We start from the raw sequence: 72,089 nt of genomic DNA on the forward strand, positions 1-72,089 counted from the left end.
GCAGACACCAATTGCAATGCAGGACAGGTCAAGAACATGAGCTTTTACACCACCATGGATAATTGACAGGGAGGAAGGGAGAATTCTTCTGAAGCGGAAGACTTTCGGTGAGTTTTTTATTTTCAGAGGCACTTTCAGGTACAGGCAGAGAAAAACTACTCTTCTCAAACATGAGTGCTGACACTGAGTCAACAGCAGGTTAATTCAGACATGTAATTTATATTTATAAATTTGTATTTATGTTTAGATTTTCCCAATCTGAGTGATATGAATGTTTAAATAATATAATCTTTAAATATAATCTATTCAGCAAAGTCTCTTCACTTTCTCCTAAATTAAGTGTGTCTTACATTTGATTTTTCAGTGTGAGTTCTACAGATTGCTAAATCGAGACATCAAAACATTATTGAATTTACATATAATTAATAAATACAGTTTTCCAGTCAGAAATCCCCTGAAGAAACCACTGGTTTATGATTTGTTGTTCTCCCTGAAGAAATTTGTGTTTAGGAAATGCCAGTGTCTGTTTTCCTAAAAAAAAATACAGTGAAGTAATTTTTAAAATGAAAAATAATAAAATAATTTTTTGTGTGTTTTGCTGACGATTCAAAAACTCCATCAATGTGCTTATTAAAAAAAAAAAACAGCTTTGAAGGTAATTTCTTGCTTTCATTTTCACTTGGAAGAATTACCATTATACTTACCTCTAATACAGCATGGAAACCATTCCTGTGATAACACTTGGAGCAATCATTTTTATCCTCCCATAAACTGGATTTCATTGGCAACCTGTAAATACAGTATGACACTGTTGGAGTCACAGATACTAAGGATGTGGATACAGGTTTAGGCCAGTAGCTGTGGAGTGCTTCAGTGTACCCTGCTCTTTTCACTAGATATATATTTCTCTCCAACCTTGGGCAGGGTAATTTTATTCTTCCTGGATATTAAGAGTCATATTTTAGGCTGTATTCTGTGTCTGTGAGGGAGGGATCAAGGATTTACATTATTACATTTATATGCAGATTAGTCCACCTTGACTCAGAGAGTGAAATTAAATTAAAAGCTGCTTACCTGCTAGTTCCTTCCTGACAGCAGGTAGCAAGGAAGAACAGAAATGGCATTTTCTTCAAGTTCTGCCTTGTTACTTGCCTGGCATATGCAGCAGGTAGGCTCAGGTTGTTTTATGATTTACTGTGGTAGAGAAGCAGCAAACCATCAACATAATGGAAATAAGGAGGGAGTTTTGATGCAGGCACTTAACTCTAAGTCAAATGTCTGCTGAAACAGTACATTTGCCTGGGGCTATGGGGCAGATTGCCAGACTCTGGCCTCTGTTATGTGCTAGGAAGAGCTATACATGTAATGACAGCACCCCTGAGGTTCTCTGGCACCCATCCGCTGAGGCACGAGATCGTCTGCCTGACTTCTTGTTTGCTCCCAGGTGTTGCTTATCCACAGAAGAGGGAGATAATAAACTCCTCTGACTACTGAGGCTGGGATTCCTAGGTATTCTCTAGGTGAGTGGAAGTAGTGGAAAACTAGAAGGCTTTAACTTCCATTTTCACATGAAGCAGTCCCCAAAATGCATGGCAGGATTTCAAGGACTGCCATGAAATCAAGGAGAGATTTAAGAAGTTAAATATTTTTCCCTCTGACTTCCCCAGGTGAATAGGGATTTGCACCCTTCATTACAAGATGTAGGGACAGAGATCAGTGATATATTCTGCTGTACAAACTTCAGGAGTAAAAATAACTTGGTAGTTACCAACACAGAAAAAGTCTGAAAACTTAACTGCTTATGAAAGGGAAAAAAACAGAAAATAATTTAAAATATATATATGAACATTCAGAAAGACACATACTGTACGTAGAATTATCTTTAGATGGCATGTTTTCAAATTTTATGTCTTCTGAGAGTTTTTTGTTACAAGGATCTTCATGAAAATTAAAAGACATTTGTTGCCCATTCACACCTTTTCTCTTCATTCCAGAAGAAATCCTCTATGATTTAGATGTGAAATATCTCAAGGGTTTGCACAGAAACCAGAGAAAGCAAAAATTAGTGTAGTCATAGTGATGCAACCCTAAACCTCTACAAAGTGTTAATATCATCCCAGGAACAAATTCAGATGAAGCATTTTAATTCAGTGACTTCCATTTCTATGATCACAAACCACCAGTTCTTCAAAAGCATCTTTTTTACTGTTATTATATTACTATAAACCACTTTACATGCATAAAGAATTCCCTAGTCATGTCCACTCAGTTTAGTATTTATGTGCTTGGACTGGAAAATGTGAAAACCCTGTCCACATGATAGATTTGATTCTTTTGTAGTCTTACTCATCTTCTCATAGAATACATGATTTTTGGTGAGTTTAGCAAAACTTACTGAGGAGAATTTTTATTCATTCTTAATAAGCACTTCTATTTCAACCCACTGTTTACCTAATCTCTTTGCTCTATACTGTGCCATGACAGAGCTGTTATTTTAGATAAGAAAGTGCTTGGCATAAGCAAGCAGAGTAGTATGAACAGTAATTACAGGTAGCCAGGCATCCCAGCAGCATTCTTCTAAGTGCCAAATATCTGTGGTTACCTTTCAGGTACCCACAGCCCCTGTCTTGCCTGACAACATCACTTCAGCCAGTCAGTCACTGCCTGACAACTTACCAGTAGTTCAGACTGTTGCAGATGGGGCTCAGTTTCTTCTTGCAGAAAAATCCCCTTTATTCACAAAGCTTTTATTTATTGGAAATATCAGAAAGCACTGTTAGACCTAACTGGCTTACAATACACTGACACTCAGTTCATTGGCTGGTAAATGGCCAGGGTGTACGTCTGTCAAATCTCTCTATATTTGGTTAATTTACATATTTTGTTCACTGATTCCCATGGAATAGATTTCTTGTTTATTACAAGTGCAAATGGTTTTCTTACCAGAACAGCTTGTTGTATTAACTGCTTTCATTTTTATGATTTTTCACATGGGATGTTAGCTAGCTGCACTTAGAAGAAGTAACAGGCCAACTGGTAATTTAGCAGAGCAAGGCCTGATTTTACAAGACCTTTCTTTTATAATGTCTCTATTTGTATGCAACATCAGACTATAGGAACCTGAGTAAATTTGGGTTGTCCTGTGGTCCAGGAGTTTAACTGGATCATTCTTGTAAGTCCCTTCCAATATATTGTGGATTCTTTAAAAGGAGATTGGCCTCAAATGTATGGACTTGAGGTGAGAGATGCTATGCTTAAGCAAGCATATATTATTAATTAAGCAATGATACTGCCTTGTGCAACACATACCATTAGGGAAACAAACAGGAAGGGTAATGCAAGGAGGGGTCAGGATCACTGTTCTTACACTTTATTCAGAGGCAAAGTTTTCATGACACACCTCCCCAAGAAATGTTTGCCATGTGGTTCAGATTATATTGCAGCATTTGGCTTGAAATGACCCATATTACTCTGTTGCTGTGTGAATATGTTTTATCTGATTCAGTGCAAGTTGTGGGAAGAAAACCATGCCAAACACTGAATCTTTTCCTGGCATTTCTTTGCAAGGCTTGGTGTCATAGACAACAACAAAGACCAAATATCAGTTTCAGAAGAGCAATGGCTTAAAAGGAGAAGTCTCTGTCAGTATTTGAATTGAGACTGAATGAAATATTTTCCCCTCCTGAAAGATTGCAAGCTTTGGGCTTGAAATATACCTTAGTAGAGTGTTAACCTTTACTTCAGCCACAGTGGCTTACCATTTGTTCTCTTTTTCTCTCATCCAGTGCAAAGTCACCTGGCTATGATTCATTGCAACATTTCCACATGAGATGATACTGTAATACAAAAAAAGTGTATTCTGTGTATCCTAGTTGTCAGCCTGAAGTAACCAGTACTGAAGAAGTGGCATTCATAACATTCACCAGGGACTTGATTCCCTGATAAAGCTATTCTCAATATCTTCTACAATTTTGTATGTGGAACTAGAGTACTGCAGCCAGTTCTGGAGTCCCCAGCACAGGAAGGACATTGAGCTGCTGGAGCGAGCCCAGGGGAGGCCACCCAGATGATCAGAGGGATGGAGCACCTCTCCCATAAAGAAAGGCTGAGAGGACTGGGATTGTTTAGCCTGGAGAAGAGAAGGCTTTGGGGTAGCCTAATTGCAGCTGTCCAGTACCTGATGGGAGCCTACAAGGAAAGTCGAGAGAGACTCCTTTACAAGGGCATGAGGGGAAATGGCTTCAAACTGAAGAGAACAGGCTTAGATTCAATATTAGGAAGAAATTTTTTAATGTGAGTGTAGTGAGACACTGAAATACATTAAGTATTTGTGGATGCCCAATCCTGGAAGTGTTCAAGGTCAGGTTGGACGGGTCCTGGGCATCTGGTCTAGGGGAAGCTGTCCCCGCCCACAGCAGGTTGGCTGGAACTAGATAATCTTTAAGGTCCCTTCCAATCCAAGTGATTCTATGATTATAAGATTCTTGCAAGGAGTTGCCACTTTGCAGCTTGCTACTGCAGTTTGGTACTACAGTGTCTTGTTTCTGTTTGACATTTCTAAAATCTGAATTTAACCAGTACAATAATTAATTGCTGTTCAAAATGCTTGTGTTTCCGTGGGGTCATCTGAACTGATAGCATGTGGATTGGTTTCTGTATTTACACATAGAATTTTACAGGCTGCTAGGGAAACCGAGAGCACTCTTTTAGGAAGCAGAGAATCCAAATTAATTGTGCCAATCATAAATTCTAATTCGTTTTGCAAGTGGTCAGTTACATAATTTTGCTAACATAATAGACCCTTTAATATTTATTATTACATTCCTAGCATTTACTTTAGGTAAAAAGAACAGAACACATATCCTCCAACGTGGCACACTTGGAGGACTATAGTAGTTTAAGTGTGGTAATCAGAAGAGCATCTGTTTTATGGAGTATTTATTGTAAGTCACAATAGTGAGTACAATGTTGCCATGGATGATCTTATTACTGATTCATAAAGCTGACCTTTAAAAATTAAAAGAACAAAAAAGCTCCATTTTAGGGCAGTTGTTGGGATTATATAAAAGTGGATAAAAGTGGTCATGCTTTTGCCTTGGACCCGGATGATATTTATATGCCAGAGTCAAAACTGTGATCCTGAACCCCTTGTGATCAGCTGAAAGGTCAAATGGCTCTTCTCTCCTTTCCTGAAATTCCTACCTGCTGCTGTGTCTGCAGCAGGCTACCCTTGGCTGGGAAAAGATAGAAAGCAAGTAAGGAAACTAGTGGGTTGAGATAGACACAGTTTAGTAAGTGAAGGAAAGAAAAAGAAAAAAACCTGAAACAAAACAAGTGGTGTGAAGGCAATCACTGAGAAGTTGCTGTTTTCCTAAAAGAAAAAAACCCTCAGTTGGGGTTTTTTGGGGGTTTTTGGGGGAGGGTGTTTTTTGTTTGTTTCTTTCTTTCTTTCTTTCTTTGTGGTTTTTTTGTTTGTTGTTTTTTTTTTTTTTTCCTGAGCACATGCTGTGCAGTGTGGGATATCCCAGGGGTTAGCTGGGGTCAGCTGTGCCAGCTTTGTCCACTTCCAGCCTCTGCCCAACTCCAGCCTTCTCACTAGGAGGGCAAAGCAGGAAAAAGAGAAAGCCTTGGTGCTGTGCAAGCACTCCTAACAGCCAAAATACAGTCTGTTGTCAACACAGACCCACAGTACAGCACCCAACAGACTGCTCTCAGCACAATTAACTCCATCCCAGCCAGAGCCTTTACAGCAAAAATATCTGACATACCTAGGGAGGTAACTGTGCCTCTCCAAAACTCTCATATTGTCCTTCTGCGTGTAGTTACAGAGTTCAGGAACAGGAATATTTGGGCTCACCTTTTGGGAGATCCAAGCCCTCTTTGTGGATGGCATCCACAGGGTACAGGGTATTCTTGTGAGAAGCCTTCATCACCTGCCCAGGCACCATGGAGAAAACCTCCCCTCCTTCTTCAGCACATAAGCAAACTGTAAGGGAAGATCCAAGGAGTGCAGGTGCCCAGCTGGGGCACAGGAGCCCACACTGGGTTCCTGCAGCTCTTTTCTTTTCAATGGAGAACAATTATCTAAGCAAGACAGTTATGGTCACAGTACAAAGTACAAAGCTACGTACCTTCTCTGAATATTAGATTATTTCATACAAAAGATGGTGGATAGCTATCCCTCACTTTTCACCAGAGGAAAGTGTCCTTCCAATGCTCCCAGCTGTGTACTGCAAGCACTGGCTGCACCTCCTCTGCAGCCTGAGCAGCCACCAAGACTCATTTCAAGCCACTGCTCTCTGCTAGCTCAAGGCAACTCCCTGTTCAGCAAGCTCAAAATTTCAGACCCTCCTTTGAGGTGTCTAAACTCACAGGCACCAGACAAAGAAATTCAGTCCAAGATCTGAAAAAGATCTAATGCTCTCTTGAGCAGCATCTCAGGCCAGGCAGGATATACCAGGCATCCAAAACAGAAAGGCACACGTGTGTTCAGCCAACTCTGAAATCCAGGCTTATCTTCAAGAGTGACCTAGCCCAATCAAGCCAGGCTCATCATCTCTCTTGCTTGCAGGTATCATTTTCAAAAGTGAACTCTCTTCTACGCACTTCCTTAGAAGTTTTGACTATGTTAACTCTTGTTAGATTTAAACTATTTCAAAGTTACTTCTTCCCTCCTGACTGCAGTTTTGCTTAATCTGGTCCACAGCAGAGGTGGCTAAACCTCCTCCCAACCCACACTCTGCTATTAAATAAAAGCCTCTAGAGGCATAGAAGCGACCAGAAGACAAAATGAACAGTACAATGCACTTTCAAACAACCATGTAATTGAAGGACCTTGTGATTGCCAAGTGCCCCAAAGTCCAATCACACTGAAATGTGTGGTGCACATACCACCTTTGGTAGCTGTTTCAGGAAACAGGATGGTTTCTGAATGAGAGCATCCCTTAATAGGGATGGCAACAATTTATTTAGAAAATAGCTTTGATTGATATAATCAGAGTGCTAAATAGTATGATCCTTTTGTTGTATTAAGTAGCCCATAAAATATAATATTAACCTGATTCAATAGTAGTAATTGAAATGCAAATATGAAATACAAATAAGGTTTTCTCTCCACCTGAGAGGTGCCTGTTTTTCAAACTGGGGACTGACCCTCTTTAGATGTCTACAGTCATGGAGCACAGAGATGCATGCTCCATGTTTTATCCTTTCCTTCTAGAAAAACTCCTTTTACCTTCAGCTTGTTGTTTTATCTCCATTTTTCAGTAGCATCCACCTATTTTCCTTTGTTTTATGCATCCTTTGGACAGGGACTAATTTTACAATTGTGACTCATCTGTCACAGGAGGATTGTTCTATGATAGGAGCTCTCAAATATATCTGCAAAACCAAATAAATATGCAAATAACTGTAAAAATAAGTAACAATAAAACCAAATAACCAAAATTATGTTTAAACAATTCTGGATATTTTGGGCCAGATTAGGCGATTTACAGTCTGTCATGAAGAAGGATTTGACATGAATACAGCAGAGCCTTTGCAATGTAGCAACTGATTGAACAAAACATCAGGAAATATTTCAGTGTTATATGCAAAGTATTGCAGTCAGAGGAGAGCTAGTAAATATGATCACTACTTTTCTTCTTGTTTCACTGTTGAAACAGAAGAAAAGAGAGACAAACAAAATAAGAGGAAATGGACTTTTGTCTCTTTTAATCATCTGTTCTTAGCTAACTTTTATCCCTACCAAGTAAAATTTACTCTGGTAACAATCCCCTTAAATGTTGCAAAATAAACTTTCAAATGGAGTGTCTTAAAATTTACCTAATAATTTCACAGTTCTTGGAAATTTTAAGATCTTTGAGACAGACACCTTCATACAACCAATTAATCATAAATTAATCATAACATTGCAACAGAACAATCAAGATTTCAGTTGACTTTAATGTAAATGTAATTTCTATTTCTGTAGGTGCTCCATTACAATTGGTCTGCATTTAAATATGAGTCAATCATCACCTAAAATGAAGTCTATCCTCTATTTTTCTCCCCAGTATATCTTCTGGCCTTATATAATGTAACTTGAATCTTGAGAGGAATGGGTATTGCTGCTCTGTCTGTGCCACTAGTCTACACTATCATAAACACACAATTTAGGATTTTGTATCTGGTCAGTCTGGTATGAGTATCATAAATGGAAAAACTTACAGAACACACCCAGCTAAATGAAATTCTACATTTTGTTTAAGTAAAAAGAGGTGAAAGTGTCCTAAATTGCATTAAAAGAAACCCCACATTTTTGCAGGAGGAAACAATGTTGCTGTAGTGTTGACCAGAGAATGAGGAAAATTCTGTGAAGAAAAGATGCTTTGGCCTTATAATTAGACATGGGGATTTTAAAAAAAAAGCATACCAATATTTTAAAGCAAAAATAGTTTTGTAATGTGTATGTAGTTCTGATGGACTCACAGAGATGCCAGTAAAACCTCGGTGCTGCATCTCACATGGAGACAAAAACTACCAAAGAGACTAAAGTAGTTCCCTGCTGCAGGCAAAGGACAACCTGCAGAAGGTCATGTTGGGAAATTTGCCATAGGAAGGGGCAGGGAGGAATGAAGTAAATTCAAACACACAAAAATTATGTTCACTGTATGTATAATACTCATGCAACAGCCCTTTGCATTTGTAATACAGACTGCCTTGGGGGAGCTGGAGGAAGAGTTTTGCAAGGCATGAAACTGTTCTTTTAAAAGACAAAAAATTATACATGAATGATAAAGAGCATTGAGATGACAGAAATCAGTTACCTGTTCATATTCCACATGCTCCAGAGACATATCACTGCAGTACAGATTTAACCACTTATCCAAAATCCTCTATAGCTATAGCAACTACTCAAGCATGCCTCTCCTGCTAAATCCACAGCTGAAAATAAACAAATCTTGTCTTTCTTCTAAAAGTTGCATCTTTGCATTTATGGCCTTTAGTATTTCCATAATAAACTGTCTAACATGACAGAAAAATTCATTAGCAATGTGTACATTTAAATATTGATTAAAATGTGTATGTGTGGGTAGTTTTTGTTTGGTTGTTTGTTTGATTGGTTGTTTCAAATAGATTTTAGAGCATGTTTGTAAAGAAAAATTGAAACCTGATTTGACAACACTGAGTATAGGATCTATGAATTTTAATGAGTTTGGGTAAGTCCAAAAGGACATGACCACCTTTTCATTGATGTTGGAGTCCAGGACATCCCTCTGGCTGCCCTGGCTGTCTCGAGACCCTGGCAGGGAGCTGGGAGACCCTGGCATGAAGTCAAAAACACCTGTGACTTCGATTTTAGCCTTTGGAAAACTGTCAATTTTATATGAGGAATTACAAGTCACAAGGGTTTTAGTAGTGTGATATTTGAATTGACACAGGGTGAAAAATAGAATTTTGGGATTTTTAAGATAAGGGGTTCAGGGGACAAGATGGAGGAATTTGGGCGTGTCCTAGCCTTCTTCTTCTTTGCCTTGTCCTCCATGTCTTGCTGCGATGGTGGCACTTTTCTATTGGTTTAAAGTAGAGATTCACTGTCTAACATAGGTGATGGGAATTGGTGAAGAAATTGTAAACATACACACATAGTTTTGAGTATATAATGTGGGAGCCGCCCAGGACTCAAGGCCAGACTGCTATGGCTTCTGTACTAGGCAGACCACGGCAGGTCAGAGAAAGAACATATATATAAGAAGAAATAAACAACCTTGAAAGCACAATTGGAAGCATTCCAGACCTCTTCACTGGCTGCTTCGGGCTAGGGAAGCAAAGACTCTTTACGATCTCTCTTGGGGTCACCCTGACCTATAGGAACCCCGAGAGAAATCTACAATTTGTAGGAATTATTTGTGAGATAATCCTGACTCTTTTTGCTGAAAACACTGAAATGTCCAGTAGTCAAAAGGTAAAATTAGAAATCATCTCAGTTTTCATTTCAAGGATTTATAAATCAGTGTTATTTCACCTGAGTAAAATAAGGAGTTCTGTTTCTAAGAGAGGCCCAAGGGTAATCAGAAGTAGAGAGGCCAAGAGAAGTGAGTTCTGTTGTTTTGGTATCTACGCCACTGGTGTTTAGCAACTATTTTACCAGCAATAGAGACCTTGGATATGTGCCCCTGGGTTTTAATTCCTATTCAGTTGAATGCAAAAAGTACCCTATTCTAATGTAACCAAAACAGTGGACGCAGGAATTCAGTTTCCAGCTTTTCATTCCCTCGGCAGGAAATCATTGTTCTTTTTTTCCAAATAGCTGAAAACAAAACAAAACAAAAAAAAAAAAAAATCAGGAAAATATTCAGAGAATAAAAATGTTTGAGGTAGAGAAGAAGGTAATAATTTACATATGTGCATTGAAAAGTTTTGAAACTTAGTTTTGGAGCTCTGCTGGCACTTGCATTTCTTCCCCACTTATTGTTGCTCTCTAACAGTAAACTTTGTTCAATTCTGTCAGAGCCAACAGAAAAACAGTAGAATATCATCCAGCAGATTCAAACAGCAGGAAAACAGCTTTGCCAAAAAATAAGTAAGTAAATAAATTACTTTTTAAATCACTGATAAGTAATATAAATAAAAGTTTTGTTATTGATGTGTCCATGCTATTATCACACACTCTACTTTAGTACACTCCTGTGTGGTTTACAGCTTGCTCACTGAACAGGAAAGCACTCAGCTTCACCCTGTGCTCAAAAGCTGCTGCTAATCTAAATTATTTTGTAATTGTAAGAGTGGTCTAGTTGAAACTCTGAGATTTGTGGTGGTATTTCCCAAACTTTAGGCAATTCCAAGGGTGGATACTTAGATATAGATAAAATGAGTATGCATTAACACAGTCTTAATGTGATCCCTGGCCAAATCTTCATCGCAAAATAGCTTTTGATGTTGCTTCTTAATACTAAGTACTGCTACTGCAATGATCCATGAATGTTGCTGGACAGACTGATACAGAGCTACAGTCCAGTGGGTAAAGAGGGTCATGGTGAGAGAACCAACACCAGAGTAAGGTTTATGTGGTTCTTCTACACTCAATATATCTCATATATTCTCCATGGCAGAGGAATAGCAGGATGGAAGAATACCACATCAGGTCTAGGGAAAGTGTTATACTTATTTGGCAGAATGGCAAGGGAGCCATGTGGAGTAGCACAGCTGCATGTGGAAAGAGAGTTTTAGATCCTATCTCTCTAAGGAAATTCATCCCTCCAATAATACACTGAATATGTAAAGCATCAATAAGGCTGTTACAATATTTATGTCTAAAATGAATGTTTGCAAAATGAGTAGAGCTCTCTGCAACAAACTTGGAGCTGTAAGTGAACAAAAATGTAAGGTTTGACCCAAGACTGTTGAATTTCCAAATCTGCAAAATCATTTCTCAAATGCACTTATTATCCTTGCAACTTTCACTCATTAATTTAAACTGGACTCTTTGAGAAGTTTCACAGAACAAGGGAAATTTCTAAAAATTAATTAAGTGGATTTTTTTCTTTTTTTCTGTATTTAGATCTTGCCCAAACATACATGAAGTAATGAATCCGAATATACATCTGAAAGGTAAAATTCTTTCACTGCTGAAAAAGGAAGTACTGTAGCATGTCTATGTAGCCTACTTCTTATTCAGAGCCAGTAAAAGTCTGTGACAGATCTGAATATTTTAATATCATAAAAATTAAAATGAATTAGTAAAAAAATTAAAAGTAATGGATACCCACTAAGGGGATACCCACTAAGGCAGACAACAAAAAGGTATTTACTTCCACTGTGCCCCAAAAAATGTTTGACTTCATGATGGTATACACTGCAAAAAGCCAGGAATAAGTTATTCTCTTGATGCAAACTGAAAACATTAGCTTGGCTGATGACTTTTAGAAAGCAACTGAGGGAACTTTCTTTTTCCCTCTGCTGCTACCTTTGCAGGTCTCTCCTCTTTTTGCTGTTTACTGTTCCAAAACAACAAGGCAATGACTTAGGATCTCTAAATCTGTTTCCATGACAGATTATGGTCAGTAGCAAGCATGTGTTTAAACTACATTAATTTCAAAAGAAAATCACTACATTTACTTAAATTCCTTGTAAACAACACTGCAGTTCAGAACTGTAGCTGAGCTGAGACATTTAATATAAAGCATATACAATTATCTAACTAAAAAGTGGCACAACTAGCCAGATAAATTTATTTGAGGTACCATATGTTTATAGCGTTATGTGAAGTTTGCTTAAATGCATTCAATATGCATATAATATAGAAGACTTAGATTTAGGGCTGGAAAAAGCAGTTCTGGGAAAAACAAAACCCAGCAAATCTATCATCTAACTGCAAATCTTTTATTGTTGTGGATAGTTGGCCTTAGCCCAAATTCCCACCATAACTGGTATTTATTCACATGCCTTTTTCATGTTTCTGAAGTGAAACCTGTCTAATCTTTTACTTGGTACTCTAATTAAAACTATATTATTCAGGAAGCTTGTTTGTCTAGCCCCTCTAGATGCTTTAGGAAGATGCCTCTATACCTGAACAGGACAAGGCTTTGCATCATAATTTTGGGCAAGACAGTAAAAAAAGTGACTCTGAAAATGTCTACAGAGCTCTTCCTTGCAGCATTTCCAGCTTCAGGCTTTTTTCTACTGAAGTGGTTAGGACACACCCTTACAGGATCACAGGGTTTATTAAATCACAACCCACGATTCTTTATCACTTTCTGCCACTGGCTGAAACACCACAGTGACTAAAAAAATCACTGTGCATTCATAGATTCAGTGAAGCCAATGGGAACAGATTTACCTTCTGTTTTCCCAATTATAGGGCTATGTTTTTGATGTTGGATTTTTGTGCACAAATTCCTAACCTTCACCCTTTTAAACAAAACTTTTTTAGGTCACCATGAAAAGTCAAAGTTGCCACAAAATGTACACACTGTTTTATTCCATTGCAAATTAAAGAGAAGATAATTTTTTCCATTTTGTCCTTTAACATCAGGCATTCTCTGTCAACTGGCAGAAACACACCCACATGTATGCCACAGAAATATAACACTATTAATATAAGTGATAGTCTCTATTTATCAATTTCACAGGCAATGCAGCAAAGCAATGAAAAATTTTCAGACTGAATAAAACATGATGAGTCCCTATAGCTTGAGGAGACTCTAGCCTGTGCCAGTTTTAAATCTTTAGCTTGCAGTGAAAAAAATTATGCCAGAGGGTCCAGCTGATTGCAGCTACCATCTTCATTATGAAAATTATATTCTTAAATAACAGGAAGAGTGGTTACTCACTGGTTTGCACTCTTCAGCTAGCACAGAGCAAATATTTGGGCTGTTATCTTACTTAGAGGGCAGACCCACGGAAAAGCAGCGCCAGTGCTGCTCCCTTCACTGGTCCAGTGCAAAGGAGACCTAAGAAGAAAGAAGGCAGATGGAGTTCATCCCAACTGCAGCAAGTCATGCATAACAGAAGAGATGATAAACTGACCTGCACATCAAATTGTAAACTGATATTGGATAGCAATACATCACCCCAAAGGCTTGTGTCAAACAGTCCCTTTTTAGCATTAAGCCATGAAATGCATGGGCAGTAGCATTGATGTTTACCACTGTTACTAATTTTTTATTGCTGAGGATAAATCAACCACACTCTTTTTATGAACAGAAGCACAAAACCTACTAATTAAGACACTGCCTTTTTTATTATTATCCTGGTTCCACCTTTAACTGGGCTTACTTCTGATTAGCACCAGTATAACTAAATAGAAAATCAGACAAGTAGCTTGCATGAATGTATCTCTTTCCCTGTCACTCAGGAATGATCCTCCAAGCAGAGATTAAAGTACTACATATATTGAATAAATGAACATTCAATGCCATCTGCTGGGGTATACGAAAATATGCAATACCAGGCTCACAGGACAAGAGCATCAAATGCACAGAGGGTGTTTAGGCAGAAACTTGCTTCTTCCAAACACAGCTGTAAGGGAGTGTTGTAGGATGCTTGCTGTCCTTAATACCATTCAGCCACGGGGTAGAACCCCTGGAAAAGAAGTAGTTCTGGTTTTAACTCTTCTCTTAGCATAAAAGAATTTCAGTGCTCAATTATCCTTTTTTTTCTAAGCATTACATCATGTGATAATTATTTGTTATTGGTTGGTCTTGATAGAAGGACTTTCATGCTCTACTTTTGAAATCAGGCCATTACGTAGCCAGAGATGCAAGATTTGTGAGGTTATAGGCAGCCTAAGAAAGGACTGAAACAGTCCAGAATGAGAGCACATACTGGGCAAGGTCATACCATGGCTGTTTTGTATTAAAGAGTCACTGGGTTAAACGTGTAAATCAGGTTAAGTGCAGAAGTTAGGAGTCTCTGTTCACCAGCTCTTTGGCCCTGCAGCTCATGCTCTCCTGGCTGTACCATGGGACAGCTCATGGGCAGACAAACACCACCAAGAACAGTTTATAGCCTGATAGCTGGAGTGTTCTCAGATTTGGGATTTTCTTCTGTTACGGAGAGAACAAAACACAGAGGGATTTCCAGACCAGGAGTCCCACAGATCTCAAAGTTCTGCACCAAGAAGCAAAACTCAGGAGAGCAAGAGGAGCTCAAGCACATCCTTCTTTGGGTGTTTTTGGTGGGCGGGCTTAGACACGCTCATGATTGTGAATCCCACTTCCACACAGCTACTTCCTCATGCATTGTGTAGATCCACAAACTCCTGGGTGGACCTGCTTCATGTCCTTTTTTCCATATCTCTAAAGTACTGTAAATAAATACTCTCAAATCTGCAGTTGGCAGACTTTTATTCCTTTATATAAGTTACTAGCTACTGTAAAATTTACAACAGAATGGGACCTGCTGACAGCTTTTCTCCATTTCATACAGAAAAGAGAACTATTCCTGCTAACACCTATCATTCTGTAAGTACCACATGTTGTTCCTAAAATTTTACCTTTTTTTCACTTCCTGATGTATGTTAATATCATCTCAGCTATAATACTAACAAAAAAAAATGCAATCATCACTGGTTTTTAATGCAAAATAAGGCATAAGAATTGTGAAATATAGATGAGAATGTTTACTTTTTTCTAGTGGGATCTAGATTGGAGAAGTGACTCACTCGCCAATTCTCCATTTATGGGCTGAATCTAAAATACACCTTTATCATAAGATCAGGTAAAAATAACAGGAGTCAAGCTAAACAAGGATATAAGTCATAAACCTCAAGATTAAATATGTAAGCAATACAAATGAAAGCTGAAAAGCAAACAACACATTTCAATGTCTTTCCATTTGTATTTGAAATATGGGTTTGAGTTTCAGTTCAGGCATGTAAGAAAAGAGTGTAAATACCTTTTAAATCACAAAAAGATGAAAATAAAGCACGGGTCTATGTTTTTATAAGCAAGTTGGACAAATGAAGGATGACTTAAGAAATTTGATGCAATCAATATTTTGACAGCTTCATATTTCACAGAATGATTAATAACAATCAGATCCTATATGGGATTAATACCAAATAGAAGGCAAAAACAGCACAGAGTAGAATGGGGAAGGAATGGCCAGGAAATAATTTACTTATGCTAAGACTCTTAAAGAATTATTTAAGAAGTTTCTGGGATATTAATTCATTCTCTTTGGGAATTCTCCAGAGTCCTGAGTTTCTAAAATTATGGAAAAGAACAGTGGTAACCACAATTTCTTCCAAGAAAGAAAGCAAATCCTGAGGACTTATTTGGTACCTGGAGAGATTATTAAACAAAGATTATTACAAACATATTTTGGAAATAATAAGTTTGATTATGTAAAGAATTGTTAATGTGACACGAAGAGCATCTCATCAATTCCTCATACTAAAAGTAATTTCCTTTTCAGCAGAAATATGACTACAATAATGAGAAAGAAAACAGTAAATATGTTATATATTGCTTTTTATTAGGCCTCTGATATTTCCCAGAAGACAGTCTCACAAATACATGCCTGGTCTAGATGAAAATTATTTCATCTAGGTGAAAGTGCTTGCACAACTGATTGACAAAACAGCCACTCTCAGCCTAGCTGACAATACTGCTATTAAACTGGAAAGAATGGTGCAGAGAAGAGCCTGAAAACCCAGGTACCCTGCAGGGTCTGTCTAGGGTGTGGTGATTTTATGTACTGTCATGAGGACAAACCTCACCCTGCAATGTACTGTAAAGAACATTTCTTGGAGGTCTGCCTCATGTTGTAACAAAGAGCTGTACAACCTGGAGTGTGCTCACAGGAAAGTAACACTGGGGATACGAGATTCAAAGTCTTTTAAGTTGCTTGACAATCCAGGAAAGATTTAATGAAGCATATTTATTTCTTAGAAAAAAAAATATATATATAATTATAGGCATTAGCATAATAAAGTTTGAAATAAAGTGGATAGTGTGGATAGTTATCAATTTATTTAGTGTCCTTGGACAGTAAAACAAATTGGATTAAATTTTAGCACTCAAGAGAAAAAGCATGAACTGAAAGGGCAGTTAACTGGTAGAAGAAGATATGTCAGGAAGCTATTGGTTCCCCATTAGTAATGAGAATAAAACAAATATCAGGGAATAAATTTGAGAATAAAATAAATTTAAGAATAGACAAAGCATCACAGAAGACCCAAGTGCATGGATGCACCTACACTGTTGGTAACAAAATATGACTTCTAGAGGCATGGGGTATCCTCAGTCGAGTTTGCTCAGCAGCAATATTGGCTCTGTGCTGAAGGAAGCCAGCAGTTATGTTTCAGTGAGTAAATAGTGAAGATGAAGGGTGGAGAAGCACTCTAGAACACAACCTTGAACAAACCTATACAAGTGTAAAGACACATCCAGAGACATCCTGAGTCACTCTCAGCACCGTATTTCCATGGATTCCACTGTTCAATGCATACTCACTATCACAGTCACTTGGACTGCACATTTGTTAGCACAAATTCCCTGAAACACCGTATGTTTTTATTTTGAAGCGTGACATTTGTGATGAGCTAGTTAATATATTCTTGCAAGTAACATATGTAAACAGTCAGTACAATACAAATACCACATGGATAATATTATAATAAAAGATACAGTTTCAAATGTAATGGTCATAAATTAAACACTCACATTATTTTTCCAGAGCAGAGAGGCAAAATTCAGAGAGACATTTAAGCTGTCTCCCAAATGGCTATTTCATGAACCTAAATTAAAAATTTAGGCACTCAAACCACTTCCTCAACTACTTTCCAACCCTTCAGTTTTCATCAGAAAATTTCCCATGCACCAAAATGTTTGGTTATGGCAATCATATATTTCCATGCTGAAATCAATCTTGAGCTTAAATTTATTTGTATTATCTGTATATGTCCTCTTCTATCCAGAGCGAATACTTGACCATGAAGGGCAAGAGTGATGTACAGTTTTCCTCCGAGCTATCTGAGGAGGAAGACAATATGTACGAGACTGTAAGTTCTTCAGTGCTGGAGGCCATGCATTCTTTGAGAATCCTGCCTGCCAAACCTCTACAAGAATCTGAATATGCAGGTAACGTTTTCTGTCTGTGGAAACTGAACAAAACCTAGAGTTATAGAGGAACAGTACAGACTTGGAGTTTTCTGTCCAGATATATATATTTTTTTAATTAAATGGTTCAACTGGAAAATAACATGGGTAGGCAGAAACACGACAAGAGCTTTTTCTGCTTCTTCATATTCAACAATTACCCTGATTTTCATTAGATTATGCTAAATTAATAATTACACACTGCTTTTTCATTTTAATATTACCTTCATGGGATAAATTCTGTTATCCCATTCCCCATGGAATGTATAAAAAACTGGCTGATCAAACCCATAGCCATTTCAGAAAATCTCACTGCTATTTAAGCCTAGAATTCTTTAAGATGGAAAACATATTAAAGAACACCCTAAACTTTCCTCCAGACGATAATGCAGTATTCTTTCAAAAGGAGTTCTCTGATGCTTTAAATAGCAGTAATAAGCAATTACTTTAAGTGTATTTCTCAAACATTCTTAACTTTGTAAGGTAGCTGCATAATCATCTTTTGGTTTACTAAAGCTATTCTAAGTCACATTTAATGCCTAAACATACAGAGCCAATTAATATCCCATTTATGGAAGTGAAATGTCATCCTAGCTGTGCATTGCTCCAATCCAATATAAACACTCCAGAGGTTTTAAATAGTTAAAAAAATGGAGGGGAGTCCTAGATAGCAAAGACTGGAAACCATAAACCAGATAGCTTGCTTCAGTTCACATCAAAGTCAGCAAAGACATTTTCTACTCATTTTTTGTGGGAGATTGTTTGATGTCTAAACAAATAGATGGCTTTTAAAGTGAGTTAATTCATCAGTGTGTGAAAGGATCACAATCAGTCTGAACAAGCAGATATTCTACATTATGTTCCAAGACTAATTTGTCCATTTTATTTGGAAACCTGAAGTGAATTCCAAGTACAGTTTTTATCTTGGTTAGTAGTAAAAACTTTCATTTAGCAGTCAGCATCTTTTGCTGTTTGTGTAAGATTGTCCTGAATTAGCCAAAAGACATAGTTTTAGTTTTGTGATTTAAGGTAAAACACATTAAACAAAAAGCTGGTTTTTGCCTGTGTATTATGCCCAGTAACTACAACGTGGCAAGATACAAGAGTGAAGAAAGGACTGAAAAAAGGGTAAAATTCAATGCTAACATTTTTTCCATCTTTTCTAGATAAATATCAGTGCCCTTGAGATGTAAAATTAATGACTGAAAAACACATGTTAGCATACAACCTGAGCATTTCTTTTTGATGGTCAGGGATGCAGTTTTTACTAAAAGCTAAAGTAAAAATTAAAATACTACCTAGAGAATAGAACCCCTACAACCCTCACAAAACCAGAACAACATGACGTCATTGCCAAGAGCAAAGGTTCAAATGAAAAACAAATTCAGTAATCTAACCACAGTTAAGGTCAAATGTCTGCCTTAACTGTTTACCAGCTTATGAATGCTTTTATTTATAACCACAGTGGGGACATTAACCATCAAGATCTTACCAGGGTCATGCTTATATTCTCAATACAGCTGCTAAAATGGTTGTTAAGTTCTGGGGAAAAAAAAAAAAAAAAAACAAAAAACAAAAAACAAAACAAACAAACAAACAAAAAAACCAAAAAAAACAAACAAACACAAAAAATTAAAATGCTATATAAATTATGAGACCTGACCTGAAAAACACATTTTGAACATTAAAACCCCCTCCTTCTTCACACATTATATTACTGAATTACTCAAGCTTGATTTTTCTTCCTCTTTTGCAGACACACGTTGCTTAAGGCCTTCAGGTACCACTTCCCCAACGAGCGAGAACCCATGTCAGCCCCTTCAATACTCAGCCGTAAGTGAAGATACTAATCCTTATTCATAAACAGATTTCCCCTTTTCTGTAATATGCCCCAAAGTGCAGTCTATTTAAAGTCTTAGCCACATCACATTCATCTGCACCAGGCAGCCCAAGTTCCTGTGAGCTGTTCCTGTTTCACTTTGCACAGATGCCCTCGCCTCTTGCTTTCACTCCTTGGCTGCTGGGCTTCTGCTAAGACTTAGAGGCATCCCAGCCAGGAGCAGCACCCTTTCTACTGGCCATAACTTCGAGAATGATGGCTAACATCACATCTTTCTTTTGGTTTATTAACAGATTCACACATTTGATCCGGAGTTGAGAACAGTGCCAAATATAAGAGGTATAATTTTTTAAAAAATCTACCCATTTCTGCCAACAGAAATAGTAATTTCTACTTCCATATTTATCTTTTGTACATAGGCGGAGATAACACATAATAGAATATACACAGTTTCCAGAACAGCAGCTGCTTTCCAAAACAATCATCCTGCAAATTTTGCAATACTCTTTCAACTATCTAACACTGAAGTAATTATTTACAGAAGGAGATATATTTTATCTCAGGAGTTCCCTGCTCCTACTGGGGGGGGAGGAAAAAAAGCCCTTCAGTTTAAAAATAAGATTTTCTTTTTTGCTGTATTGTAAGGACATAGGGGCAGGGAGAAGCCGGTGTCTCCTGAACTTTTTCACCAAAAGGCTGCAAGATCCCCATTGTGCTTTACTTCTAATAATATAATTATTTTTCACTCCCTATCCTTCTCAGGCTTTTCCCATGAATATATTGTAAAACATAATCTAATAACTATTTTAACTAGTAATACCAACTTTAGCAATTCCCACTAGGGATTTACATCCTAGGGTGACCATTTACAAAGGCTTTTAGACAATGTTCTGACCTACTCAGAATATGCTAATGGTGTGGTACATCACCTAGCATACCTTTTTCTCTGCTGCTTTAAGCCTAAATTTGCTTCAAAATCCTTTAATTTTGAGTCAAAAATGTACCTTTAATTTTTGTTCCATTTCTCGTGGTGAAATCAGAGACAGGCAATCTTATTCTTCAAGAACCTAATGAAACGTCCAAATATAAAATCCTCTGATTGACAGTTTCACTCAGTTGTAGGATTGTTTTAAAAGTAGTTTTCTATACACTTTTTTATATTTCATTTACTTTGGATGTAGCAGTACCTCATGAAGTCAGCTACTGAAGGATTAAATATCTAATTATCTTTGAAAAGAAATGGTATTTTTTATCTTACCGTTTTCAAATCTTTGAACCACAAGGTAATATGGTCAAAAAAACTGCAATTGCCAAGCCAAGAAAATGTGACCCTTTTGTGTTTGCTGTAACAGCTGATTTTTAGAAAGTATTATAATTTGATCAGCCAGAAAAATAACTCAAAGAATTCCATGTAAAACAGCATTTGCTTTTTTTTTCCCCCTTATTTCACACTGTAATGCAAAATGTAGAGAGAAGTAATTCCTACAGATGATGAGAAAGTAAGCACTATATAGGTTGAAAATGAAAGGTTAGATTGATTCTTGTGAGCAAATCCCCATGTAGCCCAGAAAAAAACCTGAATTGAGATAAATTCAAGTAAGCCAGCTTCAAAATCTGCAGAAATCAGTAGGCAAGGAGAGTTTGCCAGTTTATTTAAAGCTTTGAATTCCACCAGGATTTAGTAGGTTGGATTTACATATCTCCACGTCATGTGTGCTGATGTTAAGATGAACCAAGGCCAATACAGGAAGGTAAATCAAATTCTGGTGTTTGAAAATGCAACTGATACTCATTTTTAGTATTTCTTGAATGAATAGTGCTTGTAGAGAGCACTATTATTTTTACATAATAGCTACACTGTTTTTAAATATTTCCTAAAATTTTTTCTCATGCCCAGTGCTATTAAGTGGCCTTGCCACAAGATGGCATAAATAGCATAGAAGATTTTTTTCAGCAGTATTTTCTAGACATGTTAAACATATAAGCTGCCATTATTTTATTCAGAGCAATTTGTTATGGTTTATTTGAAGGAGAACTTGAGATATGTTGCATGTCCTTTGCATTAGTTAGGATTTCAGCATGTAGAACTTAGGAAAATAATTTCAACATAGCAAAAATAAAGATTCTTTTTAGTAGTAAGATATTAATTTAAATAATCAGTCATATTTTGGTATGTTTGAAAAAAATGGAATTTATTTCATTGGTTTCCAGTATTTTAATAAATTTCTATACAAAAATAAGACCAGACAAAAAAATGCATCCCTAACTCAATAAGCATATAGATATGTATATAAGGTCTCTGATAAATATTTAAATTTATAATACGTGAATAAATATCACTCTCAAATGTTTCATTCTGAAATCAAGAGCAGAGTTCTATAGGTAGAGCCAGGAGAGGGCAAGGAATGGGGTTGGACTGCCCATAATAATAACAACAACAACAGAATAAAGCTGTAACTTCATTTGTGAATTATATGGGTAGCTCTCTACTAAGAATTATTTGTAATTATTCTTAGGAGGAAGAATGAAAGTACATGGGTACCAGGTAAGCAGAATCTCTCATTAATTAAAATTTTTACTGGTTATTTTGCCATTTAATAGATTTTTAAAAGCAGGCTGCCATTTTGCTAGCACTAGCTAAAGGAAAAGAGAACTCCTAGCTGCACTCCTACATTACCTCACTCACTAGCATTCACATGAGGATGTCTTTTATTCCTCAGTGATTTTAAAATGCCATGTTATAGAATGATGTTTTGTGCTGTAGAGCACATAAACCCTTTGACTCTTGACACAGGCATGTCTACTTAATCTAAATTCTTCACATTTCTCTCTAGTAAACTCAGGGGGGGGGAAAGCTTACAGAGATTTTTGTTTCCTCTCTTTTCCAGGAGCCTACACCTCCCCCACGGTAAGATCACATCAGAGATCACTTACCTGTGCTCCCCGGGGAACTCAGTGCTAATGAATGCTCACATCCATCTGTGCTGCTCATGGTAATGAGGTGACTGGAAGTGAGCCAGCATCCTTTTGCTGCTGCCTCTCTTTGGACTTAGCAGGTTCTGATATGGAATTAGGGAGAACAAAACACGAGCTCTAAGCATTCATAGCAGGAACTCAGGCCTGCATCTTCAAAACCAACTTGGCTGTGCCTGCAGACAAGTCAAAAGCCTAGAAATACCGAATCTGGTTCAACCCAGATATAAATTGCTGGGGAAAAAAAAATATTCCACCAATTCTATTGGTGCCTTAGGCTCTGTTCACTGTGATAATATTGACTTCATTCTCACGTAAATCAATTTGCCAGTGCTTTTTGATACACATCTAAATCATGTATGGAAATCAACTGGAATATTTCCACTTACTCCCACAGAAGATAGACCAAGCTCTATTCCACAAATATATTTTTGTATGATATGCCCACAAATAAAAAAATTAATCACTTCTTGATTTGTCAAACTCAAATTGCTATAATTTAAAAAATCCTTTCAAAAGGTCATCTAGGAATGGCAAGTTTATTTCTCCATGCCTACACTGACTGCTCTAAAAGATAAAAAGAATTTTGAAATATGATTAACATTACATATTTAGATTTGACTCTAAAAAATATGAAATAGCATAAAAGGGCAGTAAAACTTCAAAAATTCAAAACCAGGAATAAGTGCAGGAATAAGAACATTCTCAATCCACTATTCTGCAAAATTTCAAAAATTTGTTTCTGTTTGTATTATAGTGGCCAGAATGGCTCTTAATTCTCTCACTTGACTTAAATTGGGTATATATTGTGCAAACACACAAGGCTCCCACCATTGAAAGCAGTTCTGCCAGGCACCGTGGATGCACCTCCAGTTTTGTCCAGCCAACCTCTCCATGGAGCTGGAGCTGGGCTGTGACTGCCTGGTCTCAGAGCACAGACAGGGTGTGCCCACATCCCTCAGAAAACACCAGGCCCATGTTACCTGTGAGTTTTCTGGGATAAAGAACATTTTCCTCTGTGTCTGAAACTGGATTGTGTTCACTGGACCATATATACAGCCATGCCCACCTGGAAATATCCACACTGCAGAGCTGTACTCGGCACACACTGGTGAGGCACACAAAATCAGTATTTAGTGGCACAAAACACAGTGCAGCAATGTCTTGCAAATGTAGAATATTATCCAACATTACCGTTGCTGTTGAAGGGACCTGAAGATTTCCTGGATCTGAGCTTGGCTTAGCACAAATACATTGAAATACTCTCAGAAAATTGTGGTCTCTTACTTCTAGAACTTGCACTTAAAACACAGTCCCTGCACCTCCTTTATTCCCTAATAGCTCTTCAAGGTCTCTTTTGACTTCTCTAGGCCTCTGAAGATGCTGCCAAAGCAGTATCAGCCCCTTCCTGCAGAGCCAAGAATAAGCAGCCAGGTCTTTCACAAGAGGAACATGCTCAGTCAAGATCCCACCTTTCCAATATCAGCAAATGTCACAAGGTACAGTGCATTCCTCATCTTTGTTCCCCGAGAATCAAAACACTCTGTCTGCTCAAACCACAAAATTTTACCTCTGTCACACCTCTGCTTTTGCTTAAGAAAGTTATTCTTTAGACAGCTGTGAATAATTGAGAGAAGTGGTATTTAGTGTAATGTGACACTGGCATTAAAAAAAAAAAAAAGAACTGACAAAATAATGGTAAAGGAGTAGAAAAGCAGACAGAACTTTCATGACTTTCATGAACATTTTGTTTAATATTTTTTTTCTTTAATAATATTTAGAGGTCTTGCAACCACTTTTAAGTACAAAAAATGCTATTTACTTATCACAGTTAGTGAATCAAATGATGGGGAAACACACTGACTGCACCAGAGATACAGAAACTCACTCCACATCCCAAAGACATTACATTCAGCAAAAGAAATTACTCATCTGTAGGCAGAAATCTGGCTTCAGCCCATGAGACCAATGAATCCAAGCTACAAATCACTTCTTGCCCTTTTCATTTTGCACTCCTCAGCCACACAACACCCGTGGTCATTCAGCATTCTGACATGGCAGTGAGGATGAGCCACCTGAAGCCCATGTGTGCCCAACTGGATGACCCAGCACATGCTTATGCCAGGTAAGGAGTCTGGTTGCTTTTTCCACACAAAACGTACCTGGCCAGATGAGCACTCTGCTCACTGCCACATCAGCAGATGTGCATGTGTGCCTGCTGTGTGACCACAATGCACATTCATAACAGGGGACAGTGCTGGACACATGCTGGGAACAGGAATCCAGGGGCCATGGGGTATAATGCTCAAATGACTCTTGACAAAAACCTATAGCAGCCAGAAGCTGTGTCAATCTTGTGCATCCTTCCTTAAATTATTTCAATTTCAGCTCATCAGGATGGAATTTTGCTTCATTTTACAGAGGTCACTTCAAATCCTTTGGGGGGAAAATAAGCTTACAAATCAAGCAAATAATCTTTGGCTTAAAGTATAAATTTGTTGAGTGAGCTCTAATTATGGGTTATTGGCATGGTGTTTTTTTCCTGAAAGATGCTTAAATTTTTTCATGGCTTAGGTTCCAAAATATGTTGGATGCTAAGACATTTTATTAATATGAAGTAGTTTCATATTCAGATGCAAGACCTGACATAGAGTTACAAAGTTCCAATTCCCATGACTGATCACCTCCCTTGGTAAGGCAGCACAGAGTAAAAGCTTTGTGAGAAATGTTATAATCCACATTGCCAGCTGATATTAGTATGCAGAGCACTTGGATTTAAAAGGTCCTATTATAAAGCCAAATTCTGTCATATAAATACATGTCATGTCTATTGTACTAGGGGGTTTTATCACATAAGTAAAACAGAAGTGGAACAGAATAAGACAACACAATATCTGGGGGAGGCATTGACAAATTTCTCACAAGCGCTTCACTCAAAATATTCCTCACCCATCTTCAGTCCAGTTACAGTTTTGTAAGAAGAAAACATATGAGCTGCAGAGGGAAGGAGTATGGCACCACAGCTTACAGTCCTTTGCTAGACTGTAAGCAAAGCTGTCCAACCATAGATGTGATTTAGGAGTGCAAGTCTTGTTTTCCAACAAAATTTGGAAGACTTATAAAATTTAACACATCATTATTTATACAATCTAAAAAATAGCTTTATAAAAAAATAGGCAAGTGCAGGGTCCTGGAATGTGTATTAGAAGCTCTGATGTGATTGAAACTTTTATATGCCTGTGGTAAGCAAGGGCCATGTCCCTTGAAGGTGGAGGCCAGCCCTGCAAGCACATCTTTAATGTCATGGAACTTTACCACACACCCAGTGTCCTGAATATGGCTTTCACACATTAAGTAATGGCCCTGGGGACCAAGCTAACAAATTGAAGAAACTAACACAAAAACAACTATCCAAACCAAAACAGTTCCTGTCCTTTCTCCTAGCCTTCTTGGATAATACAGATAATTTTCAAATTTCTTGCCTCAGACCTCCATGCTGATTGATGTTTTCAACACAGACATGAGGACAAGAGCCCTTGTCACTGTTGAAAAATAGCTCCCAGAGTTTCCTATACGAGATCTTCCTTTTGTCTTCTGACTGATTTAGCAAAATATCTCACTGTCATATTTTTTTCAGTCCAGGAGATAGGCTAAACAGAGATTAAATCTCAGAGCCTTCCAAAAACTACAAGATGCTTATTCACACCTTATGTTGCTAAATAGCTTGTAAAATCTGGTACCCTGTCTCTTTTATTAGGAGATACACACTGCTAAAAAGTGTAAGCTTTCATCACAATCAAAACATCTAACAAAAGATGCCAGACTCAATACCTCGTCCACTTTTTTGGAAGGAGAATATTTCCTTCCCAGGAAAGGATGATATTCCTATTGATCAGTCATATCAAAAGGCAGAAAAATACCTTAACACCTACTTAATGAGGGCCAGGATGAACATTCTCCACTCATCTTTCCCTGTTTTGCACCTCCTTTCCTCTACACATTCCATTTCAGCTCTGAGTGTTTCATTTTTTTAATTCTTCAGTCTTCAAGGAACTTACTTCCATTTATAGCTGATTCTGAAATGTGTAATGAGACCTTTTGGCATGAAATGAAAAGTGCTGAAGTTGTTACTCCTCTTTTTCCCCCTCCTCCCAGTATAAATCCTTAACACAGTTGTATTTTACCATAATGAATTCAGTAGATGCTATTTTTTTAAGGAAGTCCTAGATACTTCTCCAGAAAATAATTCATGTAAAAAATAACCAGCCTCTGAACTCCTCTAGCAGTAGCAAAATCCTTCCCTTGTCAAGATGTAATCAGTGATGATGTACTCAAAGTGATTTTTATTTTATCATAATTAAAAGTTTTGCATATTATTCTTTCTTTTCCAGACAGTCATCTGTTAAGGAATCAAATAAAGTAAGTATTCATCTTTGTATGTATTAGGACCATAAAAGCCAAACACATTCCACAGCTACACAGTATGTAATAGTATTTTTGCCTATTAGGTTAAAAAAAAACCCTGTAAGTCATATTAGCTTTGTGCCATAAAAGCATCCATCTTTAATGTGTGTTGCAATTTCAATACTGCTACTTCCTGAAGGGGTCAGTTTCTGAATTTATTTGCAGAAATAAAAACATAGGCACAGTGCAAAGCTACCTGTCCAACTATGCACATAAAGCATCTCTCGTAACTGCCTGATGTGGATGCCTGTGAAGAGGGAGCAGCAGGAGACACTCTCCTTCAGACAGAGATTCCACATACATTTTACAAGCAGAAAACTGAAATTATAAAGTCAACAGAGGAGTGTAATAGCATTAATATAATATAAATACTTCAAATATAAGATGACCCATTTCAATATGAAACAAAAATGGACAAATTTTAAATCCAGTTTTAACTGCTATTCCCCAGCTCCCTTTTGCCTCTCCTTCCCCATTCACTTTCTACTCAGACCAATGAAATAAAGCAGAGGAAACGGTTTTACCAATAAGGGAGTTCAGTTATGACAAGTGCTTTCCTATAAAACTTATTAAGAGATACAGTCCCTACAATCATGCAGTGATAAAGGATGTTTGTAAAATTTGGAAAGAGGTTATCATTTATAGCATTTTGTGCTTCTTACTGAATGTTTTAGTTCCTGCACTAATGTGTTCCTACTGAATTGGTTTTAATTTTTTTTTTCTCATTAAAGGGAACAGAAGAAAGGAATCTATAGTAGTTAATCCCAACTGTTTCCTTCCACAGCAGGCTGAAGCACAAATCTACAGATTTGTCTAACTTTTAAATCCATTGCGTTTTCCTTCACAGTTCTGACTGGGAGGCTGCCCCAAACCTCACTCCTCTTGGTTAGAAGCTTTAGTTTGAAAGATGATGACAAAAACATGGTTTGATAGCAATATTGTAATCAACACTTACTGCTTAAAAAAAATTATATATTGGCAAGAAAGATAATATTTAAGAAAAAAAAAAAAAAAGCTTTTTCTTGTCCTGGATACTGACTCATTACAAACCAAATGTGAAAACGCTCCCAAGAAAAATAAATATCTTACAGCTGTAATTAATATTTCTGGCTGGACACTGTACAGCTGCACAAATACCTCAGTTCTTAACAGACTCCTAGTTTGGCTACATCCTAAGGAGAAATATTGTGTGTCTCATGACATGGAAAAGATAAAATTTAATTTTGATCACTTCCCTTTCCTATAGATATGAAGGCCTAAACAGTTTCAGTGTGACCTGGAGAAGACAAAGTTGCCTTGTCAGGGTTTCAAATACCAAAGAGCAGGTCAATAGGTTTGAGAGAAGGACTGCCCTTCACCAGAAGCCAGACAGGAAAGGGTACTGAGGAGCCTCTTGAAATTGGAAAGGATAAAGTCAAAATGCTACCTAAGAATGAACTAAGCCCTCTGCTCAGCTCAGAAGGACCTGGGGACCAAAGGCTGAACATGAGCCACTGGCGTAGTATCCATGACAGCCATGAAGGCCAAGAGCATATCAAGCTGTGTCAACAGAAGCATTGCCAAGAGAACAAGGGAACTATTCCCTTTTACTTATCACTCATTAGACAACACCTTCAGCTCAAGGCTGAAGCTGACAGAGCAGAGAGGGTCAGCACAGGGTCAGCAGGACATGCAGTGCCTGCCCTGTGAAATGAGTCTGGTGGGACTGGGCTCCCTTTGCCTGGAGAGGGGACAGCCCTGGGGGAGCCCAACAGCTGCCAGTCAGTGTCTGAGAGATGTTTGTCAAAAAGGCAGAGAGCATGGTGCTTTACAGAGTGCACAGTGGAAGTACCAAAGGCAACAATCTTGATATTATGAAGGTTTCAATCATAAATAGGGAAGAAAAATTAATTATGAGGGTATTGAAAGAGCTTTCCCAGATAGGCTGTGAAATCTGCACTCTGGGAGGTTGGCAAGACCCAGCTGGTTAAAGCTCTGAGAACTCAGGTCTCATCTCCCAGTTCTCCATGCTTTAAGCAGGAGCAAGGTCTAGGACCTGCCCAGGTCTTGTCCAGCCTGAATAAGACTTGAAATTACTAAGTAATAGGTAAACATTATTGGGGAAGTAACTTATAAGGAAGGTTCAAAATGCAATATCTACCAAAAAAAAACACCCTATTTTTATCTTTAATATTTATGTATTATAGTCTTAGATGCATCAAACTAACAAACAAAATAATTTATATTCCCATCATTTTGATCTGTGAATCAAAATAATAAAGAAATAAAGTGAAAGTTTAGGAGCCAAACTCCAATATTTAGAAAGCTGCCATTCTTATTTTTAACACAATATGCTAGATTAAGACTCTCCACACAGTGATTTTGAATGAAATATCTGCCATGACAGTAAAATAATTGTACTGTCAGTTAAGGAGCCTGAAAAGAAGTGACTGATTTTAATCTTTGTGTCTCTCCAGTCAACCATAATCAATCTCAATTTAATACAAGATCAGGGAAGGAAAACCATATTGTAAGTTAAATTGATCATTAACAGTCATGATGAAATGGTGATCTTCGCAGTAAACCACGTTCACTTACACCCCTAAAAAGTTCAATTCTCATTTTTGCTAGCAGACTGAGATCAGTATTCATTATTTGTTTTTGACAAAGTGATCAGGTATTAATGATTGAATGTCTACAAATTATTTTAAACTGGTGGACAGTTGGGCCTGTTGGGGTAAATTCAAGTTACAAAAGCAAAGAAAAATATTAACTATGTTATCATTTTATATAGGCACCTGGAAGAGAACAAGGTCAGTATTCAATAATATGATAATAACTTCTTGTCTTTGCTTTATATTCCAAAACTAAAATATTCTATCATTAAAATTCTAACTGAAACAAGAGATATCCCCCAGGTATACATCTGCTGAGAATGGAGAGTTAGAGAGACCTCAACAGTTGCTGATGATCAGCAGAATAAAGGAAACTTAACTTGGCCTTAGCTACAGCTATTTGGGAAGCCAGGGTAACACATTTGTCCTAAGCAAATGTCTGAAAGTTTTGGGGAAAATAAGAGTGTTGGTGCCTAAAAAAAACAAGAGAAGGATATCCAAAAGAGATCTGCACAGAGTACATCATCCTTCTGTCAATCTTGCTGCTCTACCACTATTCGAGGGTGAGAATTTAGAAATAAAGTTTTTTAAAAGCTTTAGGCTTTCAAAGCTAAAAAAAAAAAAATTAAAAATTGAAACCTCCAATGTCCTAAAAACATGTCAATTCTTTAGATGTACATACAGCTTTGAAAAAAAGGCTTAAACCACTCACTGAGTCCAGGTGCACAAAGGTCCATGACAACGTTACTCCGAAATACTTTGAAGATAGGTACAAGTTACACGGCTTTCATGCTGTTTACACTTTGTGTTAATAAGTTCATAATTTCCTCTGGCTTTTCCTTTTGTGGATTAAGGCACTATTTCCTGATTTTCAGCAAGAAATAGAATCGACTGCATTAATAAATTCAATGTCTATCCTGTCCTATAAAAAGGATTTATGAATTCTCCATATACTTCTAGTGCAACATTCTACATTATTTACTATTATGTGAAGCCATATTTGGCATCAGCAAACCCTGTAACATCCCCCATGTAACATTCAGTACTAGTCCAAATGTTTCCCACTGAAATCATTACCTGACTCATTCAAGCCAGACTGATTACAGCCCTTTAAGGTTTCTATTGAACTGCCTCACCCTCATGTATGAACTTACTTAATTTACTTCACAGTAGTTCCTAGATGCTGTCATACAAGAGGAAATACTAAGTTCTTATCCTTTTTACTAACAGTTACAAGTTTGAGGAAGAAACCTGAAGTACCTTTTCAAGCACAACAGCATCCTCCTGAAGCCAGGTAGGAAGAGAAGAATTTCAGGAGTTTGTACTGGATGCTTCAAGGACTAAACATTCTGCCCTAGAAAATTGTACTTCACTATGCAATAACAGGAAAATGCTACCACTTTCTGATGCCATGCAGTGATATGTTTTGCCCTGATGTATGACATGAACATCTTTGGGAATTGCTTTCAAGCTATTGTAATTGCACAGCCAATTTTTATCTTTAAAAGCATGCTGCTGTATTACATTTCTGCCGCTATTTCTGTGATAGGGTGTTAAATATATTGTATAAAGAAGTTCTGCTATCTCCAGCCTCAGCATTTCCTCTCCCCCTCATTTTCTATTTTTATTTACAAAGGATACACACCTGGCTTTCCAAAGGCCCATTATTCTTCCACAGAGATCTTCCATAGTTAGACCTACATTGTTTTTCTGACCTATACAAATCGTTCCTTTCTAAATGTTTGTAATCTCTTTTCTACTGAAATATGCAAAAAAAAACCCCAAAAATATAAGAGACAGCACAGGAAGTATATGAATGACTTAACATCCGTCCTAGACAAATACAGAATCTCTCATGTAGCGTTGTTTACAATAACGGCATTTCTCTGGGATAATATTATTGTGTGGAGTAAATATGGCCATATTTGTGACCCCTAGTATTCTCTTTCTTCTTATGCTTCTGTTATGTCAAGTTATTTGGTCAATATTCCTCCCAGTGTAACACAACAAAGTACTAACTGGCCAGCCACTAAGGAGCGGTCTTGAAAATCAGAAAAGGCAGGGAAGAACTGCTCCCTGGATCTTCCCATAGCGGCACTGGGAACATCAGCTGAAATTAGCAGTGAACAAAAGCTTCACTACACATGCACTTAAAATATGGAACTCTTATGGAGAGTAAAAATACCCAAAACTCAATGCAACTTGAAAAAGTGGCTCGTGAAAATAAGGGAAATTTGTCAAAAGACACTAAATACACAATTACCACCCAAAACCTGGGAAGGCCCAAAGCTGCCATCAGTAAGAGAAAGGGGTACTCTGGGGAAGCACAGCTATGCATTGCTCTCTAATTTGACTCTTACACTGCCACTAAAAGAAATATTTTTCTGACATTACTTCTATTCATTGCTTTTTCCTAGCCCTCAGTGTACACGGAGATCTAAAAACATTTGCAGATCAGGTAAGAACTAAAGATTGCTTTGAAAGCCAAACTTAACATGGAAAAATAAGAGTAAGAAACAGCCTTTAGCCTTTTGACAGAGGAAAAAGGATACTTTTTCCTAAAGGCTCTCTGGGACAGCAGAGTATCCTTTTTCCTCTGTCAATTCCTTGCCCTCCTGAAGCAACAGGGAGAGAACAAATAAGTAGCGTTTCCCCTGCTACCCTATAATTGCCTTTGAAGTCTATATTTGGCTTAGAAATATTGTAAGAACAAATATTAATGTTATTAAATCTTATTTCTTGACAAGGTGTTGTTAGCTCCATCTCAGCCAGACTTGGTACATAAGCATTGCAAGAGAATTTTAATTTTACCCTTCTTGTCCCACACCTTAAGACACACCAGAAAAAAAAAATCTGCAAAAAATATACAGCACTATGGTCCTAGCAGTGGAGTCTCTTCAAAAAAAAAAAAATCTGAGGATGGCAGCCACTAAAAATGCAATGCAAACAAAAATGGTACAATCATGATCCAATAAGCTGAACAGTAAGAATATTTCACATTTTGACAAGTCAAAGTGATTGCAGAAACAAAAGGCTGATGTCTGGTGCCAGGCCTTTGAACAGTGATTTCAATACTGAACAGACTGACTGCCTGCTGAAGATCATGGCTCTTTGTCTACTGCTATCAGTGGATCTTGTTTTAAAAACAAAAGTAATGCAGTTATAAATCAGAACACTGTACAAATATGAATGGAACAGTGAAAGGCCGTGAAAACCGCTTCCCCTCTGTAAAAGAAAGTCTTCCTAGTAAAATTTAATATTGTCAAATGCTACACTGGCATAACAGTAATAAACTGATAAAGCATGAACAGATAAAGCACAATGAAATACCACCTGACAAACAGCACTGTCTCTGGTGACAGTAACCAGAAGGAAAAGAGGGAGGCCATTGATAAACACATTTTTCTCATTTACTTTCAAAATGGAAACTGGATCATTTCTCCCACCAGCATTGCATGAAAAACACAAAACTGTTTTCTGTTATACAGCAGAATATGGTGGGGTTTATGTTCAATTAACAATTTTTCCCCATGTCACATACCTGAAAATTTACATTGGAAGGAAGCCCTTGCTTTTCTCAGGCTGTTTCTGCATGCTCAGAGTCAGCCTAAGCCTCCTGTATTACATGACTTCTTGTGTTCCTGACCCAACCCCTGCATTTCCTTAGCTCCACAGAGACCTGGGCAGCTCAGTCTAGCCAGTAGAGACAGCAAATCACATTTGCTTTGGGAGAGATTTCAGCTCCACCAGGCCCCTGCACAGCAGCACTGCAAGGAGCAGGCACACACAGCCAAAGACCAACACCTCCTCCTTAACGCAAGAGCAACCTTACCCCTTGGTCCTGAATTTGTTAACTGAAACAAGTCACAGAGAAAACTGAAATTCATCAGCATGGCAGAACTTCTGAATCATCTGAGGTTTCAACAGCTTGGTAGAAAAAATGCTAGCTGGCAATGGAATAATGAGGGGCTTTAATATGATCCAATATAACAGTAACTGGGATCCAACACAAATAAAAGGGATTCAAAAGGTGAAAGTAGAACAGAATGAACCATTATCCTTGTCCCATATTTAGTATTTTATTTAGCATTTGCTGTTTTATTAATAGTTTATTATTTTGCTGTGTGCACAATAGCCTGTCAGATTGAAGTAAATTAAAATCCATCACGAATCTTATGTGTTAAATCTCTGGGGACATTAATCTGAAATCATTGATGCTGCATTAGCACAAGACCACTCTTCACAGAAAGCTCTAAATTTTTAAGGTTAATATCACAATACCCTAAATTAAAAGTACTATTCTCAAAATTACTAAGTAAAACATAGTATAAAATTAAATTACAGCTTTTAAGAATGCAACCTTTTCCTTCTGAATTTACTTTTACAGGTTCCACATTAAGTGAAGATAATCTGACAGTGAAGAAGCCACCACCTCCTACATCATATGCAACATGCAAAAATAAATCAAAACATTTGCTTGTAGAACAGGAAATGCAATCTCTTCCCAAACCCACTGAAAAGGTAAAGACCAGCTTTGCTACAAAAAAATTACAGGTTTTTGGGGAACTGGATTAACAGTATATGGCACCATCCCTGACCCCCCCCATGAAAGCTGTGGGTGTTCAGCACCATTGAGAAAGTCCAATGTGAGCTCTTGAAACCATGGATAAGAATTTAAATGTCTAATTTGATTAACAATTCCTATCTGGATTTCTCCATATAGATGCATTACCATTGTATACTGTGCTGCATGTGCTTTAAATGCAGATTAGATACAATCTGATACAATTAGATACCATTTTTCTTCTGCCAGTTTTTGTTAATTTCTACACACTGATTATGCTATCTTAAAATTAAGGATTTAAACAAATGTGAGTGGTACGTTGGAGAATATGATCGTCATAAAGCAGAGAAGATACTGTTACAGAAAAACACTGTAAGTACCATTTATCTCAAAACATGGGAGGTAAACTCTTGGGGGAAAACTTCTGTAAACTGTCCACAATGGCTTACAAGTTTTGTTGTGAACTAACCACACCATCCATAATTTAAATCTGTATCATTCAGGATGAGACATTCTTGGTTAGAGATTGTTCAAAGAAATCAAAGGCTGAACCATACGTTTTGGTTGTTTATTATGGAAGAAGAGTATACAACATTAAAGTACGATTCCTGGAAGAAAGCCAACAATACGCCTTGGGAACAGGGCTCAGAGGAGAGTGTGTAAGTAAAATGCCATCTGCTGTTACAGCCTATAGCTTTTATGTTACACTTCACAAGTTTTTAATACTAAATACTAGTTACAAACTCTCCCACATAAGAAACTTGCTGTTTCATAAAAGTTTCTTTTACAATACCTTCATTTTAAGTGTCTCAAATTTCAAGCAGCTTCAACATAACTTAATACCAAATTTTGCATACCATGGTCAAATTCAGATTTTAATCAATTAAAAAAATCTCCTAAGTACTTACAATACTTCTATCTACTGAAAGTAACACCTGCAAAGTAAAAAGGAAAGAGAAGTTCTACCTTTTCTGGTATATCTATTATTTTAGCATATTTTTAAACTTGTGATAATTTAAGCAGGTGTTTTCAAATATATACAGCTCCGCATATCTGACAGCAGGACTCGGTGCTATGAAACAATAGGAAAACAGTTGTCATGGATATTCAGAAGCAATTAAATCATGTGGGTCCCTAGCAATCAGTCTTTCAGATATGGTAAATTTCAATTAGAAAATCCCTTTAGACGAGCAATGCTTCTTTACATAATTAAATTCAATTATAGTCATGATAAGAGTCTAATTCTTATTCTACATATATGGTTAAATAAACACTGTATCTGCAAGTTTTCTTGTGTTTAACACAAGGAAAAAAAACATTAACATGAAAGTCAACTCTATAAAAATGTGATACTTGCAAAACAAAACAAACAAAAAACCAAAACTAAAACAAAAGAACCAACAAAAAAAAAATTAAAAAAGACAAACACAACAAGAATGCTCAGCTGCAGAGCAAAAAAGCAAAGCAACAACCTCCTATGGGTTATTAGCTATGGAAATCACTGACACAAATCCAACTCATCTGAAGCAGCAAAAACTCTGTAGCTGAATCTTCAATTATATCCTTTTCATGCATGTCAATACTTTTCAGAACTTACCTTTTGTATAGATAGACTTTAAAAAGCCTGAAATCACAAATGACCCAAGCTGATTTAAGGCATTTGATAGGTCCAAAATTTATATTACAGTTTTTATTAGAAAATATGGGATAGGATTCATGAGCTTTCAAAAGAGGAACAAGGTTTACTGGCAAGTTGTTCTTCAGGGATATTTGTTTAATGATAAAGGGGGGAAAAATCCTTCATTATGCAAGCACAGTGAAACAGTTTGGAAGCTGAATGGTTGCACAAATCAAGAACTGTACTGCATCATCCTGGTGCTGCTGTAGTGACCATCAGTATTCTATAAAGCACTGGCTGCATTTCTGAACTGAAACTCCCAGATGATTTCCTGGAATTTTAGTGTGACTTAGGAGAAAGCAAGTTTAGTTTTCCATGGTTCTGACATTGTTTAGTCTTCCTGTAATGGCTCTAATACAAACAGGCTCAGAACAGAAACAATGACAGAAATAAGGCACGCTAGAGCATAATGTAGTATATGTGTATTCTCACTAGAGAATAAAGACATAGAACTAAATTTTCATTAGTTTCATTCATTTCATTCACTTTAACAATTAAGGTAACTGGAAAATTACTTGAACAGTACATCAACAATTTTTACTGAACTAAAAGGAAGGAGAACACGATCCCTCCCGTCTCAGGAAATACCAAAATATGTGACTGTTGTTTGTTCCAACTTCTGAACAGACAGTACATATCTTAAACAGTGGGTCTGGACTGATTAGTCAAATTGCAAAGTACAACTCCAAAATAAGGATTCCAAGCATCTAGTTAACAACACACAGTGCATCCAAGACGTGGCTCTACCAGGCCAAATGTGTAATCATAACTGCCTAACTTATGCCTTCTTCTTTGAGGATTCCTTCTCTTTAACTCAAATCTTCCCCTGGATCAAGCACAACAGAAAAAAATCGTAATTGCTTTGCTGGTCAACTAAGTGTTGTGCCAGGGAATCACAAACGTGGCAATGTTCCACTCCTATGTATTATTCTCAGCAGTAGACACGAAAATAGAACCAGGAACAAAGCACATAAGCAGTAATGAACAATCAGCGGCACCAACATTGCTCAGAAGAGCTTCTTCCATCTCAGGCAATCTCATAGGGTTCCCCAAAAGGGCTCTTTCTTGAAAACTCTCACCTCAATTTTTGCAGCTCATCTAAGGTTTTTTTCCCAAAGAGAGTGAAAACACTTTGTAAGGCTGTGAATTACAGAAAACTGCTGCCTGTAATTTTTAGTACCTGTTAAAAAGCTTTCCAGAGCACTCTGCTTTGCCCCTCTGCAGGGATACCATTTGTTACACCACATTTTGCAGTGCAGCCAGACCTAGCTGTTCTATCTACATTAGCTGAGTATTCCCTCTTCACCAGCCAATGAGAAAGAAAACTAAACACCAACAAACATGTGCAGACCTATTACATTTTTCCACAGTTGGTGATTTTATTCAGAGGTTTGGTCTTAATAGATTTTCTGCAGTGCGTTTTCACTTTTGAATTAGTCTGTTTTCATCCATTAAAAACACGTTTTTTCCTCACACATAAATAATAATAATTATTCAAAGTTTTCCCTATCTTATTGCAACTTTCAATTTTTACTATACAGCCTACAAGTTGTTAACATATTGTATCTATCACCAACATTTAAAATTAACAGTTATTTTTTAAAATGTATTTCATTTAACTCTTGTAAGTGCTTTTATCATTAGTTCCCATAAGGAGGGAAAAAAGGGGTTGATCATCAGATTTTTATGGTAAAAGTAACTGAAGTTCCATGAAGCTAAATTAGTATCAAACTCTAATATAATAAATAGAAGGGTAAAAAAATCACTTACTCTCTTAGGGGAGCTACATCTTTTGCTAGCTATTTAGCCACAGATGTTCACACCTACGTACATCTTTAATATGCTATATTGAGCTTTCTAAAGGCCAAATTACATAAAGCTATAAAGAGCAGATCCCCAAAATGATGTATACATGGAATTTAGGAATTTACATTCAAAACAAAGCACCCTTTACTTGGCTGTTGCCTTCCTCTACTCCAGACAATTTCACTATTAAAGATCCAGAGATCCCTGTAATACTGGCTTTTTTCATCTGTGTAGTTCTTTTGAAAATGATGAAATACAAACCTTGCTCACATTTAAAGCTGATCATGACATGAAATTTACATATTTTTCTTATCTCCTTTTCAAAACTAGATCTGCCACACACAAAATACATGGTTTTAGCATGTCTGTAGCATCAGTCTCAATTCCCAATGCAGTTAAAAATGCATCAAAATGAAAGGCAGATGTAGGCTTCTCTTCCGCTTGGTGCCTGCTTTACAAAGAAGTTTAGAGCAGAGCCTGACGTGTATCTCTGGATCTCTCTGTTCCATCCACAAACACTTTCTCCATCCTCACCACTGCATTTGCAGATACCTTTTTCAAACTGTTAAGTCATAGCAGTCACACCATTTCACTCAATTCATTTCTATGTGAGCCAAAAGGATTAGCTGCACCCACCTTCAGCAGCTACCAAACTGGCCTGGCCCATCCAAGCAGATTAGAGAGCACTTCCACATTGCCTCCCACTGACAGTGTTATGTCAACAGTTACTGCCAGGAAAAGAGGCACAACAAACAGCCAGCACCTTCAACTGAGAGAGGTTTACAAGATAAGCATCTTGTCCACAGCTCAGTGATGAAAGGTCTCACTGAGGACGTGCAACATATCCCAGAGTTTCACCACCTTCCCAACACAATTCAGAGTACACCTTTCAGGAGCAATCCTTGACTCCCTATTTCCAACTCCCCAGAACAGGCTGTAGACCTGCAGATAGAGAATTCCTACGACAGCAGAGATGGGCTGAGTCTCTTCAACAGTGAAAGGAAACAAATCAAATACTGAATTTTCTTCATCTTTATGTCTTTAGGTGTCTTTACACCTAACAAAACGTGGAGTTCCATTAAAAGAGCCGGGGACATAAAATTCTGAGACATTTTTTACCCATTACTATGCAACTAGAAAAATGAACAATGTGGCATTAACCTACCTAAGCCTAATTAAATTTCCAAAGCAGATGAACAATCACAGTAGACTTTTTGACTTCCCAACCAGAAAAAAACATTCAAAAACAGGAAAAGAACTGGTGCTGGAAGAGTTAATTTAGAATAAAAAAAGGATTACTTTCATAAGGCATGAAATACAGACCACAGTTTTGCCTCAGTTTTCAGTAGCAACAGTGACTTTGAACATAAGCAAAGAGGAAACAGCAAAGTAAAACAAATGCATATGAGTAAAAATTATCATAAGAAAACTTGAATTACCATACTGGCTTTGAGATCAAAACATTTTCCTCTTAATACAGCAACAGTTTCACCAAATCACATCCTTGATCAGATTCTGTTATAAACTTGGTGTGAATCAGGTGGGGGTGCGAGACAGTACCACGAGACACCACCAAGTGTAGAATTAAGAGCCATGCTTACAGGAAATGTTATATAAGTAGGTGGTAAGTATTAATGTCAAAGTAAGGTTGCATTACTGTGTGCAGTTCTGGTGGTTTAATACCAATGAGTACAAAAACTAGCTCAAGAGGAAAACACTGATATGATGTTTGTGGTGTGATGGGAGCTTGGAAGGTACACACAAGGAAGAGAACTACTTAAACTGAAGGACTGCTAATCATTGGAAGGGGATTCTTCCACTCGGGCAGATGAGAATTAACACCTTGTGTAGCTTTCTCTTGCTGTTTGATCAGGTCAGCAACCTTGAACCAGACCTTTATCACTTTAGGAGTTGCCTGGAGAATGTCAGTTTTTTGGGTGTGAGAGAACAAGATGCTTCTTGTTCCATACTTCAAAGGGATTCTATAGCAACTGTCTCAATAATCTGAATGGGAAAACAAAGCATATATTTCATAAGGTACACTGAAACTTGCAGTGTAAAATATCGTGTACTGCTAATTAAGTGTAACTTGTGGCAGGAAAAAAACTAGTAACAATTTATAGTTGCTTCATCATTTCAATATCTATCATCACATCTGGCATCACAACCTTTTATAGGTGATACTTCATTTTAGACATGCTCCCTTTTTGCCCTAAGGAGCTAGTTGCTTTGTCCTACACATGACAGAGACACAAAAAAGAAATGTAAGGATCAAAATATGGTGCTTTTCATTTTAGAATTGCTTTCATTCTAATCATAATTCCATGGAAAATGTTACCTATTTCTAATATTGTCATTTGCAAGTATTTTAATGTTATAGATTAAATTATAGATTAGTTATAGCAATTTCACTTTCAGTCACTGATTACTATCTTTTTCCCCCCAGAAATTTAATTCAGTGGAAGAGATCATTGACTTCTACAAATCCGTTCCCATAACGCTCATTGATGGAAAGGATCAGTCAGGAAACCACAGAGAACAATGCTACCTCACACATCCATTCAAATCATGCTGACGTTTTCTGCCTTATTGTCACTGATTCATCCGTACAGATATAAATAGAACACTTACTGAAATGTCTCAAAAGTCAGATTTGCCTTTTGAGCAAGGAGTTCCCCATAATATAATGAAGCATTACAGATCTACTCCATTTTTTGACTGTTGCATTTTCACTTTGAGGATACAAGTAAAGAATATGTCAACATATTAATTCACAGGAAGGTGTTGAGACCAACTCCTGACACCTTGACAATGACTGACCAATTTGCTTATCTTGCACCCTATCTTCTAACTTCAGATGAAAATGAAACTTGCCTTTGCTTACTTAAATGTCACTGAAACTCCGCTAAGTAGCAAAACCTAATAAAATATACCACAGTCATTAAATAAATAATCTTGCTTTTAAAAATACGCATGAAAGAGTGTGTGTCAGAGTTCTCACTGTCTAACAATTTCATGTGGTGTGCATATGTTTGCTCAACAACAAGCTGTGCTCAGCTGCCACTGAAGTTAGTGTCAGTTCATGCTTACAGGCACTGGAGATTTTAAAACTAGCTGTAATTATGTAAATTCTATTATTCAATGAGCACTTACTCTTCAGCTTAAGTAGCAGATATTTGTATGCCATACCTGAGCCTTCAAACACTTACATAGAAGGACCATTATGCAAACAGTCACTTTGAATTCATACCATATGCAAATGTAGAGATAAAAATCTTAAGTAGAAAGAGTAGATGTACTTCAAAACCAGCAAGAAAACATGCTCCAATGTGTATGAGCAAAGAACATGAGAATGTGATTATTTTTCCAGAAAAAAAATACAGAAATATTTATTTATACAGTTTGAGTTTTGGAAGCCTAGCTAAATTCTGTATGTATGTGAAGGCAAACTACAATTCCATATGTACATGAAGGGATTTTTCTGCACAGCATCGATAATCTTCCTAAACACACTCAGAAGTTTGACTAGGTTATTGTAATATACCAAAAAAGTTGTATTACAATAACCTAGTTACTTTAGAACCTTAGTTACTTTATCCTTATAGAATAGGAACAAGAAGAACAAAACCACTCAAGCCCAAAACCACAACATTCCAACCCAATTTATGACGTACTATGTAGTGGTACAAACTATCTCTAAAAAAATTTAGCAGTTGATTGTTATTTTCTTTCAACCTTTTTATTTCTCAATGCTGAGTCAGAAGGGAAGAAAACATCCACTGTAAATTATTTCTCTCAAACTGATGACACTGTTAAACCTGAAGGAAATTATTCTGACATAATTTTATCTGATAAAAGTAACAAAACAGAAGCTGCTAAAAGAGTTTAGCAGAGTTCATAACAAAAAGTATGACATAATCTGCTTTAAGAATTTCATAACTGCAATACAATTTAACTTACAAAAGGTTTTCATGTTGAAACAAAAAAAAATCTAAATTAAAAACCATAAAAACCCCAAGGCTTAACAATTTAGATAACAGATTATGGCAGTGACGTACAGAGCTTTGCAGATGTTTACTGAAGTAAACTTGCTTACAGAAGACAAGCATTACTAGTATACTTAAACCACCCAGAATCCACAAAGCTGAGCAGCAACACTTTCTCCATTCCCCCCAGTACAGCTTTCACGAGCAATGTTCTGATTTTGCCAGTGACAACTCTTACAAAGCAAATTCAAAACTATTTATTTGGTAGCTTCTACAGAAACAAAATTAATTCAACCAGCAACCTGGATTGAAGGAGTTAAAACAAAGGAGGAATGCTAACCATGGGGATTTTTGTGTTAACCATTTCAGTATTCTTTTTTTATCTTATGCTGTAATTTTAAAATGGAGACTATTTTAATCATTGAAAATGCAAATAGCACTGTTAGGTTTGGCATCAAAGCATATGAAGTGGGGGGAAAAAACCCTCTACTGTACCCATCTAAAAAAATATAATTCCATTTGAATACAAAATGAGAACTGTCATTTCCTTATTATTGACAAAACAGGAAAAACAAAGTTTGTTCTGTGGAATAGTTTAGTCTGATACAAATGATACAAAAATTTTCCATGTGTACACGATGAAAAGATCTGACTTAAAGCACCAGCTATCGGAAGGATTTTAACACTGTATTGCAAAATTATGGGAAAGCAGTAAGTGGTTTTGAAAGTAAACCTCAGTCAGATGTAGTTTTAAAATATTTACATTCTAATGTAGATATGATAAATATTTTATCAAAACAATGTATAATCTGCTGGAGTATATAAAAAAATATTTCCAGCTAAACTGTTTACAAAAATGCACCATCAGTTAAAAGAGTTAGGGACTACCAGTTTACCAGAGAAGTCCCAGTTCAAACATAGAACACACATCCAGCATTAGAGTCAGTATTGATTTTCATAATTCTAAAATTGTAACACATTATTTTAATTTTAAGTATGTGCTTCAATATACTTCATTCTATATGATTCTAAAATTATGTAAAATTGACAAGATGAAGAGAAACATCCACATTACAGAAACAGTAACTTCAGTGTCATCCATACCTCTTTTTTACTAAAAAACTGTAATTTGGCCCTGATTTAAAGAAGTGTTTAAGCAACTGAGCAATGTTTACACTGCACTGAAGTCAATACGTATCAGACATAATCTGTAACTAGGCACATGCTTGTATGAATTTGAGGCCTACAAAAAATAAATTGTAACAACATCTAAATTCTTAAGTATGATGAAAGATTGCACTGAAAATCTAGTTCAACACTGTCAATGTAAAACCTGTGCAATGTGGCTTTTCAGTCTGAAAAGTCTTCAACAAGCTTCCTAGTAAATAAGCTCATCAACTAGAGTTCTGACCAAATACCGAGTCTGTAAATGCTTCTATCACACACAAGGTGGTACAGTTTATGTTTGGCTAATACTATTTTAGAACAGCCTTGAGGTCATATAGAGAAGTGCTTTTCACTATCAGCCCAAGCCTGAAGGTATCTCTGGCTTGATGGCACAGAATCCTGACATTGTTCTGCTCCCTCGTATCTACACAATACAGTCTAGGTAGAGACTCAGTACTAAACAAAATTAATTTTTTTACTGCTATCTGACCTAGCAGGAGTAACTGATTCCATAGATTTTTCATTTACACCCTTGTACCTCCTCTGAAGTTAGCAGAAGTGTTTTCATTTCACTGAAACACAGCACTTGCATTTAAATTTTACTTTTTATGCGTAGCGCTTAATTTGCCACTAAAACCTATGACATACACTTGCTGTCCATGGAGGACCAAAGGTGCATTTCCGTACAGATGTGCTCGATCTCTGAAACACCAGGCTGTAACAAAGCAAACTAAATCCTGTTAAATTTACAAAGATCTCATCATCTAAGATTTTAATCCATACAGACCTAGCACTAACCACATACAGCACAGTATCCTAAGGTAACTAGAAAGATGTTTGCATAGCAAATCTTCTTCAGATTTTTCCTATGGAGCAGATGAAGCTGACCTCCAATACAAATTTCAATCACAAGAGTGCAAAATGGTGCTTAATCCTCACTATCAGCTTCTCTAGCTCTCTGTACCTCTACCCTCTTCTTCACTTTACTAACAGCAGAGGACTTTTGGCAAAATAAAGCAGTTATTTCCATCCTCCATTCCAAGCAAGTTAGTGTCACTCATTAAAAGCAAGAGGGGAAACCTCCCTTAGGCTCTCACTTAACGTTTTTTTGCTTGAAGAGAAAGAACATCCCAACCCTTGGTTGCCTCTATTAAGTGTCTCTGTCCATGGCTAATCCATTCTTCTTGGTCCATATATACTCTCCCACAAAACCAACACTTAAACAGACATCGAAGTGCTTCAGCTGGTGATGTTTCCACCACTTGATAGTTGTTTTTGTGGGTCTTTTTTAGCTTCATTTTTAGCATACTCTGCTTTTTTGCTTGGTTTCCTGTCTCAGCATTTTGAAGAGTAAGACGCTTTCGATAACGTTTGACACCAAGACAACTACTTGTCCTTTCTGACAGAACCACTTTCAGGACTTGACCTTTATACTTGTTGATAGTCTTCATGACATTAATTATCTCTGGTGAATCAACATCAGGATGGTTTAGTACCACAACTGGCTGATTACGACGAGGGCATTTTATCAACTGATTTGTTTTCAGAGGAAGAAGTCGAAGACGTCTTGCTGTCAACAGGTATGACATATCAGAACTTGAAGTGGTTTCCGACTGAGCTCTTGTTTTCCTCTTAGGAAGTTCTCTGAAGCTTGTTTGTTTTGCCTTATTTTTGGGACTTTTTGAATAGGGCTTGCTTTGCTTGCTCACATCACTGCTTTTCTGAAATGGTACACCAGTTTGCTTGCTGTTATTTTTAGTACTTGCCTCTCGCTTTGGTCTTTGCCTGAGCGATATAGTTTGGGACTCGGCACTTGGCTCGCTCTGATTAGGCAAACATGGGAAATTACTGCTGAGTGTCTCAGAAACACTGACAGGGACTGGGCGAGGCAGAAACATTTCATTGTGATGCACAGGAGCTGATGTTTCACTCCTGTTTTCTATTCCATATGAGCTTTGACTGTTAGTAGCATTCAGCACTCTCAGCATTGTCCCTTTGGGGATAAACACTGGGGTAGCAACGTGGGAATTTTTAGTTACCCTGTTTTTAGAAGTTCTTGCAAATGTAAAGAGCTGATCTTCACTGTGTTCTTCACTACTAATCACACTTCTTCCACCATGTGCTTCAGACAAATTTGCAGCTTGTTCCACTTCAGTGGCACAAACAGCTCCCTCACAGCTTGCTGAACTTTCCTGAGGCAGGAGCAACTTTTTACTAGAAGCCTGACACCTCAAGGGCATGGATTTCATGTTAGGTTCAGCAGCAGACATGAGTTGAGCAATCTTTCTACACAGCAATGTTGCTGATTTCTTCCTGCGTGTTGTGTCATCCCATCTGACATCCTCTGGAACATTTTCAGTCCCAGAGCTAAGAGAAAATACAGATGAAATAACAGGTCCTTCAAAAGGACTGCCTTTATTTTCCATCTTCTGTAGTTCAAGTGATTTCAGAAGATGATTACTCTTTTGGCTTATGGTTTCAGTTCTCTTTACTTTGCTCAAGCCAAAAGTTATATCCTCAAAAGCTGGAGTTTTAGTAACACGAAAGTTTTTTCCTGCTTCAGAAGATGCAATAGATTTTTCATCAAAACCCTTTCCAGCTAAATGTGCTTCGGTAGAGCTGACTGGTAGACTCCTACGTTCTTTGTCAACCCTCTTCACAGACAATGTATCCTTTTCTTTATGGACAGCAGAAAAATTTTTGTCCTCCTGAGCAGCTTCTACTGAAACATTCTTGGAATTTTTACCTTCGGAAACGGAAGCGTATTTTGGACGGTATGTATCTTCACCTTCTTCTTTACAATACAGATCACTATGCAAGCTATTTTTTCCATCTACTTTCCCCCTCGAGGATTTAAAATCACTTTTTTTTTCAGCACTGTTCATCACCAGAGATGGAGAACAAAGTTCTATAACACCTGAACGGACATCACTACCTTTCACCAAATGAAAGCATAATTTTGATGTATCTTCCCTCTGTACAGATACAGAGCTATAGCCTGAGAGCTGAGAATCTGAACAAAAACATTCAGAATCCTTGTCATACGCACTATCCAAATTAAGCTGGTTACTAACACTGGATAATTTGTTTACATTCACTTCCATAGCTAGTAACTCATTTTGACACACAGATGTTTTATTTACTTCTGCAGATTGTTCTATACCTTGATTCTCAAGTTCCTCTTCTGCAGAGTTCACAGGTTTGTAAGTTGCTTCTTTCATAGGAATTAATTTAAGAACCAGCTGTTGTGCTCCATTCACTATTTTAAGCTCTACTATCTGAGCTAAACAGTTGGAAGGAACTACAAGTTCAGATGGTGCAATTACTGTTAAAGGCATCCCAGGTTGTAAAGGCTCTGTTTTTGGAGAATAAACCTCAACCTCCACACTTTGATTCTCACATACACTCATTTCAGATGGCTCCAATATTGTCTTATCCTGGACTGATGACATGTTTATGCTACATTCTACATTTTGAGACAAGCAGACTGTTTTAGTTGCCTTACTTGGAATCTCACAAACCATATTTGATGACAAATTTGAAAGTTCATTTTGGAAAGGAATTTTATTGTATTTCTGCTTTTTACATAAAGTGCTTTGACTCTGCTTCTTTTGCTTGTGGTTCATGAGAGTATTTGACAGCTGTTTTCTGGGTGTTTCATGCACTCTTCTCGTATGTTTAACTATATAGTCATGTCTAACAGCACCATATTCACAGTACTCACACTGATATGGAAAGGTTCCAGTGTGTTTCACCAAATGTCTCTGGAATTCTCCTTTGGTGTAGGATACATAACTACAGTGGGAACAAAGAAACTTAATTTCTTCATGTTGCCCTACATGCTTTTTATACTGTAGAGGATCCTTTGTTGAAAATCTGCATTTATCACAGTAGTATTTGCCTGGCAGAAAATTTTTTACTTTAAACATTTTCTGGGTTTTACTTGAAGTTTTTCTTTCACGCTTTTCATAGTCTGCAGCATTGGCACCCTCAGGAACAAAATCAAAAGCTGGTGGTTTAATATGACTGCACTTCTTGCAGATGAAATTTTTGTCTTCAGTCCACCCAAGCTTCTTATGCTTCTCTATATCTTGCATTGAAATTTTCTGAACATTTCTGCACTTTATACAGCTTATCAGTGACAACTTATTGTTCTCAGCCTCAGTTCCTTGGTAACAGCAGTTTTGATCATCTGCCCCTTTTGACAGATTTGTTTTATCATCAGATTGCTTTGGGGATGTAGTTAAAGAATTATTTTTATCATTAATTTGGCCAGGGTACAATCTTGGTAAAATTTCCCTCATTTTTTTCAACTGCATTTCAGATGAAGCAACTCTGCACCATTTTGATTAAACACAACAGCAACAGACAGAATGTTTTCTTGGTATCAGTCCTGTGTATGTTTCTTGTCAATCAATCATTCAGGCTACCAATCTGCAGAATATAAACTTTGGAAGAAATGATGTTCAAGCAACTGCATCCATATTACATTCCATGTTCTTAGTTGATCAGCTTGCAGCACTAAAGAATAAAAGCAGAACATTAAGTCAATTAAGATTCAATGATCAACGAAATACAATGAACTAATAACTGAACTATTAGTGGACTACAGCTGAATAACAGAGTGCAAGTCTACTGTTAATATACCATTGATTGTATTCTGTATATACAACCAATAAGTCTAAAACATACCAAATGAAATAATCCTTTAACATTTGCTCTCATTCAAAACATTCCCATATTCGTATAATTACCTGCTATGAATCAAAACCTGAAGAGTTTATGGTATTTCTCCCATGTCATGAAAAATTTTGCACTTAAGAAGCATATTCATAAGCCAAACAAGATACCTGTTAACAGAACTGAGCAGCAGAGTATGATTTCAGTTCATATATAGCCCTCAACTAAGGACAAGATATCATGAAACATGCAAGTTCCATTCAACATAAATAGCAGGGAAACAGAATGTGACTACGATGGTTACTAGAAACACAGAACTATTAGTTTGTTTTTAAATAAAAGAATTTTTAAGTTAGCATGGATATTTCTGATATACAGAAGGAAGTTCTTTTCTAATCAGTGCCAATGTTTCAGATCCAAACAGTCTTGAACACTAATTCATAACAAAATGTGATTTATGCTTCACATGTTCTCAAAGTAATGAAGTCAAAACAATCTGTGGCAGCAAAATTAATTAATTTTTCTTCTATCAATATTACAGTATAATCACTTCTATATATGTGGACAAGCATATAAATATTCACTTCATCCTAATAAAACAGAATGTCAATCAAGGAAAATAAACAATGCAACATAAGCCATAGGGAGATCAGTAATATCGCTGTAAAACATCAAATTAACACATGCAATATGTTTGGCCCACAGGTTCTAGCACTCTGTCTCTCTACTATATTTGACAGGAAGAAGATCTCAGCCTTTAAGCTTTTGGCAAGGCAATGAGACAACTATTATTTGGAAAATAAACAATCAAATTAGGCTTTTGAGGCATACATGAAGTCCAATCAACACCTTTCTTATTCTAACATCATTAGGTGTAGACATACCGTTGCACACACTTGCAATCACAACAGACTCAATTGCGTGAGGTTACTTCTGCTTCCCAATACACCTTACAAAAGGCTTCTGTTTCTGAAGTCCAGATCCTCACCAAGTCTACCTACAGAGATCAGGGTCTGATTTGGACTCCAAAACCACAGTGCTGAGTTCACTTAAGCAGCTTCCCATAACAATAATCATATGGTAATTGAGAAATTAAACTATGGTACTGGAAAGACATTGAGTGAGTCCAGAGAAGGGCAACAGAGCTGGTGAAAGGTCTAGAGAGTAAATCTTACAAGGAGTGGTTGAGGGAGCTGGGGGTGTTGAAAAGGAGGCTCAGGGGAGACCTTATTGCTCTTTGTAACTACCTGGAAGGGGGCTGTAGCCAGGTGAGTGTCAGCCTCTTCTCCCAGGTAACAAGTGACAGGAAGAGAGGAAATTGCCTCAAGTTGCACCAGAGCATGTTTAGACTGAATATTAAGAAAAAAATTTCATTGAAAGGGTTGTCAATAATTGGAACAGGTTACCTGTGGAAGTGGTCTGGGGATGGAGGTAACACCTCTGGGGATATTAAAGACATGTAAACTGGGTACTCAAGGATATGGTAGCTTGGCAGTGCTGGCTTACAGGTTGGACTTGATGATCTTGTAGGTCTTTTCTAGCCTAAATAATTCTGTGATCTCCCCAGTGGCTTGACAGGACTAAATATCTGATCCAAGAAGGTTTTCCTGCATCTTATGTGCTCACAACCCAGAAAGCAACCATACTACTGCATCAAAAGCATCGTAGCCAGCACATTGACAGAGGCAATTCTCCCACTCTGCTCTCATGAGACCCCACCTGGACTGCAGCTGCAACCAGTTTTGGGGCCCCCAACACAAGTAAGATGTTCAGTGCCTCTCCTCTGGACCCATTCAAAGCTTATCACAGGGCTGAAGCACTTCTCCCATGAGGACAGGCTGAGAGAGTTGGGGTTGTTCAGCATAATGAGGTGGCTTCACAGAGACCTTATAGCACCTTCAAGTTCTGAAGGGGGCTTTCAAGAAGGCTAGAGAGGGACTTTTCACAAGGGCATGCAGTGGTAGGACAAGGGAGAATGGCTTCAAGCTGAAGAAAGGTAGATTTAAATTAGATATTAGGAAGAAATTCATTACTGTGAGGACAGTGAGGCACTGGAACAGGCTGTGCAGAGAAGCTGTGGATGCCCCATCCCTGGCAGTGTTCAAGGCCAGGCTGGATGGAACCCTGAGCAATCTGGTCTAGTGGAAAGCATTCTTTCTCATGGCAGGAGGTTGAACTAGGTCTCTTCCAACACAAACCACTCAGTGATTCCACCATCTTCCTTGTACTCCATCAATATCCATGACTGCTATATCAATGCTGCCCTAAAGATAGGGCTCTTCAAAGTGTTCTGATGTAATCACAATCATCAGTAAAAGTTAGAAAACTGGTTAGGGACAACATAACAAGCTTCTTAAGCAGATGGATGGGTGTACACTAAAACTCCTTAGTGGGTAGTTCTAGAACTGTAGCAATCTCATCTCATTGCAATGCAGACAGCTGTGAAAATATACGCAATTTGAAAAACAAATCAGTGGCAGCATTGAAGGAAAGAAGAAAGTATACATGACTGCTGTATCATGATCTGGAGAATTTTCTTCAAGCAATTCTAATGTGGATGACGTTATGTGCTCTATCACCTGGATTCTAAAGAAGACTGAAAAACAAAACATTTGCAGTAGATCAGATGGAACATCCTTCCCTGGATACTACCACTTTCTAGACTTAAGACTAACCCGCTGACATGCAAGTGTGGTGGTAGGCCTATGTTCAGGACATCCACTGTTTTGTTTCAGGAGAAAGATGATAAGAGATTTTGATAAGCTCAAGATCCAGACCAAAGATGCTTTATGCATTTCTATACAGCTTTAAGAAAGAAGTAACATTGCATCTGAAAGGAAATGGGGAAGCTATATCAGTATTTGCCTTTTTCTGCTGTTAACATCTATCCATTAATACTGAAACTGCCCTCCATGTGAAGTAACTGAAAGCTAAGTATAGAGAATTTATGCCATCAATATCCTTGACCATAAAAAAAAAAGTATAAACCCAGAGAATTTTCTTGTGTTTTTTAAACTCTGTAGATTTCACTTTCTGGGAGAACATGAAAAATAATCCATGACCTTTAAAGGGCAAGAAAGTACAAGAAACACAGTCCAACATTTTCAGAACACTTCAATTTAACAGTTCTGGGCTTCTCAGTCCAAGACTATGCCAGAAAAATTTAACAGAGGTAATTTGAAGAACAGGCTAGTAATCCTTCCAAATTTTTCTAATTCAAGCAGCCATATGTAGGAAAGTCTGCCATGGTTTCAGCCCAAAACCATGTTTTCATGCAGACCTGTGACAAATACTGTGTTGCCAGAATGCAGGTTTCAAGCGTTGGTGTGCCTGCATTCCATATGTGGCCAGGTTGATCCCAGGCAGCAGCCAAGCAGCCACAGAGCCGCTTCCTGCTGTCCCACCCTCCCCTCCCTCAGCAGCAAGGAGAGTAAAGGAGAGAAGAAACACAGGAAAGTTTATGGGTCAGGACAAAGGTAGTTTAACAGAAGGAAAGAAACAGGGAGGTGACATAAGGGAAATCACTCACCACCTTCCACAAGCAAACCAATGCCCAGCCAGTCTCTGAGCAGCAGGCACCCTGGAACGCAACCCCCCCTCTGCGCTTCTCCCTCTGCTCCAGTTTTCGTGGCTGAGCACAACACTGCATGATGTGGACTATCCCCAGACCAATTCTGGGCAGCTGTCCCAGCTTTGTGCCCTCCCAATCTCTTGCCCACCCCACGTCTACTCAATAGAGTAGGGGGGGAAGAAAGCCTTGACGTTGTGCAAACATTATTCAGCAACAACCAAAACACCAGTGTGTTATCAAGACTGTTTTAGCCACAGATCCAAAACACAGCACTGTACAGGCTGCTTTCAAGAAATTTAACTCCATCCCAGCTAGACCCAGTAAGAGGTAAAAAAAAGAACTGAATAACCAGCTGATGTCAAAGTAACATCTCTGCTGTCTTCCTGGCTAGTTTTTCAGCATATACCCTGAACACTGACCAGTTAACAACAAAGGTTTTGATACAAACAGCTCCAATTTACACTTATTTTGGATAAAACAAGCCCAAAATTATATTGTAATTTCATGCCTGTATTAAAAAAATATATATTTTTCTTGTTATTTCAGAAAGCCAAGATCATCAATGTACACAGGGAGGTGAACATTACATACATTCACTCCATACCACTGGGAAAGGTGGGAAGGGGGAGGAATTCCCCTAAAGATTTGTTTTGGTATTTGAAGGATTGGCAGAAACATGCTTCAGAAGATTTAATTAAAAGATAGAGTTGATTTTCGAGTTATAATCATATGCAGTGCACACAGACCAACCCAAAGATATCATTAAAGGAAGACGTCGAAGTCTACAAAGAGTCTCAATGGCAAACACAGGAATGGGATGGATGAAAAATGAAATAAGAGACACTAAAAGTGACAAAGTCAATTCCAGTTACGGTCTTCACAGGAATTAATTCAGAAAAATATATAAAAATATTAAGAAATACAACAAAGTACCCAAATTAGGAAACATTAAAAAAAATTAGAGACCCTAGTTTGGAGAGTAAAAAAAAACACATGGAAAAAAGACATCACAAGAAAGATAAACCAAATTTTCCCATTCACTCCTACCAAACACCTGCAATTCAGTGACATTAAAAGGTCAGGCATTCAACAAAACAAACATTTCCACCTTTCACACAACAGTATCATATCTTGAACTTTGCTGCTGAAGACACAAGAGATTAACAGATTCACAGAAATTAAAAGGCATTCCAAACCCTGGATATCCCAGGTACATAAAGGTTAAAAACACAAAGATCCATCAAAACAAAGGAAAATAGGATGAAACATCCTCTGCAGCCTGACTATGTCAAATTCGAGCAGTACAAGGGTTTTTGCAGTAGGTTACAAACCACTGATGTGGCCACTGTCAGACTGGAATTTCTATTTACTTCAAATACATTGAAAATTTCTTCATCATTTCAAAGATGAATATGTACATTCCAGGGCTTCAGTTGCCTTTAGTTCAAACTACATGCTGCTATCAATGCAAAGGGTGTGATGAGCAGGATGCATTTAGCCTATGTGATCAAATAAATGAGCCCTTACTTCAGCAAAGCACACACGCACAAAGATCACAGACTGCAGACAATAATCAGGGTGTGCTTTGGTACTGAAAAGCCCATATAAGTCATCCTTAAGAAAAAGAAGTTTAAGCAGAATTGGAAGACATTGTGCAACCACATCAGGAGGATGCAGTATATAAAATTTGAGCCATTGTGAAAAATTTCAATCTCCATGCATGCTTAAAATTACCTTGCCTGTATTTTGCAATTATATACATATATATATATATATTTATATATATATACTGACTGTTTAACATCAACTATCTCTGTTCAGCACAGTTAACTGTTCTACTGACCCAACTACACAGCTGCCAATTACCAGTCACTAATTTTAGGCCTAATGACTGGGAGAGAGCCAAAGTGCTTCACTCAAGTATTACATATTGCATTAATTAAAATACTTAATTTTGTATTAAAAACAAACAATTCAAATGCACCAAAGAAATTTCGTCTACAAGTATTTCTTCTTAAAAAGCCATTTTGTCTCACAATAACAGCTAATCACACAGTCATAACAGTTCTTGGTTTTTAGCTGAAATTCACATGAGGTTTTTCAAAGCAAAATGAATGAGGAATGACAATGCAGACAATTAAGAAGAGCAAGGACCATGCACCAAGTTGTTAGAGATCATTTTTATTAAAAAATATACAGTTCTTTCACTCTATAGAAAAAAATCAATTACACTTAAAATGTTTATTACTTACAAAGTCATGCAAAACACCGATTGAAAATAAATCACTATTTTCTGAATGCATAAGTGAGAATTGTCCAATCTACTAACGTTTTTTGGCATTGTATGGAAACAGGTACATGTATGTACCATGAAATGGAGGTCTGCTTCCCTGCGGCTCTAGGAACAAGGCCTAGCTTTATTTGTATCTGAAAGATACACAATTCTGTCATATCATTCAACTGCTTGGTGGTCTTCCTGCAATAAGCTAAACAAGGCATTACCAAATAACTACTGTATCAAAAGCAGTATTCTAGACTGCTCAGAGACGTTTATAGAGTTATCATTATATGTATGATCAATTTTTTTTAATCTTGGTGTTCATTTCATCATTTCACACAATTTACAACGATTTTCAAAGTCTTTCTGCATAACCAGAGCATACTGACTAGTACAAAGCATTACCCTACTCTTGAGTTCTAAGGCCTGTAGGAAATACAGCAAGTATGGCACTGGAGAAAATGGGAGAAAAGGGGGAAGAGTCCCATTAAAAGCACATATCCCTCCATGCTCAGATTTCAAAGCACTCATGTAGATGTTAAAATTGATTTCCACAGATATCATTGCTGCTAAAATTAGCCACATACTGTTTGTACGTGCAAGAAAAGAGCCTTGACTGTAACCACCTACTGCAGTAACAATGCACAACAGACTGCTAGAAAAATCCTGTAAAACACCATTAGTCTTCTTAAATATAAAGCAGACTTTTTAAATTAAATGTACATTGCAGGACATTTTGGCTACATCCACGTTGACACTGGATTATGTATTTAAAAGAAAATCGGTTTACCTGTCTAAATTACTTTAAGTGTCCAATGTAACACTTTTCAATGATAGACTGTCTTGCAACAAAATTCAATATGGGATTCAATTAAGCCAATCTTATGCCCAAACACTCAAAAGAACCTTATTTGCACACAAAACACAGGATGTTCTATTTGGCTCATGAATACATTTACTAACCCGACAGCTCCTTTTCTTCGGGATGACCAAGACGACAAACCTAGACAACAGCTTTAGTCCAGACGAGTCCAAAGCGGCCTGATGGCGTCCACGAGACAGCAAGCACCAAAAACCTCCTTTTCTTGGGCATCCAGCCCACCCACGCATCAGTGCTGCCGCCTCTCCGCGGAAGGGCGGCCTCCCTCGGCCGCTCGCTGCCCGTGCGCGGGCCCGAGCGCGGCGCCGCGGGGGATGCGGTGCGGGGCGGGCGCTGCGCGGGCCGCGCAACCTCCGCCCGCCGCCGCCGCGCACTGCCGCCGCCGGCCCGCAGGGGGCAGCACCGCGCGCCGCGCCCGCTCCGGCCCCGCGCGGGCGCCCGGGGAGGGCAGCGGGAGCCGCGGGCCCGGGACTTACCTGGCTCGGAGCGGGACGAGGGGGATGAAGGAAGGGGCAGCGTCCCTCGGCGCTGACCCCGCCAGCCGCCGCCGCTCCCGTTGTCTCCGGACACGGGAGGAACGCAGCGCCGCCCCGCGTCCTGCGCGGCAGCTGCCGCCCCGCCCTGCGGCGCTCATTCCGGCAGGGAGGGCGAGCGAGCCCCCCGCCGCCGGCCCGGCCCGGCCCCCGGCCGCGCGGCGGCGGAACTGACCTCAGCGCGCCCCGCCCGCCGCGCGTAGAGCTCTACCGAGCCCAGGCACCTGCCCGCGGCCCGGCGCCCCGCGGCACCGGCGCTGCCCCGCGCCGCGGGCCGCGGAGAACGGAGCGAGGGCAGCCCCGGGCTGCGCCGGATGAGGAGCTGCGAAGTCGGGTTGGCGCCCGCTGGCCGTCCCTCCACGCTGACACAACAGGCCAAAGGATGCGCTGTTGTTCCCAGTAACCTCTACATCCCTTCCCATTCCATTGTGTTTTGCTGGGGTATGGTGTGGGCATACGTTTCACGGGCACCACTCGATAAAGTACTACAATGATGTAGTTGTGTGTTACTTTCTATGAAATCCAGATGTCTTTTGAAATAAAGTGTTTTTAACAAAATTTGAAGGGAGAAAAAGAGGATTTTACTGACTGCATATTGCCCTATAAAGTACCTTTGATGCCACTGCATTATCAAATCTCTCCACTTTAAAAACAAACCATATCCAACACAGGGTCTGAAGTCTTGTCAGATGAGGTCTTTGAAATGAAGTTTTCTCTTACATGTCTTCAAAGTTGAGCTCTGTTGCCGTGACACATTTTCCGATCTGTTCTCTACTGAAATTATTTGAGAGTGCTTGATCTTGTCTAGGCATGGACATACATCCTCAGGGATCTTGGATTTTGGGATAGGCTCTTCAGGTCACAAAAATAGAAAAGAGAAAGCTATATACTGGGAGGTCTGGGGGGAAAGAATCCTCTCAATTATAATTTTTTAGTTCCAAAATGAGATCTTGCCTTCAAGAGTCTGTTACATCTTTTGATTAGCAGTGTAAGAAATCATTCTCAATGGCAGTCTGGAACACTGTAGTTTGCTGAATATCTTTAAACTTCTGAAGAAAGTTTTCTGGCTGATAGAGCTTGTTGGGATTGCTAGAAGGTTTTTGACCACGACTGTCAAAGAAACAAAACTGTAATGGCGTAAAACCAAGTGTCTTGGCATGAATAGCTGGTTAAAGGTGGAGCGAGTGTGTGTTCCTTGTAGCACAGAGATGACAGGTGCACTGCTGGATCAGTGTCTGCTTGGACCTGCTCAATATATAAGTGACATGAAAAGGGAGCTGGGCACTCAGGTGACAGCCTTCTGATCATACCAAGCTATTGAGGGACCTGAGGACAAAAATCCCCTAAAGCTCTAGGAAGGACATTATGCAGCTGAATAACTAGACAGTAAAATGGCAGATTAGATTTTGGATAGATAAAGGTGATGCACAGTGAAGAAAAACATCCTGATTTCAAATAAAAAATCAACTCTAAGCTGACTACTACTATACAGGAGCAAAATCTTGGCCTTCGAAGAAGCCTTAGAAATCTCACTACAGTGCTTAATTGAGTTGATAAAAATAAGCCTTATGCTGAGATTTGGAAAAAAGCAGAGAATAAAGCAGTTTAATGCTGCCGTGTAAATTCACACATTTTAAAAGCTCTTTGAGTTTTTAAGTTCCCTCAGCTTATGAAAGACAGAATAGTAGAGGAAAAGATTCCATGAAAGGTAAAAACGATGATCAAAGATACTTTACCCTCAACTTCACAAAAGGAACAGCTAAGGAAGCTTCTATCTGAAGAAAAAAAAAAAAAAAAAGATGACTAGTGATAAAACAAAGGGCTAAAAATCATAAGCGATCATTGTAATTTTGAGCAGTTACAGTTGGAAGTTGTGTGTGTGGATCCCATGAAAGCCACCAGGGAAAATTTGCAAATGCTGACTGGTGTCAGCTATTCTGCAAAGGTGATTATGTAGGGTTATGAAAGTTTATTTCTGTAACTGTTAAATCAGTCTTTATAATATGTGCATGTATTCACTTTGTTACCATGTATTAGTTCACATAATACAGTGAAATGGAATGAGATAGTGGAATTTTACTGGAGACTTTGAGTTTGTTCATACTCAAGTAAAACAAACTAAAGGACAGCCCAGCCCTGGACATAAGGACTTTGCTTCTTGGAAGCATAGAACTGTCCACGAAAGATAAAGGACACCCATGGGCAACTGAGATAAAGCCAGAATTCTAGTCATTCTAATATGTCTTTGAACCCCTTCCAGTGTTATCTGGCAAAACTGACCCCAGGGACATCTGGATCAATAGACAAGCTGCAAGAGTGCTGCAGAAATACAGTTGCCTGGCAAAATTTTACAATGATAAAAAATCAGTAGTGTGGGTCTTAGTTATTATTCAAATCATGTTCTGCTGGAGTGGTTGAAGGTTATAAGAACCCTGTGTAAAACCACATTCAGGGTGACCCGGTTTGGCTGGGACACCATGCACATGAATAAATATTTACTCTTGTAATTCTATACTTTGTTTCCTGGCCTCTCTTGGTCAGCACCAATTTTTGCAAATTTTCATAAAAGTGAACTACACTTAGCGGATTGGTTTTTTCAAAAACAGAAAAATTAGGAACATTACAATACAATATTATAATATTTTACACAATAATTCAAGAAATAAATTGCTAGCCAACAGGTTTTCTCACCTCATCTATCTGTATCTGGGAAGGTCCAGACTGCAATAAATATATTTCATATCAGTAAAAATGGAATTAGTTATCTGATTCTCAACACTGATTAAGCACTTTTACCTCTCTTTCTTAGATATGTGTAGCTTGCCAGCTCTGAGGTTAGAATGACAATTTCCTCTAACAAATGCAAATAGAGTATTCAGTATTTAAATAAGGTCAAACAATGTCATCCAGAAAAAGCCTTGTTATGGAATGCTTGAGAGACAATTTGCATCTTCCTCAGTGTTTTACAGCTACATAAATTCCCCTGCATTTTCTAACCTCTCGTTCAAAGCGACTCAATTTCCCATCCGTGTCGCATTAACGCTCTCTTCTTTGCAGTCGGACCTTATCAGACCAGATCCGATCACAGCTCCTCTTTCTCACTTAGGCTTCAGCCCTGAACCGACTTAGAACACCAAACAGGGAATAATTCCCTGCAGTTTCCGCCTTGTCTGTCCTCTTTGGTCTGCCATATGCAAGCCATCTTTGGTGACCTCCGAATTCCCAGTTCTTGCCTGGTCTTTTGTTCCTTCTCAGTTTGTCCTGTGATTCAGCCACCCGCAGTGCTGGTTAGGCATTCGTTCGTGATCTTTCCTGCTGAGGCTCCCAAAGGGAGGGCCGGCACTTGGTAATGCCAAGGCTTGTTACCCAAGTAGGAAATGCTGATAGCAGTGCTGCTAATTGGCAAACAGAAGCAGCATCCAAGCAAGAAGCCTCTTTAACTTCCTGCATCCTTTGCAGCATTGCTGTCCATGAAATTGGTCCTGTCACCAGGAATTTACCACAGCTCCTCAGCTGCCTCTACTTGTCCTGTTGCCATCCTGCATTCCTTTCCGTCCCCTAACAAAATTATCTGATATGAAATGCTGATTATTGCTTGTGGATCCATGAGAACCACAGGTAGACAGAATCACATAATCACAGAATGGGTGAGATTGGCAGGTACCACACTGGGTCATCTGGTCCAACCTCTGTGCTCAAGCAGGGCCATCCCAGAGTACATGGCACAGGGTCATGTCCACTTGGTTCTTGAAGATCTCCAATGAGAGAGACTCCACAACCGCTCTGTTCCAGAATCTGTTCCAGTGCTCAGTCATCTGCACAGTAAAGAAGTTCTCCCTCAATATTCAGGTGCAATTTCCTGTGCGTCAGTTTTTCTCCATTGCCTCTTGTCCTGTTGCTTGGCACCACTGGGAAGAGCCTGCTTCCATCCTCTTCATGAAGCCTCCCTTCAGATACTTACAGATATTGGTGAGGTCTCTTGTCAGTTGTCTCTTCTTGAGACTGAACAAGCCCAACTCCTTCAGCTTTGAAGCTCAACTACAAAACTATAAAACAGCTGTGTTTAGAGAAGGTTCACAAAAAAAAAGAAAATAAAGAGGATGAGTAAATGAGCTACAAGATGAGTCAGGTGCTCTAGGTGCTTCTCTTGGAACAGTTTTGCTTTGTGTGGTATTAAATTCACAAGCCCTTCTGTCACTAAAAATGTTGGCATAAATCAAACCTTCTAACACTATTTTTAGTATTAGATTGTAGGCATTACTTTATTAAAGCACTGGATGCATGCCAGCTCTTTCCCTGAACATGCATAAGCACTTTCAAGTCTTTTCACTATTTGTACATTTTAGCAAACAAAGAAATTAATGTTCATTGGCTGTAATATATATAATTCTCTTCACTAATTATTATTCTGTCTTCTATTAGTTGTTGATTGATTTGTTTCTTCTCATGATAATTAGCCCATATTTTCATTTTTTTAATTATCTTTTTTCCAGGTAGAGACAGTTTCAGTACAATTGCTAAATTGCCTTTGTTAGTTTCATCTTTATCTCAGGGTTCTGCAAAATGTCCTTGTGGTTCATCAATTCTACATTCCTAGTGTCCTCCAGTTTCAGCAATATATCTCTTGCCCAGGTCTGAGATCACTGAAGCATATCAAGGTTGATTACAGTAGTTTTAATGAAACTTAAGGTTTCGGTAATTTTCCCAAACCATGTTCCCACTAGAGCAGCTAGTGGCAAACCTTGTTGTGTGAATCATTGCATAGAGATAACCAGGGTGCTCACTAAGCCCCAAGCTGAAGTGCAGAGAGAAGATTTATTTCATTACCTCACTAGCAACACCGGGTGGTAGAGACACAGGCTCCGTCAGGCTTAGTTCATCCTAGGAAATGGAGGCACATGGGGACAGGAGCTCTGTCAGGCTTAGTTCATCCTAGGAAATGGAGGCACATGGGGACAGGAGCTCTGTCAGGCTTAGTTCATCCTAGGAAATGGAGGCACATGGGGACAGGGGCTCTGTCAGGCTTAGTTCAGCCTAGGAAAGAGAGGCACATGAGGACACAGGCTCTGTCAGGCTTAGTTCAGCCTAGCAGGCCATGAGGATGGGCAGGGGCTCACTGCCTGCTCCGGGGTATCAAAGGGCTTCACGCATGCACAGTTTATCCCAAGGCTGTGCTTCCATGATCTCTCCGTCTTCCAGCAGGAGGCTCAAGTATGTGTATGAGTGTGTTATCCCTACACAGCACCCCTGCTTCCTCAAAACAGGTAAATAACGCTAGGCATAATAAATGGAGTTTTCTCACACTGACATCCTGAGCAGAACTATTCCCTCCTCACCAAATCTTCCAGTTTTAACCCCTTCCTCCCAGCACTTGCTAAATGCTGGCTACAGTGGCATATGACATAGTGGAAAATGAGACTTCTTATGATTCATTGAAACAATTAATTATAAAAATGAATTAAAACAATTGGAAAAATTATAAGGAAAGTTATATAATTTCCAACACTCACCCCAGAAAAGTAAAAAAACATCAGTGCTGGAAAACTAGCAGTGATAATTCAAGCTGAAAATGAGGAAGGGCACTTTTTTGAGACAAACAGAATTTCTCTCTGATCTATTGCAGTACCTTCACATAACAACTTCTCCTGTCCCCTTCCAGGACACTGATAAAACTATAGCCAAGTGGATATGGTTTTTTTCACTCTATAGGTTGCAATAATGCAATAGTGCAGTCTACTAAACTCAGGGAATATGCTTTGTACAGCTAAACTTTGTTGAGTGGAACATTTTGGCTTCCAGGGTAAAAATATACTACTTTGTAAGGATTCAGAGCACTTAAAAAAGAGAAATACCATCTTTGTTTTCCAAAACGTGCACACAATGACAGCAGTCAGGATGTCAAACACCAAGAGCAGAAGTTTCAGTTCTGAGTTTCCCAGCCCTGTTTATTGCAAGCTTGGACTTTGAAGGAACCAGCTGAGTTGTTGCTTTGCATTTCTGTGGCTGTTCTTGGTGCTATTTGCTACGTTCCCTCTTCAAGTGGCTGAGCAAAGTGCGTACAACATATGACGCATTCTAGAGGTTTCTTTAGTCACAGGTTGCTGTTGGTGAGCAGATCTCTTCCTCCTGCCGCTGTGCTGGATCGGAGGGCATGTGGGCCATGGCGGAGGGTCCCGAGGAGGTTTCGCACGGCGATGTTCGTTCTTTTGTGCTGACAAATGCATTTGCGATATTCGGCGATGTTCGTTCTTTTGTGCTGACAAATGCATTTGCGATATTCGGCGATGTTCGTTCTTTTGTGCTGACAAATGCATTTGCGATATTCGGCGATGCTCGTTGGCGCAGCCCGGCCGTGCGGGCTCGGCTCGCGGGTCTCTGCTGCCCTCCAGCGGCCGCCGCCCCGCTCCGCAGCCGAGTCCGCTGTGGGCCCGTCGGTCGCTCCCGCCCGAGGGAGCCACACTGGAGTCCCGCGGAGCAGAAAGCGCACTTCTCTCGCGTTTTCCGGTCCTCTCTTGCCGCGACATTTCTAGTATTTCCACCTACGTCTCCGTTTGTCGGTGACCGCACAGACGGGATCTCCTCTCCCCGGCAAAGCGCGCGCTCCGGCGCAGCCTCGGCCCCGTGTCCCTGAGCTACGTGGCAGCGGCGCTGCTGCCTCGGCCAGGCGGAACACGTTCGGGTGGGATGGGCTGCTAGCAAGCCCTGCGCTGCGGCTGCTTGGATTAAGTTAGTGGCTGCTCCAGCAAGCAGCCTGGTTTTATAGTCTCACAGGAAACACGCTCGTGTAGACCTCAGATCATTTATCAAATTGTTTGATTTGGGAAACAGATATAAGCATAGGGGTGGAGGCTGCGAGCTGTGCAATCACATAAGCCTTGATACTTTGGGAACTCAGCAGATGAAAGTCAAGCTGGAGAAGAGAAGAGCCAGCTGAGACTGTGGTCAGGGCAGAAACTGGAACGAGGTTCTGAACTACTGGAGACTGGAACTCTTGCAATGGCTTTTTAGCAGACAGCCTGTGAGCAGTCATTAATTTGGGGATAGCTTGGGCACTTTTTTGAAGGGTAAGCAATGCTTACCTGCAAGAAAGAGACCCAAGGTGAGGTAAAGGCCTGGGGACTGCAACCATCAGCCAGCACATCTCCAATAGCAGCCCCCAGGAAGGACAACAATGGGCAGTGGTGAGCATTCCTTACAGCTGCCTAAAAGAGAATGGGGAGGAAATATGGAGTGAGCAAAAGCAAAAATTAATATTCAGTCAGTTAGATTAAAAACACACCCAGTTACAAGTCAACAGTTCTCCCTCATCATTTATTTTTGTGGTTCACAGCTATTCCTTAAAAAATATTTGAAACTACCTAGGAATAGAATAACAGTCTTCAGCAGGCAGTAAAATCTATTCATGGTATGATGTGTCCTGTAAACCAATACCACAGGAGAAATCTGAAATAGAGTCTTGCATTTTACAAAGAAACTAGAAAAATAGTGTTTAGCCAAATGTCATTGATAAGTCATAATACTCTTTTCAGGCCTTTTGGATTTCAAGTTTCATTGCCTTGTATTTCTCTAGGTATTGCAACTATTATAAGAGTTTTTTCAGATAACTACCCATTCTGTGACATTTTGTTTTGCCATCTATGACAAAATTAGAGACAGGCATAAATCTATTATAAATTAAATCTATACATAGTTAAACCCTGTTAAAGCTATAGAGGTCTTAAATTACATTCCTTTACTTAAAAGAATTTTATTATGTGATTTTTTCTAAAATGATCTTATTTTGATATTAAAAAGAAAAACAGTAATTATGCAAATCCAGACTGATCAATGAGTGCCTTTTTCTTTAGAATAATGAGGAAGAGCGAAATAGGAGTTGGGGGCCTTTTTTGGTTTTGCTTTTCTCCAGTAACTCACAAATCCAAGACATCATTATTGCTTGTGCTTTACTTTAGTATCTATGGATTTTAATTCCTGAAGAAGTAAAGGTGAAGAATTAGTAGAAGGAAATGTTTTTTGTCAAAGTTCTAAAATTAGTTTCTAAACTGTTTAGGTTCTAAAATATGTTTCAGTCAAGCCTGAGGACAGCATTTTCTTTTGGCTGCTCAACATCCCCAAAGCACTGGAGCTGCTCTGTCAGCACAAAGCACCATGAATAGCATGAGACGTGCTTTATGAAATATGAGCCTTCAATACAACCCTGCATCATGATGTGGTATCAAAATTGCTTCATTTTGAATCAAAATTGCATTTAAGGGGCATCTTTTAATTTTTAATTAATTTTCTTCAATTTGTCTAAAAAGAGATAAGAAGATTAACATTTTTTTATAGCTTCAGGCGTACATTTTTTCTTGTACCTGTAGATGCTGTGAAGTGTTTCTGACATTCTGACATCTGATAGTTAAGGGTGCCAATGCTGTACCTGTGCAATATAAGAGAATGTAGTTTTAGGACATTGTATGTAGTTTTTAGGACAGTCTTACAGCAAGTCTGTTACTATAGAAGTTATTTCCCAGTTTATCATTTGAAGCAAAAGAACCTGAATTTTAGAAAATGCTGCAGAGTCACAAATTTTCTATACTTAAGATATCTAGTTTTTAAGTTTCCTGCTGCTATGGCAGCTTTAGCAGTAAATGCATTTTAAATATCCCTTTGATGAGTCACAAGTGTCAATTTAACTCTTTTTGTAGTAAATTACCATTTCATTTCTGTTCAAAGAGTCCCATTGCTTTTTTACATCAATCGTTCCCTCTCCGATCTAATATTAAGGAAGAAAGAGGTAATGTTTCATATTTGTACGATCACAAAAGAAATCTTACCAAATTCCTTGATCTTGTCATAAGCATAATGAGAGGAAACGTTTTATCACATTACAAATCAGCTCCAAAACAAAGCCTTAAAAAGCTTTCACATATCTGAAAAACAATTTTGTAAGCATCAGGTACAGCACACTGAATACTATAAACTCACGATTATCATCTCTGCTGTTTATCAGAAATAAGATCTTACTATAACCACTTTCAACCCCATACCTAAAGTTAGTCTCTTCCCTTGGGAGCTTTAAACCACTTTAGTTCTATACACAAAAGGCCAGAGATACCTGGTGATCTGTGGGAGCTTACATGAGTAATTGGGGAGGTCTCTTAGGCTTCACCATTTAGCTGCCTGTGGCTGGTTTGATGGCACCAGTCTGGACAGTTCAGAGAACAGCTCTGGAGAAGAACTGTGTTGGGAGAAGAACTGTGCTGGGAGAATATTAGACCTCTGGGGGCTTCTGTTGGAGGACTGATACACCTCATTTCTTCTGCAGCTTTTACAAGCTACATTGGAAGGAAATAGATACAAACAGCTTATGGTGGGAAAGACTTACATATATATGTATTCCGATTTTTTTTTACACATGTTCAGTCTCTTAAACACCACTGAAAAAATGTGCACTGTTGTAGAAAGGATTTCTATTTTTAAACAAAAGTCAGTTTACTTTGAACAGATAGTGGATGCAGGTAATCTTTTGAATACACCTAATGAGCTTATTTGGCTTTTTGAAGTCAATTTTCTGTCTCAACAGGCATCCTTAGAGATATTTTTAGTTGCAGTAAATAATTTCATAAAATAATGAGGTTTTCAACAGGGAATTTAGTCAAGTTAGAATTCAAAGACTAGAATACATTTCCTAGCATTCTTCATCTCCATTTCCGGAAACTATTCCATGTAAAGGGAACCAGCATAGTAAAATTCCAATGGAGACACTCCTTAGGCTGTTAATTTACTGTAGTGCATTTTAATTTGCATTATTATTGTTAAAACATGGCCTGGAGTTAAAATTGATTAAATTTATTAAGCCCTTAAAATGAACTATTTTTCTGCATAAGATCTTGAGTTTAGACTTGTAGCTTTAAACAGCCATTTTATTCTAGAAGCAAATTAATAGTTTGTTTTCATGTTATTAATGAGAGTTTCTGAGAGTCCTGCTTAAGAAAATGGCCCCAAGACCCCATCTACCTCTTCAAAAGAACTTTAAAGCACTTGCCCAACCCACATCACTGACCTATTAAATAACATAGAATGCTGCATGGATTGCTAGTGCTTTTAACAGTATTTCAGCAGAACTAAAATTATGAAGTGCAAGTGGCTCCACTTTTCCACTGTGTTGCATCCTGACAAAAGCAAATGCCGTACACTGTAATGCAATTTTACCAATATTAAATTTACTTAATTAATATTCCTAATTTTTTATAACAAATGTTTATCAAGACACTTCATAAAACAATTAGAAACATCATGAGGTCCGTGTTCAATTCTGTGTTTAAAAGTCAGTCATCAACTGACCAAAACAAAATATGGTTGTATGATCCATTCTTTTTATGCTCAGAAGTGTATTTGTTTCTCACTGTCATCTTTATTCCAAGTTTCTAAGGCAGGATTCAAAATCCACTGCAGCTGATGGAAGTATTTCCATTGATTTTCACTAGGCTTTGGTCAGGCCCCAGATGTCAATGAACAAACTGAAACTCACTGAATGTCCTTGTTTACAGAAGTGATGAAGCAGGTCAAAATCCTCATTTAATCTCACTGTGGGGGATAGGCCACTGATGAAAGAGCACTCTAGCAAAAAGGCAGATTTTGAAGAGACAGACCTGAAACAACCTGCTGTGCAAGTGCCATTTAATTACCTTCGTTCTCTGATCTTAATTCCTCTTGATACAACCTGCTACAGACTGAACATTTCAGAATAAACATAAGGCTATTTCTGTTCCTGTCTTTGTTTTCAATTACCTTTGATGTTGGCATAATGGATGAATGTACACAATGTTGTAGAGTGCAGTGGGAAGCCCTGTAAGCTTGAAGAGTTTTACCCCACGGGTGAGACTATGTGGCCCTGCCAGACCACCCAGGGAAATCCTTGACTCCAGCTGTTTCCCTCTGCCCAAAAGCCCAGTGTTTTTGTGTTGCCCTTTCCTCTCATAGACATCCTTCTAGGTTTGAGGTCAGCAGCAATTGAACTGTCTCCAGTTTTTCTTACTACCCCAACATGTACAATTAACATCTTTCTTAAAAGTGCACAGTCAGGTGGATTATTACATAGATTGTGTAAAACTAGGTGACCTATAAAAGACACTACCGGTGTTGACTCTGCTAGTGGCCACATCAGTCATGGTTTAATGAATCTGTTCAGAGGGTGAGTCTGAGCCTCCATGTACAGAGGAGGAGACCCCAAACTGCAGGATAAGCACAGCTGACAGTCAGCACATGAGCAAAGCGAAGCTGAATATGAAGCAGGCATTGCATGGCAGGCACACCAGTTCTGAAATGTGGAATAACAAAGGATGGATGAAAAGTCAAGCTATTACCTTTGCACACCATTTCTAAGAGCAACCATAATTCTCACAAGTTCACAAACCCAGATGAGACTTCAGGTGAGAGACCTCCTGTAAGAAACCTGCACAGCTTTGTTGTTTCTAAATCAGTGACCATTTACATCAGCTGTCAGTCCAGGAAGGTAATCCAAAACTTGGGATAGTAAACTCTGAGGAATTTACTCCTGTACTAGGTGTCAGTATAGAAGCCTCATGTGGTTCTTGTTGACATTCATATCCAGGAATGTTATCATAACATTTGCAAGTAGAAAGTATGTTTGGTGGTATATTCATAATCCCAGCATGATCTTCAATTAACACTATTTTTCATGAGGAAAAGACCAAAAGTTCCCAAGGCCTCTTGTTCCTCCTAGCAGCACACACACATACAAATTCTTCTATTGCAAATATATCTGTCAGCACAAAAGAAACTATTCTTGTCACTGTCAGTTACCAAATGTGTTTCTGTGTTTAGAATTCATGATAATTTATTCTAATGATTTTCTTAAGAATCTATACAAACTGTTTAAATTTCTACTTGTTCTCATATCAGCTGTTATACCAGATAGGGTCTAGACATATACAAGATAGGGTCTGCTGATTTTAGCAACTGAGTGCTTGGATGCAAAATGAGCAGACTCACTGAAGCAGATGAATAAGCCTCTACAGAACACCCACAACATTACAATATTTTCTCCATGCTACTGCAAGAACACAAAGAAGAAAAACAAACTCAAATAGCAAACAATATTAATTCTCTTGGGATTGCCTGAATCGGAATTCTAAGTGGTCTGAAAGCCTGAAAACAGTTAAATGAAAATATATACTTGTTTAATAGTGCTGTGCACCTCCACTGGAGTACTGCAAGTAGAGAAATTATATATGGTCATAAAAATTAAATAAATTCAAAAGCCTTTTTGCTACCTCTTTAGCATATAATTGCACATACAAATATTATGCCTGAATCAGGCATAATATTGTTTCAGTGTGTTGACTCTTATCCACAACCTCAGGACAGGAAATATCTGCCTTTTTCTTCTCTTCTCCCTCTTGAAATACTATGTGTTGTGCCTTCAAAATTGTTGATAGCCTTTTTCCCCAGAGCAGTTTCTTTAATGAATGTTTAGTACTATCACCAAGCAGTTAATGGTGAATTTTTGGTCAGAACAGAAGGTGCTTTTCATGGAAGAAGACAGGACAAAAAGGGAAAAACCCTTTATTGCAATTTCCAGTTCTGTGGCACTGACAGAAGAGTCTTTTGCACATCCATATGCTGAAGGCATTAATGCACAAGATAGGCAATGACAGCAGAATTAGTGTCAATATAGCATGTTATACATGTCAGTGAACCCTGAATTGCCTCAGATTCCTGAATCTAAAAGAAATATTGCATAAATGACCAAGTGCAGGTTGTCAGATGACAACATAAGTTTTGTAAAAAGTAAGAATCTAGAAAATAGGGAAATTTCATACTTAGTGGATTCCACATGGAATATACATGCAACTGAAGGAAAAGTAGTTATGAAGCATTTTCAATGACAAAAGCAAAGTGCAAACAGAGTAAAAGATAATAGATCTAACTTTACCAAAAAAAACCTATACTGATGGAAATCTCTTTGAGGAAAAAAGTACAAGGACATTTTATTTTTAAAAAAGAACTGCATATTGTCTAAGGTAAAAATCTTAGGACTGTCTTGTGTGATGAAAACGTGGTTGAATTAAAATATGTCTCTGCATAAAAAGAGGAGATATTAACCTTTCCTATTCAAATTAGGCATGCCTTTGAAGGAGAATTTAAATTGAGTAGTAGCCTGGAAGCTTTGATTTACATCAAATAATTGGATATGTACTTCCAACATGTAAAGCAGGCAGCAAATGAAAATGAACCAAAACAAGACTTTCAAAATCACCACTGAATTATTTGGAACAAAAGCCATGAGTATTGGGAACAAAACCAAGAGTATGAAAAGTATTAAAGTGCAGGTGATTCACATAGGAAAATCTTATATAAAATAATAGCCTCTCTGACTGCTACTGGAATTGAGCATTTTATTACAATGTCAACTAGGTAGTCAAGTGCTCAGGTCAGAAAAATAAATCAAATGCTAGAAATGACAAAGAAAGGAATGGAGAACACAACAGGAAACATTTTTTTTTTCCTATATGAACCCCATGTGCCTGCACCTTGGGTATTCTGGGATGTAACCCAGGAACTAAAATGGGTTCAGAAAAGGACAGAAGGGATGATAAAAGTCTGGACTAGCTCTGTGAGGAACAAGTGCCAGCATGAGAAAGAAACCGCTGAGAAGGGAATACAGTGGAGGCCTCTGCAGCCATTAGCAACACAGAGAATAAAGGGAGACCAATTGTGTTTTACAGTTCAAGAGACAGCAGTATTACTCTCAAATCAAGCAAGCAGGCAGCACATGCAGAAAAAAACAACAGGAGGTGATCTTCCACACAATGAGTAAATAAGCTATGAAAACTCAAGAGGTAGTGCTGTTCAATGCAGAAATGTATATGGATTCAGTAAGTGGTTGGGCAAATGCAAGAAGAAATATCCACAGGTAACTAAGTTAAGGTGCATCATTCTCTGAAAATGCCACTACACGATCACTGGATTTGTATTGTGCACCAGACATCTGCTGCTGTTTGCTACAGATTGGTGGGTCAGAAGGAGCATTGGCTTAATTTGTCATTTTTATATTCTTAGGCTGCTGTAGTTTTGTGCTTCTGTCTTAACAAATTTAATTTGTGTTGTGCATTAGGTTGATGCACAGCGCAAATTATTTTCCACCTGTCAAAAGGGACAGGAGCATCAGAGAGCTGTTGCTAGGGATCTGTAAACTACAATTAAATAATAAGTTAATGATAGTGATTTTGCCATCAAAAACAGCAATAGGCATTTCTTACATAAAGGTAGGTTTGTTGCCACACAAGCAGAAGGAATAAAGTGATATAACAAGATTGCAACTTAGAAATCCAAAGGCATTTGTGGTGCTTTAGCATATGGGAATTTAAGTTACTCATTGATACTTGTCTGAGATTTCAGAAAACAGCATAACTACTTTATAAATGTTACATAATATGACTATTTATCATTTTTTTCATAATATCCCTTTTAAAATCAACTTATAGTCCATGAGAACTGATCAAAAGCTTGGGATACATTTGATGTTAGATAAGGTAGAAGCTTAGAGACAAGAAGTTCATTAACTAAGCACAGAAATGAGCAGCAGTGTAAGTACTCTAGGAAGGTAAGCTATGAATAAAGTGAGAAAAGCTCAGTGAGAAGGTCTGTCCAAAACAATCTTTCAGAAGTAGCATCAGAATGACCAATGACTGAAAACAGTTAATCCAAACCTCTCTGCCCTTTAAAGGCACTTCAAGAACCCCTACAAAGACTGTAGTGATACTGTAACATGACCAGCCCAGAAAACTCACTCCTTTGATTTTACTGGGATTAAAATGTGTCCTTCAAATATTAGTGTTTCTCCATATCTTCAATAATTGAATGCAGTTTCTTGGCTGAACTAGTTTAGGGGAGAATTTACTGCTCATAGAGCCTGTCAGTGCTGCTCAGCAGTCCTGCAGTGATTGCTCCTCAGGACAATTACACTGCCTTTGCAAGGCTGTGGAGGCAGTAGGTGGGGGATGATGGATATGGGCTGTATATTCAAAGGCTGATATAACCTACTGATACTCAACATCTTGAGCTTCTTCTAGTATTAACAGTCAGAGCTGGGGTCCTTCAGAAAGAGGTTCAGGACTGAAATTCCAATTTCAGCACTTTGAATTTCTCTCTGGAGTGCTTATCTCTCTGCACTGACTGTGCAGGGAGCTAAGGCACTGGGGCTTGCTATGCTAATACTGAGCTTTGGGACACTATTGCCCTTTGAAGATCTGTCACTGCATGCCAGAAGCCTGTTGGATTTCACAGTAACATCACAAAGCCCCCAAGAGTGCCAGGGAGGCCAAGAGCAGAGGCTCCAGCTCGGGTGGAAACACAAACCACAGAAGGTCAATGACTCATGGGTGCAGGAATGTAGCCTTGGGAGCAGGGAAGAGCTGGTTTGGGGAGCTGGGCAGGACTGGTTGGGGGAGCAGGGAATTGCAAGGAGAGCAGAGATATATCTTATGTATATAAACTATCCTGTACATAGTGAAAACACAAGATAACAGGTAAGTGTAGATAACAGACACAGTCCCTACTAGGGGACAAAGGAAGAGCAGAGATTGCTCCAGCACCCTCTCTTCCTGTCACAGACTGATGTCTGAGTAAAGCTCCACCATTGCTCCCTCATCTTCTGTAATGAAGGAATGCTTTCTGATTTGCCATCCCCTTCCTTTTGCTCCCATGATCCAACAGTTCAATGTAAAGATTCTTTCTTTATCAAATCCTCAGATTAAGTAAGTAAGTGCATTGAAGAGCAGTTTGAATCTCTCTGCTTTATGCTTCTACTTTCCCACAGGACAGTGTGATTTATTACCCCAGTGATTTATTGTCAAACTAATGTGAAATTGGGTGCAAGAGTTGTGATGATGTGCATGCATTGGAAACGTTTAACAGTTTAAAAGTGAAATTAAAATTATGAGATGGCAAAGTGAACTGTGAAAATACCTGTTTTATGAGAGAGATGAAGAACCAATGGCTCAATGAATGTCACTAGTTTTTCCACTGGTGTTTAAAAAATGGCACTTGTACACACACAAAAAGTTATTTCCAGAGTAGATACTTCTTCCTATTTAATGTACAATACTTAGCAATGACTGCTGACCTGCAGAACTGTCTCTTTATTCCTTCATAGACGGAATAGGACATCTCATTTCTAAGTGGACTAGATTTTGTTTGTCTCTCTAAAAGGCTTCATATGTTTCAGGAAAAGTCTTCCAGATGAAGTAAAGTAAATCTTATTTCCTCCTATATGACTATTCTGACATTAGAGCAAAATATTAACTTTTTGAACTGTGACACACTTCAAGAGCTTTAGTAGCTAAAGTCACAGATATTCAGTGCACATCCTCCTTTGCAGCTGCCATCATAATTTCTCTAGTTACCTTCTTCATCAGGCACTCTGCCTGATTTACGCCTTTGAGCTTGCTGCATTTGAAATTATATTGTTATTGCCACACCTTTGAAAGATGGAATCTGGAGTTCAGTCATCACAATGCAAATATCACCCCAAAGTATGTGCCTCCCACACTGTTTGTTCTCAGCCAGGTGTCAGTGATGCACTGCACGTGTGAATCTCATTTGCATGTTTGTATTAAGGATGCCTGTCAAATACACAAACTTCATAGCTCACCAGGTACAGGTTGAGGAATGTTTACTTTTTAATTAATAACCAACATAATAGAACAATAAAGTGCAGGATGTATCTGGAAAAATGAGCTCTGTTGAAAGGGTGAGAAAGTCCTTTGTTAGGGGAGAAGTGTCACACCAATCTCCAAGGATGTTAGAGATGGAGAACTTCCAGAAAGGGACCAATAAAGAAGATTTTTTCTGATAAATGCAACCTCTGACATAAAATCTGGATGAAGAGAGGAGTTTCTGATTGTGTGGGCTAGCCTAGAGCCTACAACAGGTTGTCTGGTTGTAGGCAGACTTAATGGGTTTTTTTGGTGTGGGTTTTTTTTGTTTGTTTGTTTGTTTTTAAATTTTTTTGTATGAATATATAAAAGCACAGTTTTATTTCTTTTTTTTTCACTGATATAATTTATAAGACTACTCATAACTGTGTAGCTGTCCTGGCTGTTTGAGAAGTTGTACACAAATACTTTCCACACCAGTTATCTTAACCTAAATCAAGTGAAACATGATATCAGCCTTTGGATAATATTACACAACTTTTTCCCTTAAAAGTAGGAAACTGAAATTTTCAATGAGGACATTTTGTCCCAGCAAGCTGTTTTGGGATATTCAGCTGGTAATATGTTTTTCCACAAAAACTGCTCAAATCAGTTTCAGATCTAGAGTCATATGAGCCAAGAAAGATGTAACACACTGAGGACTGTGCCTGACACCCAGCAGTCCCCAGGGTATATCTAGCAGTTGTCACTTCTTCATACAGCTTAGCACACTTTTTTCATTAATTGTTAGAAAGCATTAGGAATTCCTCTCATGTCTTCTATCCAG

General features: G+C 38.3%; 2 protein-coding genes across 3 annotated transcripts; one reads left to right on the forward strand and one right to left on the reverse strand.

Moving 5' to 3' along the window:
• The first annotated feature begins 14,873 nt into the window (after positions 1-14,873).
• Positions 14,874-40,434, forward strand: CLNK (cytokine dependent hematopoietic cell linker). Its single transcript, XM_053976802.1, has 15 exons — positions 14,874-14,945; positions 17,405-17,567; positions 19,342-19,418; positions 19,719-19,764; positions 21,942-21,970; positions 22,314-22,333; positions 23,769-23,897; positions 26,790-26,817; positions 29,636-29,654; positions 30,687-30,750; positions 31,874-31,914; positions 33,844-33,977; positions 34,315-34,392; positions 34,524-34,679; positions 39,951-40,434. The coding sequence occupies exons 1-15, from the start codon at positions 14,874-14,876 to the stop codon at positions 40,077-40,079; spliced, it is 1,185 nt and encodes a 394-aa protein (XP_053832777.1). The 3' UTR covers positions 40,080-40,434.
• Positions 40,435-41,150: 716 nt separating this feature from the next.
• On the reverse strand, positions 41,151-54,723 carry ZNF518B (zinc finger protein 518B). 2 transcript variants are annotated; one of them, XM_053976392.1, is made up of 2 exons: positions 54,543-54,723; positions 41,151-47,178 (listed from the first exon to the last, which is right to left on the reverse strand). In XM_053976392.1, exon 2 carries the CDS (start codon positions 46,974-46,976, stop codon positions 43,755-43,757), a length of 3,222 nt encoding a protein of 1,073 aa, XP_053832367.1. In that variant the 5' UTR covers positions 46,977-47,178; positions 54,543-54,723; the 3' UTR covers positions 41,151-43,754. The 2 variants fall into 2 exon arrangements, with proteins under 2 accessions (XP_053832367.1, XP_053832368.1); XM_053976393.1 differs by lacking the exon at positions 54,543-54,723 and adding an exon at positions 54,150-54,230.
• Positions 54,724-72,089: the final 17,366 nt, after the last annotated feature.

Source organism: Vidua macroura, chromosome 4 (genome assembly GCF_024509145.1).
Source record: "Vidua macroura isolate BioBank_ID:100142 chromosome 4, ASM2450914v1, whole genome shotgun sequence".
Classification (NCBI taxonomy): domain Eukaryota; kingdom Metazoa; phylum Chordata; class Aves; order Passeriformes; family Viduidae; genus Vidua; species Vidua macroura.

What these genes read in the sequence shown, in the direction of transcription:
- ZNF518B (XM_053976392.1), bottom strand. Translation starts at nt 46,976, where the DNA reads ATGCAGTTGAAAAAAATGAGGGAAATTTTACCAAGATTGTACCCTGGC.
- CLNK (XM_053976802.1), top strand. Translation starts at nt 14,874, where the DNA reads ATGGGACCTGCTGACAGCTTTTCTCCATTTCATACAGAAAAGAGAACT. An exon ending in CTGCTAACACCTATCATTCT is followed by an intron (nt 14,946 to 17,404) that starts GTAAGTACCACA and finishes TCTTCTATCCAG; the next exon opens with AGCGAATACTTGACCATGAA. An exon ending in TAAAAACATTTGCAGATCAG is followed by an intron (nt 31,915 to 33,843) that starts GTAAGAACTAAA and finishes TTACTTTTACAG; the next exon opens with GTTCCACATTAAGTGAAGAT.